This window comes from Watersipora subatra, chromosome 10, assembly GCF_963576615.1.
Source record: "Watersipora subatra chromosome 10, tzWatSuba1.1, whole genome shotgun sequence".
NCBI lineage: Eukaryota > Metazoa > Bryozoa > Gymnolaemata > Cheilostomatida > Watersiporidae > Watersipora > Watersipora subatra.
The window spans coordinates 49,786,229-49,858,317 of record NC_088717.1 but is presented as its reverse complement, the minus strand read 5'-3'; the positions used below and the strand labels follow the sequence as shown (position 1 = coordinate 49,858,317).

The following is a 72,089-nucleotide window of genomic DNA, read 5'->3' as shown; positions in this document are numbered from 1 at the left end:
TGCATCTCTTTGTTGTATATGTTAGCATAGGTCCTGTGAGCCTATATCATCTGGCATACTTTATACTGTGACAGTGTATCTACTCAGAATATGTGTTAGTATATACCCTGTAATGACACACCATTATGGCTGTCTATAAAGCACCAGTGTATACCAGTGTATATTGTTGATATTAGCATATATTGATGTGGTACTAAGTAACTAAACCAGTCTACAGTACCATGACAGTGTATCTCCATATGGTTTAAACGAGCATATATCTATGTGTTTCTATGGCACCATCAATTTCTACACTGCCCAGACAACTTATTTCTCTATATTCTATAGTAGCATATACCCATACGGTGTTACTTCACGATAACTGTCTATAGGAACATTACATTGTATTTTTCTATGGTCTTTTTTGGGTATACCTTTTAGGTGCTATGTCATCATCTATGACTACAATTATGTGATAATGTATCTTTTTATGGTTTATGGAAACATATCATGTTGTGGTGATTAATCATCATACCTCTCTGTAGTACCGCGCAATGTATTTCCCTATGGTTTATGTTAGCAAATACTTATGTTATGGTATATATCGTCGTGCTTGCCTATAGTATTGTGATGATGTATCACTTTATGGTCAATGTTAGCATACATTCCTTTGTTGCTATGCCATTATACATACAAATTATATAGCACAGCACCATAACGTAGTATCTCTATGGTCTATGTCTTCACATACCACTGTGTTGCTAGGTCATCATAGAAATTTATTGCTCTATTTTGATGGATCTCAAAATATTCTATGGAGGAATATGCTTCTATAGTGCTGTGTCATAGGTAGCAGTGTTCAGTACCATGAAAATGTATCACTATACCTGGTATGTTAACACATACCTCGGTGGTGCTATTTCATCTACATGTACTATGTTTACAGTACCATGATAGCGTAATTCTGCATGGTCTCGGTCAGTATATACATCTACGATGATGTCATCCTTTTGATCTGCATACAATACTATGATATAGGATTTTTCTACACTCTGTGCTACAATATATGGCTGTGGTGCTATGCCATCATACCTGTGCATAGTAGAGTGATAGTGCTTTATGGACTATATTAGCATACACTATAGCGTAAAACTATCATCATATCATACTATAGAACTACGCCGGTGTATCTCGCTTTGGTCTATGCTCCCATACACATTTGTGGTGCTCTTTCAACATACTTGTCTATCATTCTAAACCCAGTGTATAATTTTATAGTCTCTGTCAGTATTTACTTCTATGCTGCTATGTGATCAAACGAGACTGTTGTACTGTAACAGTGCATCTATCTAGGGTTTAAATTAGCGCATATTCCTGTTATACTGGGCCATCACATCGTTCTATATTACCATGACAGTATAGCTCTTTAGAGTATGATTTCATATACTTCAGTAGTGTTATGTCATTTTACCTGTTTTAGTACCCGTTTTCTCTTGCTATGAAAATAGAAGTCATTTAAAAATATGAACGACCTAATTGAATTAGGTGAAATTATATTTTGGTTGTGTGGTAGTATTATGTAGTTACATGCTGGCTATGATGTACTTTGTTTGTTTGTTTTAGCAATTGGTAATTGCCCTGATGATTACATCTACAATCCTTATTCCCAGACATGCATTAAATTTGTTGACACCAGTTTATCTTGGGAAGATGCCAACAACGCATGTCAAACCGCTGGTGGTTACCTGATAACTTTTGCTACCAAAGAGTCATCTCAGTGGGTGCAGGAGCAAGCAACTCTTCTAAGTGCTACTGACGCAGGTTAGTTTATGATATCACAATTGAAGACCTCAACGGAAGAACGATCAATGTCACAATTGTTCAAACTGGAGATATAACCATTTTTAAGTTTTTAAACTTGAACATTGATCAGTTTTGCAAAGGGCTAGTTTATTTTAAGTAAAGATATTCCTAGACCTAAATCATTTTTTGCTGAAATTTTGTCACAGATACTAAACTTTGTGGCCAGAACTATCTAATGGAAGATTAACTTAGTATTTTGAGAAAATATGACATTGATCTTTCTTCTGTTGAGGTCTTCAATTCTCTAGAGGCCTATTTTTATTAAACTGATTAAATTTATAGAAAAAACTTATGTTTGATGTTACTCATGAGTGACGCGATTGTTTTTCTGGGTGCACCGTATTGTGGAACATACTAAATGTTTAATAGTACGCTTTTTACAAACTGAAAGAAACGAAAAATTATAGGTTTTTAGTTTACTATTAATTGTTTTTTGCTTTGGTTGGACTTTTGAGTGCAGAATAATATATTAAAAACACTGAATTCCATTTATCAAAAGAGAAATTAACAACTGACTACACCCTAAATGTATAAAAACACACAAAGCACAAATTGGTCTCAAAGTTGACATAAATTAAAATGTTGCTTTATTGTTGATGCTGCAGTTTTAGCATAGCCAAGTTGCACCTAGTTAAATGATACATACTTTAAGAGCTTTAAGGAACTACCTGAGTTTAAATTTTTGCTGTATATGCCACCAATTTCAACTCATTTAAGTGGCAATACTTAGAGAAAAGATTTTCATGACTGCAGCCATGAAGTTTTCTCAATTATAAACTTGTGATGAGAAATCCAATCAGAATATACGTGTAACTTAGCTTCATGATGAGCTAGTAAAAATTCCTCAAGTAGAAGCAAAACTGAAAAAAATTTTTAAAAAGCAAAATTGTTTTAGTACTCCAGTGACAACAACTTCTTGTGTTCATCACATCTAAAGAAGCAGAACAAAAACTATCTGAGCTTAACAGTAAACTTAATAATGCCGCATGGCACACAGTTAGCAACTGTATCTGTTTAAATTTGCATGTGTACTATATATGCTGTGTTATAGAAATTAGCTAAGAAGGACAACTATTACATTAATCAAAGTAGCCAGCAGATAGTGAACAACAAAAACTGAGCGCTCGCATCTTTAATTTTTCAACACCTAAGAGAGCTATACAGGAATTATCTAAAATATAAAGGATTGTTCAGAATAGAATCAACACTTTTAAAACCATGTAAGATAATCACAACCAACCAGGCTTTGTTAGAAGGTAATATTAAAACAAATACAAAAAGTCCGGTAATTTGTTATAACAGTTATACTTTATTGAAATTAAGATTAAAAAAGATATGCTTTTTTTCTTTTACAATAAGATATGATATGTTTCTTTTACAAAAATATAGTGTTTTGATCATATAGCAAAACAGCAAGGTCAACTTTTCAATATAGATCTGCTATAAAATCTTAAAGAACATTTGGTCTTAAGCAAAAAAGCTAAATCGCTAGACTAAAAGTAGCTAACAGAAATCAAATCTTTGTTTGCTTTTCATTTTTTAACCGAAAAGACAACTAAAGAACTTACTAATTGGTTTCATTCTCAATTTGCTGGAGTCTTTTTGCACAAATCATAGTAACAAAAACGACCACAAAAAATTTTGGTTATACCTTTTATACAAATGATGATTTAAAAATAATCGTCATTGCAAAATAAATTTAAATATTAAATAGTAGTGGTTGACACACTTATCGCTTCTTCAAACAAGCATTTAATCAATGCTCAGCCAAACACTAGTGACTAGCAACTCATTTGAGTGAGGCAAATTTTCGCTATTGATGGCAATCAAAATTTATTGCAGCTTGGAGCAGCTACATGTGGATTGGAGGAAAAATGGAAGATGGAGAAAGTGTCTATCGATGGCAAGGCTTCCTTGAAACTGTCGTTCCTGATACAGGAGAACCAGAATCTGACTGGGCTTCAGGGGAACCAAATAGAGCAGATGAGCGCTGCATAGCCATAAAAGCTGATCATGGATGGTTTGATGATAACTGCGCTACATATCAAACACGATTCATATGTGAACAAAAATAACAGATTGATATCTACATATATTTATTGTTGTATTGATATATAGGTTTGAAGCTTTACATTAAATTTGCAAGATTAAATGCAGCATCTGGTCATTAACCTACTGACCATAAACAAGCTGCTAAAATTGTGTGGTAATTTTGTCACGTGATAGATGCCAGATATAAATATTATTTGTGACATCAAAACTTTTGTGTTTTTTGTCTTGTCATGATATTTTGTGTTACAGTGAAACTAGTTACAGTGAAATACAAAGAAATTGATATTTCTGATGATTTTAAATGACACAAATGTAATTAGTACGACTAAAGCATACATGCATCTTAACAGCATCGGTATTGCATATAACTTAATATCCTATATATTGAGAGTTTACAGGTGATTTCACTAATGGCACACTTCAATGATGCTCATTTGCAATTTTGAAAATTTAGACATGATATACTATGACCTAGTTAACCTAGTGAAAGACTACACCTAGCTGAGTTATAAGCCCATTTCCTTAGCTACACTGTAGCCTGATATTTTTAACTGAGTCCAACCCATTTTCTGAAATCAATTTTTTTTTCACAGTAAATTGAGCAAGTATAATCCATATTTTTTGTTCTAAGCACTGCCTCTAACATTCACATCAAAGAGTAATAGACAAACCGTTTTTATAGCTTTGGAAAGTAAATTATTGTGATTATGAGAGAAAATGGTAGACAATGCATCAGACATGAGTGGTTGACATTGGTAAACTTTGGAGAACTCAAGATTCACCAATCAATTTGTTGATTTTTTAAGCAAAGACAAACTAAAATGTGCGGTCTGAACCTAAGACACACTGTGGAAAGCAATATTGAATAAAAACATGATTATCATTTTTACAAATTAAATCAATCAAACCAGAAATCTCGTACGGTAATAAAATCTAGTGCTATTTAAGTCACATTGTTGATAATCTCACCTTCATAAACTCTGACAGCTAGGGCAGGTAAATTAGACCCTACGCATTCTTACCACAACTAGCAATCTAAATTGCCTCCCAGTTTTACACACACCTCACTAAGCGTGTCACTTATAATTGACAAAGTAATTAAAACCAGCTTGGTTGATCTCTTGTTTAAAACCGTAAAGACAGTTGACTTACAGTCATGTGCAAAAATGTAGAGCTGCCCTGTGAATTTGCGTAAACAAAGTTTGATTTCAAATAGAATAAAGAGAGCAATTTCAAATATAATTAAACAAAGTATAATTTTAATCCTCACATTATCCTCTACACGATGGCGCTATTTAAAACATAGTTAGATAATTTATTTTACTTATGCAATCTCCTAAAAGACATGGCACACTCACTCAAATAAGTTTAGGATTTAATAATAATAGAAAGTGAGTACAAGTACTGTAATTATCATAATTCAATCCTGGAAACTATTGTTTCAAAATCTTTGAAGTTTTGCATTGTTTGGGTACCTAAGAATATGAAAGTAAGAATTTTTACCATTCTGTGCATTCGTTGTACAATATTTTCATTAGTAACATCCTCACTATGAAAACTACTACAGAACAGCGAGCAACCATTATTTGCCTTCAAAAAGAAGAAGTTTTTATGAGAGAAATTGCCAAAAAGAGTTGGTTGTTCCAAAAAAAGTGTCTAGAGTCATTCAAAGATTCTATGAGACTAGCAGTACTGAAAAAACACGCTCTGACCGCCTAAAAAAATAGGACTTGTAGAGAAGACAGAACTCCAGTGCGGATTTCTTTGACAGACCGTAAAATCTAGCTGTGAACTAATCAGAGACTGGCAGGACACAAACAATATTAAAGTGTAAGCATCTACTGTTAGTAGAAGCCTAATTGCTGCCAGGTTGAAGAGATGGAAAACAAGAAAGAAGCCAATAGAGACAGAGAAACAACATCACAATCGATTAAATTGGGCATGTCAGCACAAGACATGGACTGTGGACAAGTGGAAGAGAGCGATTTTCTCTGATGAATTTACCTTTTCTGTTACTAACCACTCCGGTTGGCAATATGTTAGAAAAAAACCAGGAGAAGCTTTCAAGCCGTAGTTTGTTACTCCCACAGTAAAGCACACAGCATCAGTGATGGTTTTGGGCTGTACAGCAGCATCAGGGATTGGATGAGTCGACTTTTTACTTGGCATGATGAACAGAGAAAAATATATCAAAACCATGCAAAGTGAGGTTTTACCAAGTTTTACGACGTTGTTTGGTGAAGGTTCTACTTACTGGTGATCTCAAGATGACAATGCCCTCTGCCACTGTGTCAAAAAGTTAAAAACTGAATGCAACAAGAGAGAGTCGGCACAGTGCCATAGGCAGCTCAAAGCCCAGATCTGAATTCCTTGGAAACTGTGTGGCAGCGTATAACGGCTATACTAAACAAGACTAAGCTAAAGACTAAAAAAGAGCTGGTGGAAAAGCCTTGTGAAAGCTTGGCACAGAGTAATTGAAACATCAGAACCTAAAAAGTTGGTTGCTTGAATACCCAGCCGCTGTTGTCTTGTCACAGAAAAAAAGGCTGACCAATCAAGTACTGAGACTACCGGACTTCAAAAATCACCTTCACACTCTTATAGAGAATATTATACAACCAAGGACCTTTTTCAAGGCCGCCAACTTTTTCAAAAGGTTGTTCAGGTTTAAAATGATTTAGTAGATTGCATTTACCCCTACATTAAACACTAGAGGGCAGCCTGTTGTTTTAATTTTTATTTTAGGAACTTAAATGATTAAAATAATCAGATAAAACACACTTTCAGCAATGAAATGATACTAATATATTTGCTTTAGTTTTATTTTAAGCTGAGTAACAACAACTTGAAGTTTGAAATTGTAAATACTTAAGGCTTCATACTTTTGCGCATGACTGTATTTGGTGATAAATACAGACCTTTACATGATAATGACAAATGATTACTGGAAAACCTAACAAAAATAAGTTTTCAATTACATATGAAACAAACAAATCTAACAGTTGATTTAGAAAAGCAAAAACTTTTATGATTATACTTTCATCAACTTTTGAATTTGAACTCCAGAGTATCAGCTTTTAATTTAACCTGATTCCTTAAGGGATCAGGGAAATTTACAATCAAGACCAAAGGTCAAATATCAGATGCCATTATTCCTCGTCTAGTTATTTAGTTGAAGTAATAAGTGCCTTCACTGTGAAGCAACATATCGATTTTAAAATTACTCGTTAGCACTTTGAGACATACAATAGCTGAATCTACACAATTAACAGTGCTTAGAAAATGTCTCTGTTAACAAGTAGTCTGCAGTCAATAGTTTCTCGCAGGGTTTCATTTGAATGTGTTGTTCCTGTGGGGTCGTCAATAACTATTATAGCTGCATTGAAGATGGGGATAACTATCAATTATTTTTACTGGGCTCTCATAAACAGTATTAGCCTTGGTCATACACATGTCTGTTTCATGGCTTTTACACGCAAATAGAGAACTCCATCTACCTCATCATTTCATTTAGAGCTTTGTAATCTGGTACTTGTTAATGTAACCAGATTTATGCAAAGCACTTTAAAGAGGTGCTCAGGAGCACTTAGAAAGCAAGTGAAAGTAACTTGCATTGAGACATATCAATCTTGCAATTGCTTTCAAATGCTGTGACACTAATTTGTTTGACTGAATTGGAAATTATCAATAGATTTTTGTAAAGTCTTAAAAGGCTGTAAAACTTCAAAATTAGGTCAAATTCACCCAATAATTTAGATTGCAATCAAACTACTGCAATGAACAAGAAAATATTGCGCGAGTTTTGAATAGTTTGAATAGCAAATATTGAATTTAAAATTGCATAAAACAAGAATTGCTATACTACAAAATTTTAGTAAACCACTTCCTGTAAATTAGTCAGATATTTTCATAAAAATAACTAGCCTATAGATATGCACATAAACATCTTACATAATTGACATGCCCATGTGAACATTTTACACAAAGCTTCACATTACTATAAACCAATAAGAGTAATTAACTGTTAAAATATGAGGCCATTTAGCTTGTTCATTTACCTTTGTTAACCATAATCCTTGCAGGTAAACACAATTTTTGCTAACTGCTATTTTTTTATTAACCATTATTTGAGCTAACCTTTACCTTTGTGTTAACCTTCAACGTTGGTTTATTTATTAACTTTGTGTTGACCATGATTTCTATTAACCACTGACTTTGCAGTAACTATTACTTGCTTATTAACAGTTGTTATGTGTTAACCAATTTTGGTGTTAACCATTATTTTTCTGGTAACTCTTACCTTTGTGGTGGTTGTTATCTTTGCGTTAACCATTTTCTTCTTTAAACTTTTATCTTTTGTGATAATTATGATCAATTGGTTAACTAGTCAGAGCAGCCTACATTGACTTTCCTTTTGCACAAAAACGAATTATTGTAGCAAATCAATATATGTAGTGAATCGCTTTCTTAGTAAAAGTTTAATATTTTTCAGAGGTTTTGCTACAGCGTTCTCATGCAACTCTTTTTGCTGGGTTAATAGCGGTTGTTCAGTTTGATTTACAAAGGAAAATATTTAGGGTATTTTAATCATTTTTTAGATAATTTCTATGGAATCTAGACAGTGACTTTCTATAACTAACAAGTTTAGCTAGAATGATAGCAAAATCAAAGCACTATTTAATGCTGGGCATATGATATCTTGTATTTACAAGTGTATGTATCTTTACCACCCATGTTGTACATTGTGATATGACTCTCTGTCTTGGGAATGCTCTTTATCGTGAGCTCGAAATACTGTATCTCGAAACTCGAAAGTTGCCAAAGATCAATTATCAGAATCAGAATCAATTTAAGAAACAAACAGCTGGTAACACCATACAACAAAACACGTAAATCTTAAAAGCAATTCATGTAAAGTTTTGGGCTATAAATAACTTCTTCAAAAACTATTGACTTTTGTAAGAAGAGAAATCTTCGAATACGATAGGCAGACATTTTTTGTTCTAGTGGCGTGAAGATATGTCTTTGTGCATATTAATTGACTGAGAACCTACATTGTTTTCTTGTCAGTCAACAAGCATCACTGAAGCCTCAATGCTATGCTAGAAAAATCCAGTAAAGCGGAAAGTGTTCATACAGTTTTTGTTAGTTTTTGTTAATGTTAGTTTCAACTTTATGAGTGTATCAGGTCTTATTTACTATGGCTTCATAAAAAGTGTTGAAGAGTAGTGGTGAGAAGCAGAGAGTTGTATGCTCATACAAACAAAACAAGAAATCCTAGAACATTATTTGATAGGTGGTATGTTTGGCTGATCTCTCCAAGTAGTATGGCAAATATTACATAAACAAAAATAATTAATTTTGCGTTATCTATAACTCTCTGATGAATGTTAAATGTGAAGCAATTTAATTCAAATCTATATTTGTGGCAGGTTTTGATACAATTTTTACTATTACAACATTATTTCCAAATTTGAGGTGCTTGCAAATCTTTTGGGCATTTATATGATAAATAAAAATTTTTTCGTAAAAAAGAAATTTCACAATGAATAGTTATCTTGCTCATGAAAATCTGAATCTTTACTATCATAGGTGCTGTCTCTCCATTTGTTCAACATTACGCTGAAAACAAAATAAAAAAGATTGCCTTACTCAGCAACTAAACCCGGAGCTTCACTTCTAAAAACACGCAAGCTACAACTACCTTACTTCGCCATGTTGTTGTGCTAAAAATATTTATGGTTATTTTGATTACACATGATGGTCTCTCACGACACACGTGACAACTGAGAGTACAAGTGCAAATAACACAAACTATGTCATTTATAATTCCGGCCAACATTTTTGAACTACAAAATCACTGGCCCAAGTTGGAGCAGGCCAGTCATAGACTAACAATCATCTTTAAAATATCTTTAAAATTTTTCTTCAGTGTTTTTATAATTGCATTCTTATAGATAAGAATACTAGTACACTATTATTATATTTGCACCTGAACATTTATAGATAATAAATAAAACTGGTTATGGTAAGTACATGTACTTTGTGATAAGTTGTAGACAAAAACTAAAGGAAATCTTTTTTCAATTAATAAACTGCAGCATTACGTAAATGAAATAATGATTGTGTTTATTTCTTGACATAATATAAAACAAGAAAAATAGAAGGTGCGGATAATTTTCATCATTTCTAAAGTGCGAAAATCATATCAAAACTTTTCTCAATTTGAATCAAGCGAGTTATACATTTCATGTGTAACCATTTAAAATTTTCCATTATTATACATGAGCTCGATAGTTCCAGCAATTAAAATATTTCTGTGTAAAATTTAGAAAAACTTTTTAAATTAAACTACTATAAATGAGTGTATGAACACAATGTTAATACATCAATTTTGATATTATTAAAAATGATGCGCTAGCTAACAATACTAACAGAGTTGAGATTGTAATCTTTGCAAGAACTGACGCTAATTGTTTCAATCATAGACAGCTCCCCATATACTAGACCTCTGAAACAATGTGGGGCTGCAGTCAGTGTCTGTTTTCAGCTTCATTGTACACTCTGTGTGTAGCATGGAACTAAATTCTGTAGATTGGCGGACACAGAGAAACAGCATATACATATGAATGGTGTGGCCTAAATATTTACATTTCCCTCAGCATTTAACCAACCAGAGATTGACTGAGAACTGTTTTCGAGACAAACCAAGATACAGAAAACTGTGTAACCATTTATGAAAGGCCATGATAAAAAGGTTTGATATGAGATGAAAACAAAATAAAGTTTGTTTGAGAATGTATTCAGGTTATTTACTTTTGTTAAGCAAACACATTTATCTATATTTGACAAAAAGCTAAAGCTGCATGAAAAAACTCTTGAATATTTTCGTTATTAAAATAATGCTAAAAACTTAAAGCAAGCAAATATTTTATAGATAAGCCACTTTTTTGAAAATTAAATATTATCAACTCAAGAAAAGACAAAAGTAATGCTGTTATCTCTAACTATACGTAGTTGATGAAACTTTTAAAGTTATGATGTTTCTTTGTGTAAATGTTGACATGCTTTGAGTATTGCACATAAGTTACTTAGTTCACCTTGTAAGGTTCTTTGGTTCCGCCAGTGGTATAATTTTTTTATTATTATAAACAGTTTGAGCAAGAGGTTTTGTGTAAATGAACTTTATTATATCAATATTAAATACAGTCAAACATGGATAACTCGAACTTCACGGGACCGAGCAAAAGTGTTCGAATTATCAGAACGTTCAAGTTATCAGAGCACTGTCACAAGTCCATATAATTACTTATTTATTAGTAGATACATGTACATATACAAACTATAATATAAATCAAAAGCACAAATGGCTTGTTTCAGATTAAATGCTTCTAATGTAAAGTTTAAAACGTTTTTAGCAAAAAGTATAGAGATTTTTCTATCACTTGAGATTGGTTTGTTGTTTGAGGTGATGTTATTGCCAGGACGTTTTTTCAGATTGACATTGGCAAAACTTGATCGTTGTTGAAATGCTCAAAAGAAAAGACCTTCTTTTCTTTTGGGGTTTTACCCACGACCAATTTTGCCGTTTTTTCTTGAAGTTTATGCAAAGATTACCTTACTTTACCTGGGATTCTTTAAGAGCAAGACTCTGAGGCAGTTCAATTAGAAGTTTTCCGAGGTTTTATGGTACTTTCTATATCACTCGCGCTTTTTTAATAGATACTTATTGAATGTACACACGTATTCTGTGTTTAGGTCAAACGATGAATAGTTTTTTGTAGCTCAGACAACGTATATGTTTAATTGCAACAATTTTTAAGACGTTTTAAACATTCAACATTCCGACATTGATTCAACACGGAATCAACGTCGGAAAACTAATCATCACGAGCTAGCCGGGTCACGCACTCAAGGATTTTCGCCACGCACATACAAAACAAAAACAACATGCGATTTTTGTATGTGCGTGGCGAAAATCCTTGGGCGCGTGACCCGGCTAGCCCGTGCTATTCATCGTATAGCAGTATAAATCAAATTTCACCAAACCTTTAGAAAAGTCGTTGACAAAATATTTTGCCGATGGTGGTAATAACGACGCTTATGAATTACGAAAAGATGAAGTTTATCTCTATGGCTTTGAATAAAGGGATTTTCTAAAGCGATAACAACCGTTTCGGTAGCCGTTGGGCAAAAAAACAGTTCGAATTAACAGTGTTGAGTTCGAGTTATCTATAGCAAGTTATCATTACGTGGGAACGGACCAAAGAAAATGTTCGAATTAACCATGTGTTCGAGCTATCAGTGGACGAGTTATCCATGTTTGACTGTATATGTAATACATAAGAATATCTAGCAGAAATCGTTGTAAGAGTGTTTCTGTATGTTGCCTAACAACATAAACAAACTAGTTATGACGAGTTAATTTAAGATGTTTAATTTGCTCCATTCATAAAACTTAATAGTTTATTGCTGGTATACCCTTCCCATACTATTTCATTTAAAGTATTTTTTTAAACTGCGAGCACGACTTCATTTTTTTAGTTTCAGTGCCCTAGTTTCAGTGGTCTTATTGAAAACTCACTGGCATACATGATAATACTACTATACAAAATGAATGATATTAATTCCAGTAAACCAATTTATAAATTCATTTGCATACTTCCATTAACATGATGAGAAACAAACATAACTTTAAATTACAAATTTCCAAAGAATGCTGGCCTTAATTACTAAAGTGTATTCAGAAAATGAAATGCATTTGATTTAATCAATTTGCATTTCTAGTGTATTGCTACAGAAGAGCAAAAGTTTTTACTAATTTAGCCTATTGATGTGGATATCCTATACCAGGCGACTGTCCAAATGAATTTCTAAGAGTGTGATTAAATATGTCCCCTTTAACTCCAAATCAATAAGTTTATTGATTTTTTAATTTATTTACAAACATTTATACATATTTAAAAGCAAATAGTTAAAGAGACAAACTAAAAACCGATACAAACTAAAATAAACTGCTAAGGAAGGCTAAAGGTTCACATTCATCTAGTTAGGAGTTTCAAAGCAATCTTCTGATAAAAGAAACGTGTATATTATAGACCTAAAAGAGAATTATAATTATTGTAACTGTGCTTATGCAGAAAGTATAAACTATTCAATACTATTCCACAAATAATGTAGCAATTAATTACAGTTTCCTGCTTTACAAGTTTACCACATATAAGAATAAAATCCATCTCAAATATTTATACCCCTTCACACATGTAGTGTTTAGGACTGTCTTCACAGTCTAGAGAGACCCAACCAATCTCCAGAGCCATGCAAGCACAGTCATCAGCTTAGCAGGGCTCATTCAACTCCCAGTCTGATTCTTGCTTATCATTCGTAGGCACAAAGTGAGTGTTCAGTCCTTCCCATTGATAAACTCCTGTTTTATTTCGTCCTCCAATCCAAAGCGTTTTCATCCATTCTTAAAAGTAAAAATTTTATCTGTGAATTTTTAAACCGCTGCAGGTTAAATATTAACATAGTGGCATGTTGCTTACTTCACCTGAACTTTCGCCATAAACTAATTATCTATACAATAAAGCCAAATGCTCACTTAAATGCTCAACATGCAAAGTTACCTATTTTATATCCATAATGCTCGAGCTGATGCACAAAATCTAGGTTTTTCAGCAAAATTAGTGACTAACAGCCTATGAGCTTAAATAAAAATAGTATTGTTTATAGAAAAAGAGTTTTAAAAGATATATGTAACAATAGGCTAAAATCAAAAATTTATAACTACGATGGTAATAAAAAAGTTGAAAGATCAACCTTGTAAAATTAAACTGTCAGTAGATATTTTGAAGAATAAATTGTGAGGCAAAATTTATTAAACGCCCTAATTTTTTAGTTGAAGCTTACTTTTAATTTTACTGGATGTTAGAGTTTACTTTAAAACAATGTAGAATCAACCAATGAAGATAGAGAATAGATACGGCAGACTACTTCAAGTAATAATTGAGAAATTTTTAAGACAGTTGTTAGAGTTTGAGTCATTATTCGAATGAAAAGTTAAGATAACATTAATAATTGTGTCAAATTAGACCAAAGATACCTTAAGGCTCTGCACCTCATAGATGCTGCCCGATAAAACCGAAACAAGCAGCGTAAAGATGGAAATGGAAGAAGACAAGTCCACAGACATATTGAAGACAAAACAAGGAAAGTCAGCTGAAATTCTGTTTCAGCAAGTGTTGATTCTTTAAGAGCTTTCAGCACACATTTATATAATAAGAATGACAGTAATTTATTTTCCTTACGCGAGTCACAAGAGTAGGTAAATGTGTTTTTTTTCCGATTAATGATGGTCTGATTCTTCTTTCTCTGGCTCCATATTATTTGGGCTGTAGCCAAAGTTAGCAAAATTAGTAAATGTTTTATCTATAGAATATTTAGTTATCTTGAGGCCACTATTTGTTTCAGATATAGTTTAGTTATATTTTCTGGTTGCATGCATGCACACGCTCTTTCACACATAATAACTTAGAACTCATATTTATTTAGCATAAAAATTTAATTTGAATCATGTGCTAGCTTGCAATTTTTATCATTGCATTGAGCAAGTATAGCAAAAGAATCACAAAATTATTTTTGCTCTTTTGAAAACCAAAATTTTAAGACAGCATACTTGAATTTGCTGTTGCTGCAAGATCTATAGTTTTGTTCCTAAGCCACTGAGATGACTCTTTGGTTGTGAATGTCACAAGATGTTCTCCACTCTTCTCACATTCCCTTTTAGCATTCTCCCAAGGCTTTTTTACTTTTAGTAATCGTAAGCATGTTTGCGAATGAGGGTTGTAGACATAGTCTTCTGGACAGACACCTGCAGCTAGAATCCATGACATAGTATATTCTTAGCTAACTTACTTTCTGTCTCAACTTAATGTAAAAGTCCAACTGGCTCATATGCTTCATTTTTTAAAACTTTGCATGCAATCTTGTAAGTAGCACAATGAAAATCTGCTTTGGTCAAATATTTCACCATTGGATGTTCTATAATCATCAGTGTAATCTTTGGTAATCGGTAAAATTGTATTACACACATTAATACAGTTGTCTTTCTTCATCTTTAGTTTTATTAAGCTTTTCATTCAGCTTTGTCATCATTGATGCTTGCGCATAAATGTACAACAATGGCATTTGAAAAAGCCACATAGGTCTGTTTGAAGAAATTATGAATTAACGGGCAATAAGTGTTCACGACATGCATAATTAGGTACATTAAGAATAGAAGATACTATCACCTTAGGAAAAAATCTAACTGCTACCTCATGGGCTCATTCACCTACCTCGGAATGTTGTAGAATTTTTGATGCATTCATATCCCAGATCCCATGAGAGGTGACAGTTATGGGAAGCCTCAACAAATGTAAATGCTATGCATGTTTCATTAGCTGACATACACATCTGAGAGCAAGCTGCCAATGACATCACATCAGACCAAACTATTCCACTGTAACTCTTCAGGCAGTAATTATTATATCTCAAAAACAACTGTTGTTTTGTACTGACTGAAAGCACCTATAACAAATTGTATAAACTGTAAACACATAATCAATCACATTGTAGATTTATTTTACTTATTTTTATACTAATTCACACTTTACTCATACTTTGATTGTTGATTTATCTCAGATAACAATATTTTGTTTCACAGGTATAACACTTAAGCTATTCGAGCGTCTACCAAATAAGTGAAATCACAATTTACTAACTTGAAAGCACTCTTAAAAGTCACAATCAATAAAAGAATATATATTCAATGTATTTTTTGATTTACTTTGTTATTTATTTATACTGCAATACTCAATATTTAGAGCCAATAATTCTACATCAATCTAGTAATCTTGAGCTCTTTAGAACGAACAAATCTTAATACTCAATTTATTTAACCGTTCTTGTAAACTCTCAACATTTTAAGCATAGCAGAGAAAAACCTAATTTACAAGAATTTTGACAGACTAAATCTTGTTGCAAAGCTCCCAAAAAGCAAATATCAACAATTCTGTCTAGAGATAAATCAACATTAGAAAGGACTAAAAATGAACCTATATAAAATCTAGAAAAAGCATGGGCTTACAAAAGAATTTTTGATTTACTGTATGCTGTAGTACCTTTAGGCCAAATTAAATAAATATTATTTTAAATAAGTATGAAATTATGAAATGATAATTAGGAATTTTAACCACTTTATTGCTTCAGTTAGCTTATATCTATTAAAGCAGTCAGCACTATTATTAGAATATTTCTAGTCCAGTATTTAGACTGTTGTTATTATTAAGGTTGTCTAACCATTTGTTATTTATTTGGTTATTTTAGTTCCAAAATAAAGACAAATAATTTTCAAACATGCATGTTTGAAAATTATTTGTCTTTATTTTGGAACTAAAATAACCAAATAAATAACAAGTGGTTAGACAACCTTAATGTTATGTATGTGGGCCCGTATGTGGGCCTCATCATGTCTTAACAAGTAGGAAATAAGCTTTCATTTATTTTGTTTAACCTAATCAATATTATACCAATATCCTCACTTTATTTAATGTTATATTTCAACTAATCGATGAAATAAAATACACACGCATACACACACCCAGTAGTGGATTAAACACTGAAATGCAGAGCTTTTATAAAGCTACATAACAGCTATGTACATAATTCTAACAAAAAGTATAACATCTACAGCAACAGATAACAGTCTTCTTTTTTCTCTACAGCTACCCTAATGCAAAGTGATTTTGTTAACCAGATTTTTGTCAAATTAAGTGCAAACACATTTACTACCGACAAAACCTTTAGGTTATTCATACAATGCTAACAAGTTTATGAAATTAGTTGTTTCAACCTTAGGTCTACATAAAATCTTTTTTTACATGCAAAAACAAGAGTATGATTAATAGCTCAAGACTCAAGTGCTTAACTTACATAATAGAATGGAGTAAATGTAGTGAAAGCATACTCACCATATGGACATGCATGGTGACTGGAAAGTGTAAATAAAAAAGGTGAGATTGCTTTCTGCATCATGTAAATATTTTGAGCAGATAATAATGACAAAATATCAGGAATCTTTTTTAGAATAGTCTGCCCAACAGGCATTTATTTTTATGTGTATCCATGAACTTGTAAATGTTTTTTGTCATACTGCCTTCAACAGTGTAATTGCTCTATCGCTGACCAGAAGACTAGTATATTAAAACCTTTTTTAAATAACTTCAAATTTATTTGCTTTAAAGCAAGAATTTACTTGATATAACCAGAAAAAATGCAGTATACGCTTCCACAATGTAAATAATCCGCTCAAGGAACCTTCAAATTAATGGAAGTTTTCATTATACGACCGCTAATATACATGTAAAATAAAGGCATTGTTGTGGAATGTGATCTACCAAGAGCTGAACCTAATGCTGAGCTAAGCCGAGCTTGGCTGTGCTCAGTCATGTGGAATAACAAAGTGGAGTGAGTTAAGCTGGTCAAAGCCGAGCCGAGCCGAGCCGAGCCGAGCCGAGCCGAGCCGAGCCGAGCCGAGTCTGGTCCAGTCAAGTCCAGCAAAGTGGAACAAGAGGCCGGGCAACTCAATATATAAGCTTGAACATTTGTGATATAGAGGCAGAGCTGTTCTGGACCTGTTCATTACATGTTGCATAATTATCATTGTAACCTCTTATGATCAAAGCAGACAAATATATATATAAACTCTTGCACTGAATATTGTCCTGGTGGAGCGGTAAAGGTAGCACACAAAGCCTTTACAGTGTGTAGATAGAACATAGCACAAATTTGTCTAAGAATCTGGTATAGTTACAATAGTTTGATAAGCTAACCTTGAAGAGAGACACAAACTTGTTTATACTTTCCTTATCTAACTTGATGCATAACCAGCTTCAAGATCTTTTCAAACCAGCTTCTTTGGCTATACAAAGAGGAAAAGCTGTGTACAATTTTCTAATTTGTTAGCTCTACAGTAACTGTAGAGCTAATGGTTTGCTTCGCCAACTTTTCTTTCTTACCACTTTCGCTGGTTTTATAGTCTATGATTCAGGCAATTTTACTCTAAGATTGCAACAGTTTGTTTTTTAGACAGCTAAGTCAATTTTTCAATAGAAAAATAATAACAAATATTTTATACATCTACAATAACTAAAACCAAATATATGCTTTGACTATAATAAAAGTGGTGTGTAGCAGGTTTCAAAGTGAGGGTAAAATATTACCTTCAGCAGTACTCTAACTCATGACATTTATACTGGTAGAGCGACGCTGTAACATTGTCAACAATTTTTGGCTTTAGGCATTTATGAACAGCTGTGCAGTTACTTATTATCTGTTTTTTCTCAGCACATCTGACAATCTATGTCATAGAACTTGAATGTCCTGGAACTTGTGTATACATGCACTTGTGCAAGAGAGATACTGCTATACCTACAACGTTTTTATTACCAAGGCTGCAAAAGAGAAAACAATATTCTAAGGCGAACTACAACATTCTTTATTTACATCAAAATTAAGAGCTTTCCCAGACTTACAACTACACTATATATGATTTTTTACATAGTACGAAGCAAAAACTTTGCAACAAATATTTATGTTTTTTTGAAATTCAAGTTATAAGAGTTATACGTTTTAAGATCATCTACTGTGTTTATAATGACCTCAAGTCATGGAATTTGATGAGGCATGGTTAAACATCGACTTAATTACACTCTACTCATTATCCCTTGACTCAGTTATTATAAACCTTGGTGTACTTCAATCAAATCAAAGCTGCTGAGTTTTCTTTGAAATTGTGCAAAGTACAAAATTGTTATAATTGGCTGCTTTCTGAGTCATTACATGTAGGACAACACACCATCTGCAAAATGTGTTAAGTAAGTTGACAAAGATACAGTGGCTAGTTGATGACCTACTAACTAGAGAATTTAACCTCAACTTTAGTCAAGTAACTAGGGAGTCAGTAGGCAAACAAAATAATTAAAAACATAAAACAAGAAAAGTTTGAAAGCATAAAAGAATGTCAAACAGGAAGTCTGTTTGATAGACTGTGACGGTAAAGAATGTTATGTCAGTTTATTTTTACTGAGGCTTAACATTTATGTAGTCAATCCACATTCACTACCAAAGTATCTCATTAGATAGGCATATATTTTGAGTTAGAGCTAGATATTGTGAGCTGTTCTTTTTCCTAGATCTTTTTCCCTTTTTTTGAAATGTTTTAGTTTTTTCCTAGATCTTTTGTTAGCAGTGTTTTGCTCCTTCTAGCTTCTGCATGACATCAAAGTTGTTGTTGGTGTAGACCATCAGTCTGGCAGCAAATGACTAGATACACCTGATCAATGGCAAAATTTGATAGGGTTGGCAATGTACCTCACCAATAGTAGTAATCGGTAAGGTCGACAATCTGCCTGACTAACAGTGGTAGTTGATAGGGTGGAAAATATGCCTGATGAACAGTGTTAATTGATAGGGTTGGCATTATACCTGACGAAGAATGACACTCTATATAGTGGGCGATATATCTGACCAATAGTGACGCTTGATGTGGAGGGACAATATACCAGATAAAGAGCAATATTTGATAGTTTGAATAATCTAAGATATTTAAACAGAACATAGAAAAAAATTATTTTAAGAATCCATCATAAATATGATAGTTTGCTGATTTGATAAGTTGACTTTGAAAAGAGACACAGACCTGTCTATACTTTACCTTATCTAACTTGATGCATAATTTTTTATAGTAAATATGATACTATTACATAGCGAAATGACATCATATGAGCTTTACTGCTAGTTCCTCCCATCAATATGAACTGGTAACTTGTTGAACAACCAGTCTCAAGTTTCTGAAATGAGGAGCAACTCTCTCACACATGATTGCAAAAGTTTTGCTAACTTCAATGGTAAGAACTAGCAAGCGAGGAGAAAGGTTTTAAGGTTAATACTGTATATACTGATTTGAGCATTCTGTCAAAATTCTATCTTAATTTGAGATTGATATTTTTTTGAGCTTCTTTAAAATATTCCTTTCAAACCCGAATCTAGTTTAGTAGTTTTAGTTATTGTATACGACTTTATCAATGATAAAATTATCATTAGATTATCACTTATACTACATTTTTCTCATTTACTGACCAACTAAAGATAGCTTCACATTTTTTCTTGCCAACTTGTGGCAGTTTTACCGTGTTAATAGAATCACATAGGCTTTGAAAATCTCAAAAAACTGTTCTTATGTTTGATTTGTACAAAGCAAAAATGCTTCGGAGGAAAGGCTCACTTTAGATGGCATTGTTGTAATTACACATCTATAGACGTAATTAAGGCTAGCATGCGTCAACAATCTAATGGCAAACCATATTTTTTATAAATTTTGCAAGAAGGGACAGGTCTACCAATTTGCAAAGATTGGTTAATGAGAGCTGCACCTAACAGCCTAAATATACAAGTATCTATAGTTTATGAGCACAATGTTAAACCAAATTGCAAAAATGAAAGATGTTACCAAACGCTTGCTAAAAGTAAAACCTTTTAAATCAACAAGAGTCAAATCACCTGAGAGTTGATCAGAATACAAAATAATTAAGCTATTTTCATGAACATTGATTCGAAAAGAGACAAGTGTGTTGAAGCCTTTTCAGCCTATTGTATTACGACCTATTTGTTTGCATGTTGCCTAGTTTCATAAAACTGTTATCGAAAATACCAATATTATGTTCAGGTTCATGCTAATAGCTTACTTTAACTGTATATAAATAAGTACAAGTCAAGCTACTTGAGGTGCTTAAACTGATTACTTACGATGAAATAATATATTATGAATAACCTTTTCTACTGAAATAAAAATTTTCTATTTATAATGTTGAAGATGTTTAACAGTGAAGGGTGTAATCTAATAAGTCCATTAGCGAAGCTTAAAAGCATAAGCATCTCTTTTGAAAAGACCAAAAAACTTGCATAATCCATAGCAAGGTCAAGGTGTTTTTTGCAGTAATGATTAATATAGCAAATTCTTAGAGCTAAAATGCTAAGTTTTTCAAAGAATATTGTCTTCACTGAAATAGTATGGATCAAATTCAAATTTTCTAAATTTAAATTTTCTCTTTTTAGCTGAAACAAAGAATGTGCCATAACATTTTCTTCTTGGTAAATTAAAGAAGATCTGTTTATAGCACATATAAATGATTTATTACATAATTATTGTGATACTGTTAAACGCACATGCGGAGAAGTGCTGATGTCATAGTTTGCTATGTGCTGCAAGTTATTGGTTAAAAAATAATTGTTCAATTTTTTGTGGCAGGTCTATATTGATCTGGTATAAAATAATTCATTTAGTTAAGTATTGAATTTATTCTGAACTTTTTGTGAAAATACTATCGACCAACAGACTTTATATGAATTTTTACAAAAATGAGTCAATTTAGAATACTATTTTTAATTCCAGCGCAAAATACTATTTTATGAAACCAACTAATAAATGTTTATTTTATATATTATAAATTGCCAGCAAATAACAAAAACTTATTTGGTTAAAAACAAATTAATAAACATTGTTTTTACTTACAAACTTTAGAAGGAGAAGAAACATGTAGTTTCTGTCAATCATGTTCAATGCTCGTTGCATCTGAAAGGGAAATGTAGATTTGTTCAGACTCGATAGAGTTTTGCAATAAGCTGCTGTGACACTGCAATACTATATTGTTCTTCACAGAAATTTCGAATCAATATTAACCTCATTTCAATAGACACTATCATTAACATAATCTGAGTCCTTGTTTGTTCAGCTGCTTGTGTTGCTTGTTGATAAACTTCCCAAGGATAAAACTATTTAAACAGCTCGCTCAAAATTGTATCCAAGTGATAAAAAAACAAAAAATAATCTCACTATAGCACCAGATTTTTGGAAATCAATGTACCTCTTCCATTATTTTACACTGCTTCAGGTCAAAAAGCGAGTACAGAGTACCATCACAGTAGAACAGCCTTCCAATAGACTTTCAAAAAACTTCTGCAATTACTAGTTTTAGAGTTGATGTTAAAAGCTACTTGTTAAGCCTAGATTAAGTCAAAACTGATGTTTGAATATGCCTATTCCTGTGGGCCCATCGCCTCAACTAGCAGCAGTGCTAATGGGTATGTGGGCCTCATCATGCCTTAACAAGTAGGAAATACGCTTTCATTTATTTTGTTTAACCTAATCAATATTTTACCCATATCCTCATTTTATTTAATGTTATATTTCAACTAATCGTTGAACTAAAATACACACACATACACACACAGTAGTGGATTAATCACCGAAGTGCAGAGCTTTTATAAAGCTACATAACAGTTATGTACATAATTCTAACAAAACATATAAAATCTATGGCAACAGATAACAGTCTTCTTCTTTTTCTACAGCTACTCTAATGCAAAGTGATTTTGTTAAGCAGATTTATGTCAAATTGAGTGCAAACACACTTGCTCCTGATAAAACATTTAGGTTCTTCATACCATGCTAACAAGTTTATGAAATTAGTTGTTTCAACATTAGGTCTACATAAAATCTTTTTTTTTACATGCAAAAACAAGAGTACAATTAATAGCTCAAGACTCAAGTTTTTTAACTTACATGAGAAAATGTAGCAAATGTAGTAAAAGCATACTCACCGTATAGACATGCATGATGACTGGCAAGTGTTGGTAAAAAAGTTGAGATTGCTTTCTGCATCTTTGTAAATATTTTGAGCGGATCAAAATGACAAAATATCAGGAATCATTTTTAGAATAGTCTACCCAACAGGCAGTTATTTTTATGTGTATCCATGAACTTGTAAATGTTTTGTCATACTGCCTTCAGCAGTGTAATTGCTCCATTGCTGACCAGAAGACTAGTATATTAAAACCTTTTTAATTACTACAAATTTATTTGCTTTAAAGCAAGCATTTACTTGATATAACCAGAAAAAATTCAGTATACACTTCTACAATGTAAATAATCTGCTCAAGGAACCTTCACATTATTGGGAGTTTTCATTATACGACCACTAGAATACATGTAAAATAAAGGTATTGTTGTGGAAGGTGATCCATCAAGAGCTGAACCTAACCCTGAGCTAAGCCGAGCTAGGCTGTGCTCAGTCATGCGGAATAACGAGGTGGAGAGAGTTAAGCCGGTCAAAGCTGAGCCGAGCCGAGCCAAGCCGAGAGAGACGAGCCTAGCTGAGTCCAGTCCGGTCCGGTTCGGTTCGGTTCGGTCCGATTCGGTCCGGTCCGGTCCGGTCTAGTCTAGTTTAGTCTAGTCTAGTCTAGTCCAGTCCAGTCCAGTCCAGTCCAGTCTAGTCAAATCCAGCGAAGAGGAACAAGAGGCCGGGCTAACCACTATATAAGCTTGAACGTTTGTGATAGAGAGGCAGAGCTGTTCTGGGTCTGTTCATTATATGTTGCTTGCTTAGCATTGTAACCTCTTATGAACGAAGCAGACAAATATATGTATAAAATTTTGCACTGAGTCTTGTACTGGTGGAACAGTAAAGGTGGCGCACAAAGCCTTTACAGTATGTAGATAAAACATAGCAAAAATTTGTCTACGAGTTCGGGATAAATACAATAGTTTAATAATTTGATAAGCTGACCTTGAAAAGAGACACATACTTGTTTATACTTTAACTTATCTAACTTGATGCATAACCAGTTCCCAGATTTTGTTAAATCGGCTTTTTTGACTATACCAAAATGAAAAGCTGCATACAAATTTTTAATTTGTTAGCTACAGTAAGTGAAAAGCTAATGGTTCGCTTCGCCAACTTTTCTTTTTCATCACTTTCGCTGGTTTTATAGTCCTTTATTCCGGTAATGTTACTATAAGATTGCAACAGTTTGATTTTTAGACGGCTAGGTCTATTTTGCAATAGAAAACTAATAACAAATATTTTATACATCAACAATAACTAAAACAAAATATATGCTTTGGATATAATAAAAGTGGCGTGTACCAGGTTTCAAAGTGAGGGTAAAATATTACCTTCAGCAGTACTCTAACTCATGACATTTATACTGGTAGAGCGACGCTGTAACATTTTCCACAATTTTTGGATTTAGGCATGTATGAAAAACTGTGCAGTTACTTATTATCTGTTTTTTTTCAGCACATCTGACAGTCTATGTCATAGAACTTGAATGTCCTGGAACTTGTATATACATGCAGTTGTACAAGCTATACCAAGATACCGATACAGAGATACCGCTATACTTACAACGTTTTTATTACCAGTGCTGCAAAAAAGACAACAATATTCTAAGGCGAACTACAAAATTCTTTAATTACACCAAAATTGAGAACTTGCCCAGACTTACAACTACACTCTATATGATTCTTTAAATAGTGCGAAGCAAAAACTGTGCAACAAATATTTATGTTTTTTATGAATTTAAGTTATAGGAGTTATACGTTACAAGATTCTCTACTGGGCTTGTAATGACCTCAAGTCATGGAATTTGCTGAGGCATGGTTAAACATGTACTTAATTACACTCTACTCATTATTCACTGACTCAGTTGTTATAAACATTTGTGCACTAAAATCAAATCAAAGTTGCTGAGTTTTTTTTTAAATTGTGCAAAGTACAAAGTTGTTATATTTGGCTGTTTTTTGAGTCATTACATGTAGGACAACACAACATTTGCATAATGTGTTAAGTAAGTTGACAAAAATACAGTGGCTAGTTGATGACCTACTAACTAGAGAAATTGACCTCAACTTTAGTCAAGTAACTAGGGAGTCAGTAGGCAAACAAAATAATTAAAAACATACATGTAAAATAAGAGAAGCTTGAAAGTGCAAAAAATGTCAAACAGAAAGTCTGTTTGAGAGACTGTAACTGTAAAGAATGTTATGTCAATTTATTTTCACTGAGGCCTAACATTTATGTGGTCAATCCACATTTACTACCAAAGTATCTCACTAGATCGGCATATATTTTGAGTTAGAGCTAGATATTGTGAGCTGTTCTTATTCATAGATCTTTTTCCCTTTTTTTAAATGTTTTAGTTTTTTTCCTAGATCCTTTGTTAGCTGTGTTTTGTTCCTTCTAGCTTCTGCATGACACCAAATGTGTTATTGGTGTAGACCACCAGTCTGACAGCAAGTTACTGGATGCACCTGATCAATGGAAAAATTTTATAGGGTGGGCAATGTACCTCACCAATAGTAGTAATCGGTAAGGTCGACAATCTGCCTGACTAATAGTAGCAGTTGATAGGGTGGAAAATATACCTGACGAATAGTGCTAATTGATAGGGTGGGCAATATACCTGATTAAAAATGACACTTTATATAGTGGGCAATATAGCTGACCAATAGTGACGCTTGATGTGGTGGGACAATATACCAGATAAAGAGCAATATTTGATAGTTTGAATAATCAAAGGTATGTAAATATAACATAGAAAAAATTATTTTAAGAAACAAGCATAAATATGATAGTTTGATAATTTGATAAGTTGACCTTGAAAAGAGAAACAGACCTGTTTATACTTTACCTGTATCTAACTAGATGCATAGTTTTTTTAGAGTAAATCTGATACTATTACATAGTGAAATGACATCATATGAGCTTTACTGCTAGTTCCTCCCATCAATATGAACTGATAACTTGTTTAACAACCAGTCTCAAGTTTCTGAAATGAGGAGCAACTCTCTCACACATGATTGCAAAAGTTTTGCTAACTTCAATGGTAAGAACTAGCAAGCGAGGAGAAAGGTTTTAAGGTTAATACTGTATATACTGATTTGAGCATTCTGTCAAAATTCTATCTTAATTTGAGATTGATATTTTTTTGATCTTCTTTAAAATATTCCTTTCAAACCCGAATCTAGTTTAGTAGTTTTAGTTATTGTATGCGACTTTATCAATGATAAACTTATCATTAGATTATCACTTATACTACATTTTTCTCATTTACTGACCAACTAAAGATAGCTTCACATTTTTTCTCACTAATTATAATCCAATCCTCAAACAGCATAACTGTATTTAAGAGCGTTGACTACCAATCGATTATTCACAAGTTCAAGCTAATATTGATTATAATTTTGCAGCACTCAATTTTACGTAGAGTAACAGATAGCCTCTGCTTTAACTAATCATTTGAAGCAAAGTAAATGTATATGGTAATCGTAATGTCTAATAATGTCGCAAATGTATGATAAAACTGACACCTTTTAAAGCTAAATAGTTCATCAAGCTAATCTATGTTTTTAGTCTAACAGCATTGATCTTTGCATTACCTTACATATTCTACCACAAACCTTAAGACACAAGCTTTTTAGCAAATGCAAATAATTTTATTATTTTAAATGTTTTATTTGATGTTTAAAGCAGCTTCAGAAGCGGTTGCTGTACATCTCCTCTCAGAATGAATGCGTTAAAACTATATGAACACTAGAGATTAGATTTCTATGCAGAGAAATTAAGTAACAATGAAATTATTTGCGGAGCAAAATTCAAGTTAATAGTTGTTGGAAAAAGTAGACATTAAGGGTGAAGAAAAAAGGTGTATTGTTAATTAATGTATCTGTATTGTTTTTTTGTAAAATCATGTGAAATTTGGAAGCAGTTAATCTGCTAAAAGATGCCTTGTTAAAAGGATAACTATTTGTCAGTTCAGAAAAAGCCCAACAATTTACAAACAATAACGAGCTCTTTTTGAACAGTTAGTCTTTTCAGTCTAAATACCTTCACAAAGGTAATATCTAGCACCATTACACTTTCGAGAGATCCACCCATTATACAGAGCCATGCATTCACAGTATTCATCTTGGCACGGCTCATTCCATTCCCAGTCTGATTCTTGTTCACTATTTGTAGGGACAAGGTGGGTGTTCAGCCCTTCCCACTGGTAGACTCCTGTTCTATTTCGTCCTCCAATCCAGAGAGTATTCGACCATCCTTAAATATAACACCGATACTTTAGCTATGCAATAACCTAAAATTTTGTGTTTTTATATTCAACTTAACCTTGATTCAAGTCTATCAGAGATAGTTTGTACATGTTTATTGCAAACTTTGTAGCTGACATCCGATAAGCTAAAATAAAAGTGATTAATAAAATTTGAACAGCCTTACATTGTGTCACTTAGTTAGGAAGTTGAACAAAGACTTACTTTGATTTCCTGTTTCTGCAAGCTCTGTAGTTTTGTTCCTAAGCCACTGTGATGATTCTTTGGTTAGAAATGTCACAAGATACTCGCCACTCCTTTCACATATACCTTTAGCATTTTCCCAAAGTCTTTTTGTGGTGATTAATCGGAAGCAGGTTTGTGAATGTGGGTTGTAGACATACTCTTCAGGACAGACACCTGAAGCTGAAATTCATGAAAACAACATATTTTACGTTCATTCACGACCATTTTCGAATTTATGAAGAAAAGCCATCTCGTTTTCAAGAAGGATTTGAAAACCTCTGGAGGTTTTGTGGAATGCGATTAATTGTCTCTTAAATGATGCAAAGTAAAAATTGTTTGATTAACATTCTTTAACACTGACTTTTGTAATTAGCAGAGCTAAAACACTTTTGATCTCACAAAAATTAGTAGCAAATTTTCTTTTTTGTTTAACATTTTATTTGCCTAACATTTTTTTACATTTGCCTTTGTAATTTTAATTTGTAATATGAGTATTGAACATGCCACCAGAAGAGCCATAACATTTTAGTGAAAGCTAATTTGTGCAAGGCTCTTATGAACAATTAGTTAAAGGTTATTAGTTATACAGTATTATTTTTCGTTATCTGTTATAAGTTATAGATTATTCGTTATAGGTTCTTGTTTGTTTCAAGTTACTAGTTATAGTTTACTTGTTATAGGTTATTAGTAACGGTCTATTAATTATTGGTTATCAGCTATAGGTTATAAGCTAGTTATAAATAAACTAATAAGCTAACTCACAACTTAGTTGTGAGTCATTTTTTATGCCAAAACATGTTCAAAATTAAAAAAAAACATTTATTACAATAACGCAAGCACCTACCTCTGAATGTAGTAGAATCACTTATGCATTCATATCCCAGAACCCATGAGAGATGACAGTTATGGGAAGCCTCAACATATGTAAACGCTACACAGGTGTTAGTAGGTGACATGCATATCTGAGAGCAGACTGCCAGTGACATCACATCAGACCTGACTATCATGCTGTTACTATTTAGGCAGTAATTATTATATCTCAGAAACAACTGCTGCTTTGTACTGACTGAAAGCACCTAAAAAATCATATGAAAAGTAGTGAAATAATTATTAATAATACTAATTGGTTTTCTTATTATTGTTTCACTTTTAGGCCAACCTCTAATTTTGTATTTTAACAATAATTCAAAACTCTACCATATAAGTTCAACATTAAGTAACTAACTTATAATTGTGTCTAACAGACACAATCAACCCCCAATATGTATCTCTTGCAAATTTATTGCTATACTTTGTTTCCCATATTAATTATATATTCAAACTAGCTGATTGACAAATTTTGCCCAGGTAATAGAAAAATATCTGCACTGTCTATTCAAACTTTTAAACTTCATACCATGAGAAAAGTGTTTTCTACCCTTCACATAAATAAAGAAAAATAATTTAAAAGCTGTAAAGGTATTTAAAGGCTAAATAATTATTAAGTTATGGCTAAGTAAAATGTGTTTTGCTACAATTATTACAGTAAAAATAATTTGGTACTGGTATAATTATAAAAAACTGATAAAACAAAGGAATAACCATGAATGTGTTGAATTATAAAGAACAATGAGTACATAAAAGTGTGTGTATAAAACAGGTTGCTGTTGCAGCAGAAGCTATCCATCAGAGTTGTGAATACAATGGTATTAGTAGCTCTTGACACTGGCACAAACATAAAAAGAAGAAATTTGTTTTTAGCATTTGAACTTTTCAACAATCGCTCTTAGGAAGAATAAAAAATTAATGGCGTTGTAAAGGCGCATTTAAAACTTTTGCGGCACATTTAAAGATTACAAGTTGAAAAACTAGGTGATGGCTGAAAGGCTTTAAAGTTTTTTTTCAAAGATGAAGCAAAGGTAAAAGGTAAAACTATTCCATGTTAAAAAATACCTATTTAAATTGCAGCCTAAAATTGTGATAATGATACATAAAATAGCTAAGAACTATAAACATTGTTAGTAATAGTGGTTGGGTGTGCGTGTTTGTAGACTTGCAATTGGAATGCCATAAGTTCTAATCCAAAGTAATGTGGATTTTATGTTTTATAGTTTAATCGCTGTAGCTCAACATACACTGAAACAAAACAAATTTGGCACTTTGAGATTTTCATACTGTACATAGATATATAAAGGATTCTTTATCTTTCGGTTTGGTTTATATGCAAAGCTAGAGATTAATTGAAAAATGCTTACTTTAGCTGGCATCATTATACATGTAATTATGCAAGAGCATATTAAATAAAGATTAACTTGTGTGTCATTGATGTTTCTAAAAAAAACTTTGTATTTGGTACCATCCTTGCCTGAGCTGTAACAAAAAAAACTTTGGTAGCGTTTAAAAGAAAAAATGATCCAGTGTTTTGTTATGTTTTTCAACAATTGAATGTTTATAATTTTAAGAGTAAACAATGGTCATGGTAAATCAAACTAATGATGTTTATCTAGTGTCCATAAAGAAACTTGTCAATTAATCAGATTCCTAAAACAAAAATCTTCATATAAGCGTGATGCAGTTTGCATAGCCAGAATAGTTTTATGTCACTTTACAATTTGACAGAATATAAACAAATGAAACCGAATCATGGTAATTATTATGTAAAGCAAACAGGTCAAGGGCACTGAAGTTCTTACCACTCATGGTGCCATGGCTTAAAAATCAATTTATGTCCTGATGCTAAAAAGGTTTATATTGAAAAACACAGTATTACTTTCTAAAAACGCTAATAGCTTTCTTGAACTGCATACAAGTAAGTGCCTGCAATAAAACTTGATAAGCTGAAACCAGATTGGCTTTAAAAATCAATATGTAATTTTTCATAATGCCAAACAGTATGAAGACAATAAAGCAGTAATTTGCTAAGACTAAACATAAGCAATTGCATCATATGTTGGAATTTACTATTTTCAATGAAGCTGAAGATGTTTATGTATTTCTGATTATTTTTAACTTTAAAATACCATCAATACTGTCAGATGTCAGTAGATTCACATTATCAACTTCATACTAATGCTTAGTTTTGGTACAGACCCAGTTTCAACTTTTTAAGAATGCACAATCGCAGCATGAGTGAATTGTTAGGTTGCAAGTACCTTCTCATGCAATTGAATGCGCGGCAAACAACAGAGGAATATTTGCAGTAGGGAAGCAGTTGATGCAGCAGTAAATGTATTCTGTGTACTGCAAGCCAATCACGCAGCAGAGTGGTAATGTGTAAAAAATCTATGATCTAGCCATCTTGGTAATAGTTTTATTTTCGCAAATCTACTACATTTAAACACTAACTGACAAATTCATCTCTCACAAGGCAAACAAACTGTTTGATCTTGAGACAACTACCAGTAAACTTGAAACGTAGGTTAATCTTTCTGTTGAAAACATAGTGTAAGCTTTGTCTACCGTAGATGATTTATATTTGACAAACAGTAATTTATATCCATCTTTTAAAGACCTAACCAATGTTTTTACTTTTTTTTGGTCTGCCATAAGGTAATGTTCGTTATGCTATGACACTAGTATTTGATTACACCAGAATTGACAAGATTAATCATTTTCCTAGCACTGTGTATGCATGTACCTATATGATCAATTAGAATTTTAGAAAAATGGAATTTTTAATAAGTTCTCAAATGATTTGTTCTAACATCAGTGAGGTAACTATAAGGACAATTTATCATTTCTCAAAAATTGTATCAAGCAAATATGTGTTTATATCATCAAAAGCAATTGAATAATTGTTAACACTGTACCATGGGATTACATATTCTAAAATATTGGAATGGCATTTCATGTTTGATTCTAGGATTTATATAAATATAAAACTAACAATTTTGAATTTACGAGCTTTGTTTGGATCATTTCACACTCGTTTATGACCAGACGCAAACTTTGCCTGCGTTAACAACAGTGAATTGTGAGCATCACAAAGCCATCTTCCACGAATAATTCCATGTTTATCTTGCCTCACCACTGTACAATCTATCACCGCACATTGTCAATCATCAAACCTTTTGCTCTAAATTTTTGCTGCAAATGTAAATTACATAGTTTATTGCATAAAATATAATTGAACTAACAAAAAGGATGTGGTCATTTTACTTACAGCGTTTAGAGTAAGAAGAAAGATGCACCTCCTGCTGATTGGCTGCATTGCTGGTTGCTTCTATAATGAAAATGTATGTCTGTACAGGCACCACTGAATTTTACTAAGTTCCTTCAAGCAGTGAAAGGCTGCTTGAATACTGTATTATTCATCAGATATATTAAAAATCAATAGAAAACATATTTCTGTAGACAGGTGCTAGTTGTATTAAGCTCTGTAAGCTTACACAGCTGTCAATAGTGCAGAGTTTTTATAAGTCATATAGTATGGTTAACATGATTAATGGTGACAGATAATATTTTTGTTTCATATGTACAGCTCATTAAATCCTAAATGACTTTATTATGCATAGATTTGTGAATTGAGGTACAAATACATTGCTGCTACTAAATATTTTACCATTTTTCACCGAACTAATGTTTTAAACTGAGATAGTGTTCAGAAAACAAAAATATTACCCCAGGTATAAGATTGATAAGAAAGATTTTTAGCACATGTGATTAATGTACGTGTTTAAATCTTCATGCCCAATAGTTGCCAAGTTGGATTAGTACCACTGGTATCCCAATACACCAATCACAAACCAAACCCATAGCCATTCTACATGACTGTCATTTTAATATAATTCAAGTTTGCATAACTTTATTTTTATTTACATAACGTTTTACAAAATAAAACACATAGTAACAATAATAATAACAATAATGTAAAACATTCCCAGAGACCCCTTGCTTCTCCACTTTGAACTAGTCACTTGAAGGAAGTAGTGTTTTCTTTGGTGCCGACCAGCATCCAGCCAGTTGTTCTCTCCATCTGGTCAGATATCTCTCATCTCATTCTAAGGAGGCCAAGCCATCTCTTAGCCTGGCGGAGTCAAGCCGTTTTCTTCCCAGCCGGACAAGACTGAATAAGCCAAATCGAATTTCTACTACACAGCGGGTGACAAACAGAATAGCAACAGGTAAGTATAACTTATATATTATATTATCATTTGTAGATATTGTACTTACTGGAAATAATAGAGTAGATGAGGGGAGACACTGAGTCAGTGTGATTATAATATAACTCTGACCTCCTGAGAGCATAACTCTCTACAGGCAAGATTTCGGTTAGCCTGCATTTTTCCTACCTTCAAAAATGAAAAATATTCCAATAATTGCCGAGCTCACTGCTGTGTAGGTAGAACTTTGGTTCAAACTGATGATTTTGCCAAAACAGGCTAAATAATTAACATAAAACCTTACAGCACTTAATCAATTAAATCAAATAAACATTTGAAGCTCTATAAAAAATACTTTTCAAGGTTAAAGGTTCAATGTAGATACGTCCTGACCGTAAACCCAGATGTCTTTGGTAAATAATTTTACCTTTTTCAAATACTGTTTTTAATGCAAATGCCTTTTTTACTTTTTTTTGAGTTAGTTATATCCTGTATAACTACATGTAATTAAATTACATCAAATTTAGCTCAAAACATGCATTTGAATAATTGTGAATAATATGCAAATGAGTTTAAATAGTTGGACCATACAGTCTTGCGCAACCTGACATTTTCTATCTTCCTTGATATGTAATATGACCCTACCTAAATAGCCAAGTAAAGTCACAAACACGTAATAGATACTAGTGGTAACAACTGCATCTATTCAGCTGCATCTATTCAGTATTTTAACATCGTGGACGACTTATCATATTAAAGATTATTCTTCTGCTTTGGAATGAGGAAAGGTGGTGCATGTGGTACAGTGTGAGTCTAGTAAATTGAAAAAGACCTATCTATGTTTTTTACCAAACTTGTAAAAAACACTTTTATGAAACACTCTAATTACCACTTGTATCATGTCTTTGGTGCGAAGGTTTTAATAAGATTGCAACAACTGAGTTTCATTATATATACTAATATAGTAAATAATTGATATGCGAATGCTAAGCAAAACCATTTAATCAACTAAAATTTGCTTCAACACAGCTGAAACAGAAAACTCTAGGAACTTTGTTTATAATTGTTTGTCTATCATATTTTTCATTCTAAAACCATCAGATTCCAAGCTATAGTTAATTAATTAAAATTTAAACAGCAGCAGTATTTATTGCTCTATAGTTCACTGTTGCAATGAATCTTATTAATCCTATTAATGTTATCTACTGGAGGTATTTCACTACAAAACTGCACATGTACATGTATGTGTAGTAGAGAGAAATGCTTTCTAGTATTTAAAAATCTCAAAATCACAAAAAATTTTGGTGGTTAACCAACTGTCAAGTTGAATAAATGCTAATGAAGTTAAAAATAAAAATAGCGACCTTTGACCGGTGACCTTTTTTTCATTCACTTGTTTGTACATCTTGAAAACTAATTATAATTTTCGAACCAAACTTCAGATATCGACTTATCCGCCGGGTCGATTTGTAGTCTGGAATTTACGATAGAGCTGTAGTTACTCGCCATTTAACTGTGATTTTTGTTATGGAAAATTGGAAAAACTAGTTTCAAATTTAGAAATGCTTTAGCAATAAACGTAAATATTTTTTGGTAGATTGGAAGCACACTTAAACACTACCTAGCGCATCAGAATTTAAAGCAGAGAAAATATGAAAATCTAAGAGTTGTGTTCACATGTACATAATTAAAAAAGCAACTCCGAAAAGTTTGCTTTGTATTAGATTGTGTAGAGTTTTTGATAAGCATGTTAGGTTGAGAGTCGTGCTGGCTTGATTCCAAAATTCCAACTTAGAGCCAGTAGTGTGATGTAATTTATTTTTATCTTTTTATATCATGGTTTCCGTCTATTTGATTGTGATAGAAGATAGGTATGGTTGAAGAATTTGACAATATGTAAAAGGTAACAGCTGTTTCCCTCCACCTTTTTGTTGCAAGCCAATTTCGATTTGTCTTCCTTAGCCTTGTATATATGCAATAAAGTGTTCAACATTGGCTGACTATGTATTTTTAAAAGAGTGTATGCGTTGATTCAAACAAGCCTATAAAGGAAATTGAAAAAGCAAGCTGCTCTCATACTTCTAGATCAACTAAAACTTACAAGATCTTATCGTTTAATTTTGAATTTTTCGTTAAATATCTGCACTTTGCATTTCTTAAAGCTTTGGAACAATCTGAAATAGCATTAGCAGTGCTTCTCATTTACTTGCGTAGCTGTTTGCACATATAGCGTATCATCAGAAAGGTTTCCTCCAAGTGAATAACTCGACTAATACGAAGTTGTTAGCTTACAGTTTATCGTTATTATTTAATGGATATGTCTATGTTCGTGTTTTTTGGCTACATGAGATTTACTAACTAATTTACCGCATTGCTATTCTACAACAAAAATCTTTTTCTAATTATAAATTATTAAAATGATAATTCAGCATGAGAACTATGCATCTAAGACACCAGTTGCTTCTGAAGAGACTTACTATTAGCGCAACCCTGAATATGATATGCTTGTGCATTTTTTATATTATTCCAATATGAATTTGCAGCCTTATAGGAAGCTCAGTTATAAAGCCATTAAAAAAAAGCTGATTTAGATGATTTTTGAAAATATGGTGGTTGTGCACTTTTGTATCCAGCTGTGCTTATTCTGAGGAATTGTGATTCAAAAAACTTGAATGAGTGTCCAATATTACCTTAGTATAGAGTGCCCACAAATAGTGATACGGAGAAAAAAGGTATTTCAGGTACTATTTAATGTATCTAGCAAGTGACACTGTAATGTGGCAGATCAACCTCGAGGTTCATAATTGCCTTGTTAACTGGTTGTAACCCTATTTACTTTATACTCATATTTGCTTTGTTGGTATTCTGGGCTCTCTAGCAGTTCTCATCTGCTAATATAAATGAATCTTCTATTTCAGGCCTAGAAGGATTGTACTGTAAGGTGAATTGTTTGATGAAAAAACAGCCTTCGTCACCACAATCTAAGGATGAGCCGGAATAACTTTAGTCTAATGCTGTAAAGCATGGGGTGGACTGTAGCATTATTCACAAATATGGTCATAGCTTTGCTTGTTTGAGTCTGTGAATCATTGATATATAATTTATTCTAGTGTAAAGGTTAGTATTTTTCTGCCATGTTTTGATGATGATAATATATATATAGATTTGAGTCATATTATAGCTATATTTTATTGTATTTTATATTATTTTTTGTTATCATATCATGCAATTGTTTGTACCAAAATATACAGCTTCGGAACCATACCCTAACTATTGAGATGCCCACAAAGATTATTTTAAGAATAATCTAGTAATAATCTTCGTATATATCTAAGGTGCAATATTTGTTGAATGTCCGTCAGCCTTAAAAAGAGATGTTGTGTGAAGGTTAATCATGGTACGTAATAAAAACATTAGGTTGCTTTGGAGGCGCAATGTTGGGGGAATGTTGTATAGCTTAAGGAAAAAATATTGTGGATGGTCATGCTTGGTACATTATAGTAGCGTTGTACTCAATTCATTAGAAGAACATTCTGTGAAACATTATTAAAATGTTTGAAAGTGTCCACACATTTAAATCCCACTAATGTTCTGCACGTAAACGCTCTTGGGATGTTAGCTAATATCGTTGAGGCAACCTCATGGAAGGCATGCTTGTGGAATATTCTGTAACATTCTCCCCATATTGTAGGAATTTTGCACCAGATCATCTGCCGAATGTTCCATAATGGTGGAACACCATACTGCTCCGACTATATTAGAAGACAATATTATGTGAATATTTACACCAAACATTTCAAAGTAGCAATCCTGAAACATTGCTGAGACATTTGATAACAATGTTTTAACAACGTTATGGTAACGTTAGCAAACCTTATTTCTGTAACGTTCTAGCTAGAATGGTACAAAAACACATGATTTAATTTTTGGAAGTTGTCGCCCTTTGATAATGAAAAGTTATTTAAAATGAAGAAAATTAAAAGTTCTATAGATTATTCATTACAGTTATAAAAACAAACAAAATAATGATAAAAAATGTTAATTATGAATGATTTATGTAAAGAAAATTAAAGGTCACTACAAAATTCAATTTTCACACTTCATTAGACCTGTCGCAAAAATGATTAGGTTTCATTAAAACTCACTCAGCATTAGTGTGTCATAGATAGGACAGGCGATTATGATAAATGCATGACAACTAATTTGTTGGCCATATGTAGATTTAGTTCCAAATATTTTGTGATACTATATCATGCAACAAAGGATCACATCAATGTTGTGTGACAAGTTGACATGTGGGTATGTACATCATATATCATTGGTTGTGCAGACCAAATGTCCAACCATATGTGTCCTTAACTTGTTTTTCTTAAATTGTTTGTTTTAGCTGAGCAAGATTTCCATGGTAAGGAAAGCGATGCGTGATAGCTATGAATACGGTATAAGAATGTTGAAAAATCCCTACGCATTTACGGCCCATCAATGTTCTGGGCGTAACCTTCCTAGGATGTTAGCTAATTAATTTGAGGCAATCTCATAGAAAAATTGTTCTTGGATTATTACGCAATGTACTCCCAATATTGTGGAAATGTTATGCGAGACCATTTGCTAACATTCTAGCAATGTATTTCCCACACATTGCTTGGACGTTGTGGGAAATACGTTCCAGCAAAGTATTTACCAGAACATTGCTGGAATGTTGTGTGAGTTACGTTCTAGCAATGTATTTCCCAAAACAATGCTAGAAAGTTGAAAATGTGTCTACAAACAATCTTGGGACAACGTTGTGATGAAATGTTTCTGGGACTTTTTGGAACATCCTTAGAAATTCCGGGAAAGTAAAATTGTTAGTTGGGTATACTTAACTTAAAAATCTTGGATACCAAGAAAACTAGCAAAAAGTTCTGTCTACCTCAATTGAATAGTAGCTGGGTTCCAACATTATTGAGGGGTACCTGGCTACCAACAAAATTCTGATAAGTATTAGCTATAACGGTTTTTGGCTCTCTATGATTGAGTGATAGTTTATGGTGTTTCAGAAAAATGAATTTGATGGTTTTCAAAGCTTTATAGTTTTATTATAAAGTTAGTGGTCATAAAGACACACAGAAACAGTGCAAAACCTCTTGATCAGTATGAAGCTGAGTAAATAACAATAATGATAATAATCATAATAATAATAATAATAATAATCAATCGCTATCAATACATGGGCTGTTTCCTTGTACAGATACGGAGCAGGGATTATTCAGTGGACGAAGGCTGAGTTACAACAAATGGAAAGAAGGACGCGCAAACTTATGGCAATGCACAAAGGTCTTCATCCAAAATCTGATGTAGATAGAGTATATGTTAAAAGGGACCAAGGAGGAAGAGGATTAATGAGTGTTGAGGAAACTGTAAATTACAAAACTCCCAGTCTGAAAAAGTACACAGAAGGGAGCTCAGTCGAATTTATAAGAACAGCGGGAAAGATCATAAATACCAACCGTGAAGGTGGAAGACAAGTGTATAGAAACCATCAGAAAACTGAACGAAAGCAAAACTGGCATGATAAGCCAATGAACGGACAGCATCTAAGACAGACAGAGGATAAAGCAGCAAAGTAGACATGGCAATGGATGAAGAGGGGATGTCTCAAACGAGAGACTGAAAGCCTGATTATTGCTGCCCAGGATCAAGCATTAAGAACCAACTATAGGAAGGCCAAGAAAGAAAAGTCAACAAACGATCCGAAATGCAGATTGTTCAAGCAGAAAGATGAAACAGTGTCCCACATAGTCAGTGAATGCAGCAAGATCACACAGACAGAATATAAAAGGCGGCATGACAAAGTGGCAAGTGCAGTGCACTGGAGCATATGCAAGAAACATGAGTTGCCCCACACAGAAAAATGGTACGACCACCGTGCAGAAGCTGTATTGGAGAATGAGAAAGTTAAGCTGATATGGGACATCGATGTGCAGACAAACAAGGTTATTGAAGATAGAAGACCAGACCTGATACTAATAAACAAAGAAATCAAACAGTGTCAGGTCATAGACATAGCAATACCCGAAGACGCAAAGGTAGTACAGAACGGAAATGAAAGATTGCTAAATACAAAGAGCTTGGGTTCGAGATAAACAGACTGTGGAAGGTGAAGACCGAAGTGATACCAATAATAATTGGTGCACTCGGAACAATATCAATGAGGCATATAGCATACTTGCCCGGGGTGGGAGTGAACATGTTTTTGAGACTATACAGAAGACAGCCATCTTAGGAGCAGCTCACATATTGAGAAAGGTCCTCTCTTAGTGGAATTGAGAAAGATGTTGGATCCTTTGGCCTTTTTTTAAGACCCGGACTCAACACGAACTAAAACCAGTCAACTACCACCACACGACTGTAAAGAAAAACTTTTATAATAATAATAATAATAACAATAATAATAATAATGAGTCTCGCTGTGACACTTCAGAGTCATAGAAATAATGTACACCTTGCCCTTTAACAAAGGTTAAAACATTTAAATATTTGTTTGAAATTTTATTAAAAAGATTTCATGTAATTTTTTTTTCATAACTCTTGAGTTAAATTTTTGGCTTAGATGTACTAGACATAAACAAATGTTAATGTTTCGGTGATGGATTACTGGTTCCAGGCTTTACTAATACTGGCATCAGTAAACAACCCTACATTTCTTTGAATCTTGCTTTTAATGACCTTTGCACTAACCACTAACCACAATCAGTGGTGACCAAAGGCTAAAGGTATTATCATAATTACCTACAGTGCACTCTCGAGATACGATGTTAATCCGTTCCAAGGCTGGCATCGTATGGCGAAAAAATCGTATGTCCGGGTATAGAAACCATTGTAATTATAATTATACAATGAAAAAAAGAAGGTAAAAATCGTCCAAAATTTTATAAAAATGCTGTACATATTGAAAATTAGTGATGAAGTAGTACCTTAACTTTAGTAACTATAGTTACCTACAGTAGCTGCATTGTATTAAGTGCACCTAGTGATTATAATCTGCAAAACTGTAAAATTGTAATCTGTGTACCAAATGCAGATCGTATGGTAACAAGTTTTTACCTTCAAGAGCTACGCATAACATAAACATTGAATTTACTTCAAAAGGTTTAGTTTGCCAAACTCACCCTTAAAACTAAGTTTTAGTATGTATTTTGAAATATTTTAATAAATTTCAACTGCTATCACAAAATTTTATCCTTCATAAGTTTGTCTTCACTTTCATTATAAAATTTAGCTTGTCTGGTTAAACCCTTTTTCAACCAGAATTCAATAAGAAAGGCCGAGCGATGCAGTTATCGAAAGCGGCCTCTTCCACACCTGACCATTTAATGGCTACCAAAAAGAAAAATGAAATTTTATTTACTATACAGGACGTACATACCTTTGGACTATCGTGACTTTAGCTGGTATATTGTAGCGAATAAAGCAGAGAGGAGGCAAAAACGTATCAATGCTAATTATGTTGCTGTACACTTGAAGATCAATTTAATACATAATAAAACAGAGTCTCAGATTCTATAGCTAACAAATTAAATGTAAATATTTGTAGTTATATACGTATGCTGACTTTAAAAGTTTATAGTAAAATATAGAATAACGCTACAAATGAATATTTGCTTTCGCTTGTGTATTTTACACGAATTTTTTCACGCGGAATGCTGACATGAGAGAAGTCGATCACCGTGTCTCTTCAAAACGTTCTGAAAATTTTTTCAGCAAACTATATTTCGGTGTCTTTTTTGTTTTGACGTGCGTTATGAGCACACTGACCGCCAAATCTTAAGTTGGGCGAAACTTTTCTCAAAATCGTGTGGTGAAATAAAATTCGTATAGTGAGGTGAAGATATCACAATGTTTGATTTCGTAAGGTGAAAAAATTGTATATCAGGGTAATCAAATTTCGAAGGTGCACTGTATTTGAGAATTGTTTTACAGGTAGTTTTTGCCATGGATTAAAATGAAGAAGTTGTTCTCTTACGCTGCATCATCTGGGCTAGTGTAAGCAACTCCTATTAATAGTTTGAGTGAGCATGAATGAGTTAAAAACTTATTTAATCCAAAAAGTGTTGTATATTTGAGGGAATAACTTTTACATTTAAACTGTATTTAAAGTAAGTTAAAGGAGCATAGAATGGTGAAAAATTTCCCAAAAAATAAAAGATAGAAAGTATAAAAAAAACTCCAACCATGAATTTTTGGTTAATACTTTGATGTAATAATTTTTAAAGCAATAAAAGGCAGAAAAGTAGTATTAATGTCAGTGTCATTATTTAAATTTTAGGAATATATACATTCCTTGAGCACACGCGCTAAATAAAATTCATCAAGATTGCATTATATGTCTAAGATGTTTTTGGTAGTTGAGATTTTTACTAGTTGCATGACAGCTATCATATACATTTTATTGGTGTACTTTTAGGTATAAATTGTAGTATACTAGCATATTTAATCTAAAATACAGCTTCGGTCATTTTTTAAGAAATTTAAGATGACTTGCAAGTGCTCTTAAAAGCTATAATCACTTTGATTTGTATTACATAAATTAAATCGAAGTTAACCTTTTGCAGCAATTAGACTTTTGTAGTTAATTGAGTTGGTATAAAAGTTGCTCTGCCGCCGCCAAATAATTTATGTGCATATTTGGCTAGCTGGTTTATCTATGAAACTAAATTTCTAGCATTACCTACGCTTTTAGATTACTAATATATACCAAAATGCTTTTAGTGAAGCTACTCACTACAGCGCATCAGCAACAATGGCCTAAATAAACTTACAGTGCCAATTCGTCCTATAAAGTGTATTCTCAAATCGTCAAGCTAAAATTAAGAGTAGTTTTTGTAAGAAACATTTTAGCATGGTGCAAAAAAAATTTGATAAAGGGAGTACAAGCTGACAACCTGCCAGCGCATTCCAACTACTGCTGTAAACTTTTTTTATGAGACTATAAGGGATCCACTGCAAGCTTGTACTTCTCCCCGCTTAAGAGAATTGGCCACTTTGAGTTTAGAGAATACATGTAAATATGTTTAATCAAGAACAATGTTGCAGGGCGCATTACAATATAGAGAACATTGCTGTATAAGTGCTCCTGGTGAAATGTGTATGGTTGGGGCTAGCAATTGTGCTCCTATATACTAGCGGTTCTGCTTTCTCTCTCGGCTCGGGCTAGTCATTTCACTTCCAGCCGGCCTTCGGCCAATACAGTTTGACTGGAGTCGTTGCCTCGTTCCGGCTTGGCAAACTTCTTGGTTGACCGGCATCTCTAGTGTCAGGCCAAGTATCAGGCTAGTCGGCGAATGCCACAGGGTAAAAGTAGCATTATTTTCTGAGAGAAACCTATAGTATGCTTTAATAAATTTAGTGACAGTGTTACAATGATATAAAATTTTCTCTGTGCGCAATATTTTTTGAAAATACATAGAACCAAAAACTTGCACTATGGTATTGTTCAAACATTTGCAGGTAGAAGCACAAAGCTAAGAATAGGAAGTGTATATAAATTTTTCAGTGATATGAAGGATAAATAGATGAGGCCTAATTGATACAAATTAACAGATAGAGTGTTCAATATTGTAACGCACTCATTTCAAGTCACCCGCTTCTCAAATGTATATATGTACGTATATAAAAATCTCTGATATGTTTTGTCATCATCTGTTGTTATTCGTAGTCTGCCCAAATTAAAACAACTAAAATTATAGCAATGAAGCATCAGGATTGCAAAATAATTTATTTCGGGATGTACCGTTCTCAAGTCAAAAAACTATCCCATCAAGCTACATGGGATGCAAGAGACTCATAAGGCAATAAGAGTCATTATTTGGGTCACAAATTGCAAAGCTCGCGTCCTAAAATCCCAACCTATAAAGCTTGCTCTCGCTATCCTGTTAGTAAGTATAGGAATATGAATACTAGCTTACTCAAATTAGCCAATTGCTTCTAATGTACCTTACTTGTCACTGTTTGTCCTGCCACTGGCATGGGGCTAGTCTTTAATATGTCAAAATCTTTGTTTGTCTGTCCGTCTACTTAAAGATTGCCTGATGATCTCTCACACAACAAACGACTGCTGGGTCGCTATTGAGAACAAAAAGGATGCCATTGCAATTAGATTATTATAGCTGTAGACTAGTGTCTAGAGTAGATTGCTACAAGCATAGGGTCACCAAATTAAGCTAGCGAGCTGGAGGGTGAAGGGGACAAAGAGCTTCAAAATGGAAAAAGTAACATAAGTTCTATATGAATAGTGCATTTAAAAATTTACACAACTTTCAAAGCTTACACACCTTTTTTGTAGATTTTATCAGAAAGTAACCCTATTTTCTATCTCTTGCAATTGTTTTTGATGTTTGAGGTGATCTGATTGCCAGGATGTTTCTAGATTAAAATCGGTAAAACTTTATCGCGATTAGGTTATTGAGAAGAGAAATGCATCAAAAGTGACTTCGCTAGTTGTTATAGTTGCAATCTATAGCTATATAGTGCAATATTGGCTGTTGCATACAAGTTGAAATGCTATGTGTTGCTATTTGATTGGTCGTTTTGCAGTTATAGACGTCGCAATTGCACTTTGATTAATCTGAGTGTTTTGATGGCGATCATGTTTTATCAAATTTAGTCATGAAACATCCTGGCAATTAGATAACCTCAAGCATGAAAAAAAGGCAAATTATAAAAAAGAACAATGCTTTTTGATAAAATTTACAAAATTTTTGTTTAAGCTAATTCTTAATACACTATTTACATACAAGTTTCCATACATGCTGTATAGAGAAAAGCTCAGCTGTGTTGTGTGTATAGCAGGTTCCAATGTAAAAGAGAACTATGAAATACCAGATTAATAGGAAAATTAATCAGCAATACACGGATCACAGTATATTTGGAGAGCCACCCGTAATTCATAAACAACCTGATGCTAGCTAATTCATTGACACTTTATGTTTACATCATAACAAATAGTTGCTCAATAAGAGCTGATTAAATTATTCCTTAGAAATTTCCTACTGTTATAATAACAATCTCTTTCAATATATCCAACCATTGAACTCTACAAATCAAACAAATGTTTATAATGGGTTTCATTGTTTAGCAAAAATCAAGTCTATTGTCAGAGCTGAATTAGGTATGCTTGTCACACTTATAGCGTATGGCGGAGTGTATAGGGCATACAGGACTACAGGTTGCTATAGGCTAGTGCGCTATGTTAGTCCCTAAGGACAGCAAACTGGACTAAATTAACACAACACAAGTAACAGGCTTGAATTCTTGGTATGGATTATCTTATTTCAATTGAACCTAGTTTCTATAAATGGCATTGTTTGAGCATAACCATTTTTGGTAGGTCAACTATAAAAAGATTGGATAAAAGTTTGGTTTTTCTCTAAATTGCTTAGAAAAAAGAATCTCTACTTGAAATTTGGCTTGTGAAAAATCATCATTGGCCATTGGGCTAAAGTGATAATAACAGCTAAGTCTTTTATGTAGACTTTCAACAGACATGTAGGCATTCCAGCTAAGTACAGTCAAGTGTGCAAAGTACAAATTACATTAACTAAAAACCTAATCAAATAACCAAAGCTTTTAGCGACTCTTACCTACTTTTATCTACAAAAATATTTGGTACATGTTTAATATGTGAATTAGATTTAAATAACAAAGTGAGTTTCTCTTTTAAGTTAATATAAATGGTGATTTTATTTCACTGTCGTTTACAGACATAGTTCAGTATGTCACGATTTGAATCAAGGTAAGGTTTCAGCACATCATAGTCATTCCATACGCACTAGTATTTATCCACTTTTCTCACTTGCACCATTATTGACGCTTTTGGTGTGGCACAACCTTATATCCACTTATGCACAGTAACTCTCTGTCAAAAAAAGCAGTTGTTCATCTACATCTATGTTGTCTCAATATGCCAGAACATCTCACTGTTGGTGAAAACATAAATTTTGTAGTTTGGTTGTTTGCAAGTCAATGGAGCCGAAACAATGTTTAAGTAAAACTCTTACCGTGCTTTTTGCTCTGTACTTTTGTGTGATAGATTTTGGAATCAGTACCCCATTTTTTCTTAATTCTCAACATGGAAATACACTCTACAGTATATGGGCTTAACTAGTGTTACTCTGTTTGTACTTCAATTCATAAACAATCACACACAAGCTATGTAGCTGCTTTGTAGCACTTGTCAGGCTTTCCATGAATTTGAATTGAGTTTTAGACTTCAGGCTAAATGATGCAGTAGTGATTTGTTTTAAAGCCAATCAACTACTCATAGTTACCATTCTATAACTTCACAAACAGAAAACTACTGAGAAGCACTTTAGGTAAAATGATAAAACTAGAAACTTTTATAATATGTTTGTAAAAAAATTCATTTCTCATCAGTACACTGAGCTAAATTTTCATGCAGTTATCTTCATAGACATTAATATTTCGATTTGTGCTATATTATTAACACATTAAAATTGTTTATTATATCTTGCTACATAGAATGATGGCTTCTCACGGAGCGTACTACTACAATACCGGAAAAACTGATAATAAGTCAGATGCAGGGTCTAGCAGACGAGAGTCACCGACACCAAGGAGCTATGCTGACAGGCCAGTCACGGCTGCTAGATTTGGTCGCAGAAGGTCAATCACACCGCCTCCCGATGAGCGAAAAGTGCCATACTACCAGGAAATAGAGCGACCCAGAAATCCTGGCTCACACGATGAGCGATCGCATAACATGCATTCGGAAAGACCAATGACAGCCCAAGCTCCTCGAGCTAATATTGCTGCACCAGAAGCTCACGAAGCGGTAGAAAGAGCAAATAGTCCAGATCCGTCTGAACTCTCAGAGATATCTGAACCTGAGATTAGACCGAACTACACTACTGTAGACTATTATACCTACTCCAAGTGCCTGGAAAGGTGAGTAACTTGTATTCAAGTTTTGCTAGATTGAGTTTGATAAGATATCAGCAACGGTTTCGGAGTTGTGCACTCATGATTCACCGATTAAAAGTCTACCAAGTTCTATGGATATCGATATGATCTATCAGTTCTGACTATAAACAAAATCAATGCTATTTCTGAGAAAGTTTTGATAATAAATGTGACTAACTGCAAGCAGCTTGATTGAATTATAATTTCAGAAGTCAGCTCTAGCCAATGTTTCAGATATGCACATATCACAACAAAATTATTCAGTTTTAAGAGTAATCACAGAAGTTTTAAGAACCACATACCTTTGTTTAATAACTAGCACATATCTGCTAGATCATAATAACTGCACATGTTAGTATATTGTAAATAATATAAAAAACAACATTTAAAGAATGAGGAATATCTTTCTAATTTAATTTTGTAATGCTATTAACTAGAAGCATAATTTTGCATTCCCAGCTGATGATTTGCTGCAGGAATTTTCATTACTGCAAATTAAAATGATAGGTATTCTTTATTTCTTACAAACACAATTTTTTTTACTGAATTTAATAAATTTGTTTGCAAAGTAAAAAACATAAACAGTTTTTCAGGATCACAGTTTATTAGAAGTTTAAATCTGAATGACATAAGTTTGCAGTTTATGATATAGTTTGTGTTGTACACTACTATCCTAATACTATGATTTCTGATAGAGTTGGAAAGATTATTGGAAGTTCTTCTTTATTATTCTGTAATTATTGACTAACAATTCTTTTTGAAAAATAATTCTGTAAAATATTGACTAACAAAAATTTAATTACCGTCTCATTAAGTTAGAAGGAGTAGCCACAAAAATAAAAGATTTCCTATGATTGATGTTCAAATTGGATGCATTTAGAAAACTGTCGATCAGCTTACTATATTTAGATACTTCATCATCCGAGCATCAAAAGTATTTCTTACAATAGTGCCTGAGCAGGTTGGTTTGTAAGGTGCATGGCTGCAGCAGGTATTACGCTTAAGGACAAGCTGAGTAGCAGGTCACAAACATTATTGTTTCAATTCTGGTTGGTTGCAATCTATTACAATGTTGCATCAGACATCAGCAATATCAATTTTTCATTAGACAAGTTAGTAACTTGTCTCTACAAGTTACGTATAATGTTTTTTTTAATTAAAACCTCTAAAATTATATTTTTTACAAGACTTTCAACTATTTTTTTAATTGTTATTAATCTTAAAACATTTATTGCGTTTTTGCCATAAATTAATCTAGTTGCAGAAAGATTTATCATTGCAAGGCAAGTTAGCCAATGAACCATGAGCAATGTGAATATGCTTAAAGCTATGGTGTGGGAAGGATGGGAGCCGGATCTTGAGGGTCCATCTCTAACAAAATCAATGTTTTAAACCCAATGGTGTGAAACAAAATAATGTACAAATTGGTGCAAGCCTCAGTATAGTTTTTACAAATTATAATGATAAATCATTTATTGTCTAAAATTAGTTTTGACTTAATAATGCTTTGATATTTAAAAATGAGGTAAACTATACAAGACAAATTAAAAAGATAAAAAATGTTTACACAGTGTTCTTTATTTCTGCTTTAGGGTGATTTCTGACCCCAACCTTTCGATGCCTGTAAGGCTGGGCATCATCGGCAAGTGGGGAGCTGGAAAGTCAAAGATAATGAAGGGGATTCTTTGGTGCATGAAACAAGCCTGTGATACCAACTGCAGTCAGCTAAGTATGATTTCCTCTCTACATAAGCGCTTCAATTTTTTTGTTAAATCCAGACAATTCCCAAGCTTCTACTTGCATTTTTCAGTAAATACCTTTTAATTGACATTTTCATTTCAGTAATCATGTATAAATTAGGAAAATCTACGCATTTTGATTTTGTTTCAGTTCGAACTACTGTATAAATAAACCTTTCGTCGTTTAGGAGAACCAGTAGATGCCCCGAGGAACATCTCTTGGATGCATAGATCATGTGGCTGCTGTGACATGTCCTTCTTCGCGTACCTCTTTTGTCTCTTTATCCTGCTGTTAGTTATAATAGCCTGTGTTCTGCTGGCATTTCTTTTGGGTGTAGGTGAGTCATCGTTTACAATGCAGTTTACTTCTTTGCACTTGTAATTTGATACTCAGGAGCTTTTTGCAAAAATTTAAGCTGATTTTTGCTTAGTTTATGAAAAGTTCAGAATAGATCAGTTTTGAACAAATTTATAAAGAAACTAAAATCACTAATCTTCACTACAATTTGCATATTCAGCCAAACGTGTACAAAAGCTAAAATTCATTTTCACTTCTATACTGTAACACATATACTGGCTATTTGTGTTCAATGCTTATTTGCTCCAAAACTGGTAACATTTTGCTCTCAAATATTGAAACTTCTCTGAGCTAAAAAGTTTACTAATAAAATAAAATTTAATTAGATTGTCTATAGATTGAGTAAAAACATGGATTAAAGCTATAAGATTAGCTTTCTAAATTGTACCAAGTTTTCTGATTGAAGGTCCCTTTGAACTAACTGACTTTAAAATATCCCCAAAAGAGTTTGAAAAATCAGTGCATGAAACGCATTTTTAAACCCATATGTAGATGCTACTCATTTCCTTAAGATGTAATTGTTAATGTCACTCATATGATCTTATCTCCTTCCTATGTCTATTGTTTTAGATTGCTATATTGCTTTAACTCTCTTTAGGCATAATTGGTAACGTTACTCATATGATCTTATCTTCTTCCTATGTCTATTGTTTTGTTGGGGTGTCAGGTTGGCCTAGTGGTAGCGCCTTTGACTATCAACCATGGAGTTGGTGGTTTGAGTCCTACTTAATGCCAGTCTGACAAAAAGCTCTCAGCAAGCTTTCAACCCTAAATTGCTGGGTCTTTTGGATCTAGACCATAACTTGACCCCTGTATCACATTGACAATGTTGGCACGTTAAAGATCCACTTCTGTCCTTTGCACATTGAGCAAGTGAAATGGCTACCTGGCTCCGTCAGACTGGACGTGTTGTAAAAAGGCATCCCTTTGGGTTAATCTGACAGTTCCAGAAGAAGCCCTTGATTAGTGTTAGGACCACCCAAGGTAGCTTTCAAAAGACTAGTCCTGGTAGTGTGTTTCTCTGTGGGAACACTACCAAGCATTACTATTACATGACAGAAGCATGCCATTATGTTTGTTTTATGTCTATTGTTTTGTTGCACAAGGAATGCATAGACTCTCCCATAGTTTTATGCATTTTGCTAGTATTGCTAGGAGAGGGCAGTAATGAGACTACTCGTATTATGCATGTAACTTGCTACCTAACTCATTCACTGCCTCAAGTAAAAGCTATGGTACCAGACTATACAAAAAAGCTTTTCTGGCAAAATCTCATGTCACAGAAATTCAAAGCCACAAGACTATGCTTAATGTCCAGCAAATAAGTCATAGCCCATTGAGTCTAGTGATTTGTCTGTATTTTATAGATTTTAGATTTTAAAAATAATTTTAAGATTTTTAAATAAAACCTTTTCTAAATATTTAGTCAGTTTCTTGGATCAGTTTGCTAATAGCTTTCACTAAAAAGTTATAAAATGAATTACTGTTAATTTTGCTTTTTATTAATCTAATGGTTTATGAATTGCACCATAGAAATTGTTTTAATATTGAAACTTACATAAAACTCATAGTCATAACATAAATATGTGTTTATGAATATTGATGAATAAACGTGTTAACTAAGCTATTTACTCATGAGCAGAAAGTGAATTATCATTCGGGTATATGAAATAACTTTACAAACATGCGTTTGTGCCTGAAAGCTCTTCATTCGACACTTTTTAGTCAAACGATTTGATTAACTAACCTTCCTATGTTGCACATACATGTGAAACTAACGTACATCAGCATCATCTTTATCACGGCTAGTTAACATTATTCTGTTACACGATGGAAGAGCGCAGAAATTAAAGGAATTCTTGTGACTTGTAGCTCCGTTCGTAATTGCACCGAGTGAAGATGCAGCTATGATTGACAGTAGTAACTCAACAACTCTGTTATCTGAAGGCATGACACAGCAAGCTGTTGCGCTTATTGGTAAGTAAAACCAAATTTTGTAGTTTCAATATTCTAGGTACATGTAGATAGCCTTATTACAGAAGTTTTTTTGGAGCGGGCATTCAAACCAGCTTTTATCTACCTACACTGTATGTATGCTTATCTTATTAGCCTACTAGGTGCATGTATAGTTTAGCAGTTACTATGAAGGCTGTATGCTTGTCATCACAATAGCTAATTCATTTACTGAGTTAACGTAAACTTGCAATTTACTCTGTTTCCATGATATGGTTAATTTGCTAGTTTGCTTAATGTGCAAGCCATTGGCCAGATGCCAACAGCATAAACCAGCAAGTTAAGGAGGTTTAATTACTTGCAAATTTTATTTCGTGCTTCATGTTTGGAATAAAACAAAAAATGGCATTTGTGAATAATCTACAAAAACTGTGGCACGAACTATTCCATTTTCAATATTTTGTCCATATTAGGCATTCCTGTTTAGCTTAGTCAAAAAGGCAGCCAAAGTTTAGTGGTTAGTGCGCTGGCATACAATCAGTAGGTCAGTGGTTCGAATCACAGAAGGAGCAGTGGTAGTGTTAGAATGGGCATCCTGCTCAAATCTCTCCTGTCCCAAACTCCCTGAGTAGATAGTCCAATTACTTTCAGGATAAATCTGGTTTGGAATGACGTGCCATACAAACAGCGGAGAAAGAATAACTTTTGATAATATGAAACTAAATTAAAGAAGGCTGCTTGCAACTGAGACATAAGTGGGCCGCTATGACCTCAAGTGTCTATACACTTCTCTTCCTAAACAAAGCACCTGCAGTAATCCTCAGCTTGCTAATGTCCATTAAATCACTTATCACACGGCACCACACGCGAATTACCGAATTATGAGTCCACATCATCCACACAATGGAAGCTTAGCGGTAGTCTAGCAAACGCTTAACCTCCAAGTAAATAGTATGTTTAAGCTAACCTTTACCACATTTAATGACATTAAAGCAAGATATTTTACATTGTAATAGTCCTATATGATTCAATGTTAGTTAAACAAACATTTACAAAACATTGGCTTTGCAGTTTTTAAGCGCAGTTCATGCATTCTGTTTGTGATTTTTAGTGACAATGTCTCTGGTCTCTTTTCTCCTCGTCATCATATGCTTAGCCGGAATATTTAGATGGCTCAAAGATAGGTATTTAAGGGGCGCAGGAGACATGTTAGCCCACTTTCGGGCTTTAGTGATCATGGCTCTTTGTGACACACCTCCACCACCTCAGGCCACAACTGATAAAGTTGAGATGGTACCAATTTGTTTCAATCCTTCAGAATACGCTGGTATGTCAAATATAAAATGCTCATAAAACTTGCTCTCTTCACATAAGTAAGTTTCATGATTTTGTAATAAAATTTCACGACAAAGCTTATTTTCGTGATAGTGCATATTTTATCGGTGAAACCATATTTCATGTTTCATTTTCAAAAACTCTAGTGTTTCTTATTTGGGGTCTTATATTGCCTTTCGGTCAAATATAGAAACTGTTTATACAATTATCAGCGCAAAATTTAAATAATGTCCTATATATGGCTTGATTAAACTTTGAATTGGCTGACTACAGCAAATCTTTGCTGCATACCCAGCAGAAAATTCTAATGCAGATCTTTGATTCATTGAATTAACTAACGTTAACACTTCGCGTATCATGAGCTGAGCAAAGCTGAGCTCAAGTACTTTTCTGATTAGGTATTAGTTAGTTCATTAATCTATCATGTTTGTACATAAACTAAAAAAACAGTCATTTGCCTGTTTAGAATCAATAGAAAGTATTTTTACAGCCTGAGTTGAGCTTGGTTTCAATTTGCAAAATCTTAATTGTTGTATTGCTATTTATTCTTCCCAATAACCAACCATGTCAGATGCATTACCCCTACGGAGATTTCATTAATTGTAAACCACTCAACTTCTGATGATTGTCTAAAAACAATAGTGTAGCTGGGCATGATTGTTTTTATTTTCATCACTAATAATAATGCTGTAAGCTGTAATAATATTGATAACTTGCCCGATTTGAAGTATACCCACAGTGTAGAAAGCGTAATAGCAATAAGAAACAAAAACATTGCTGAGCTCCTAGCAACACGTCTGTGGATTTTTTAAGGCATCAATTGTGGCAGCAACACATTTGTATACTTTTTATGGCATCAATCGCATGCTGATTAACTTGGTATCAAAATATGTTTCATGGATTGTCCGGTTTAAAAGTCATGACAACTTACTTGCACTCTTGTCAAATATTATGCTTTACTGATTATTTGACGGAGTTCCGACAAAAACAACTGCAGTTGTTAGCAACAAATTAAAAATTGTTTCTTATTAAATCTTGTTATCATTGCAGTCGTTGATATCAGCTATTGTGTTCGAAGTTGAAGAGTTACAAATCTTTATTCTGTCAAACTTTTTGCATTTATAGGCGTCATAATCAAACTTTCGCTTGATCTGAGTGCCTTATTCGCAATTTAGTTTTATCGATTTTAATCTTGAAACATCCCGGTATTCAGATCATTTCAAATATAAAAATAATGGCAACTGATAGAAAAAGATTGGTACTTTCTGATAAAGTTTACTAAAGATTTTACACAAGTTCATTTTTGAACCACATAATGTTTATAAATATGAATGAGAGTACATTAGTGTTTTATCATCATACTTTTAATAGGAAATTTGTTAAACTGGCAAACCTTCGACATAGGTGATTTAAAACTGGCTTCAGTAGTATACCACACAACTATAAATAGAGCAAGTGTAAATTTAGTCCCAGTCGCATTCAAGGGTGTATTTTGATGCTTTACAAATGACACTTGTGAAAAGTGCTTGTTGACCCTTTTGTGAGGCTAGCTGTGATGCTAACAAGCATTGTGTAAAATAAAGGACTCTTTTGAGAGCTTTCAGCCCAAAATTTTTAGAAGCTTTATACTGTAATGATCTCTTCAGGCTTTGATGCGTGTTAAAAATCAATCTAAAATTCGCTTCACGTGCTCTGTGTTTTGGACGATGTGGTGTGAAAGTACTGACAACTCCAATGCGAATTCCAAACTATTCTATCCTTCATAAATGCATGTAAAAATGTTTGAAAACTTGAGCTGTTTTCGCTTTTATGCAAAACTGAAGTTTAAAAAGTTTTAAAACGTTTAAAAAGTTTAAAAAGTTAAAAGTTTTAAAACGTTTAAAAAGTTTAAAAAGTTAAAAGTTTTAAAAGATTTTAGTAAGTTTGGTTAAAATCATGCAGAAGCTCAGCTAGAATTAAAGTATGTTAATTTTTGATCTGTTGCAGTAGCACTATATTATTGCTTGTATTCATAGATAATGATGCAAAATAGTTTTTTGAGACAAGCTAGGATAATGATTCTGCAATTAAACTATTGATAAGATTTGTCTTTTGTACAATTATTAGGTCATAAATACGGCTCACCAGAAACTTTAGACAGCAAAAGATTAAAATGAGGCAACAACAACGTGTTGCTAAAAAGATAAAATATTTTGCTATTTAAGTAGACAGTTGGCTGCATAGCAAGATAATAATGTAAATAATAACAATAAAAATAATAACATAATGGCTGCATGTTACTAAAATTTCAAGTTTTCATTGATTGGATATCTAGTAAAATAAATTTTTGAAAATGAAAAATATGACCAGCTGATGTTCCAGTAATTAGATAGTAGGCCTAACAAAGGTTTTGCAATGCCATATTTGGTCATGAGTCATACATAGTATCAGGAGATTTATTTTTCACAAGATATTCCTGTGAAAATAGAGACTACCAGAATGCCTGATCTATTATAGTTTAAATACACTTAAAACAACGTTACAGATTCAGGTGAGTCGTGGTCAGCATTGACAAAGCTTGTTCTCGTACAATGTGAGCAGGCATTTGGTTTCTGGAAGAGTCGACTTTACAGAGTGAGCTCCCAAGAGCTTCAGGTAAACAACCACTTTAATCTTAAATTCCGTAGTTTTTATGCTCTTTCTTCTTTCTCATTGTTCCGGTCTCACCACAGCTTGAATTTTTAAGTAAAGAAACACTACAAAATTGGGCACAAAAGCAAATTGAATATGATTTGAGAGTTAATGCAAAGCGCATGTGTATTGCAAGTCGCTTAGCAGTGGTTCTGTCAAAGTAAAGTGGCAAAACCACCTCCTCCCTCATTAAAAACATTATTGCTTTCAATTTTAGTATAAAAAACTAGAAACATATAATAGTCAAAGACATGCAACTGCTGCTTCTGTCATTTTCTTTTTTGTGGAATATTTACAGCATGAACATGACTTCCTTGTTGCTGATGATACTAAGTGGCGATATCCTGGCCTTGAGAACGCTGCAGCTCACGGTCACCGGTCTCTGGCTTCAGCAGCTTCTACCCATCCTAAATCAGCTCGTAAGAGTGCAAGCAGCAAGTCTAGAACTGGAGCAAACAGGGCTTACAAAAGTTCAAACACAAATTCTGCATATCGCAAGCCTACGCTAAAAACAAAAGCAAACAAAGGTTTGTAAACTCAATCCTGCAACAATTTTAAAATGATTGAATAATATAAATAATACTTATTACCACCGATTTATAAAAATGTACGCATTATTCTCACAGCTCACTAGACTCTAGAAGTACCAGTTTTTATAAAGAACACTGTCAAACCTCTATTTGAATGACAAGACGCTATATTTTTCAGCGCCTTTCCCATAGTGGCACTATAATGGAGGTGACGTTCTTTTAGAAGGCAGCGTTGTATTTTTCAAATTTTCATCAGTGTTTGGGAAAGATCAATTTAACCCGCTTACGGGTGAAGCAAATGCCACTTATATTTTTGTTTTCCCGTTCGGCAAAGCGACATTCACCCTTTTAGATATTAAAAATCTGCTAACTCAACTTCAAATTATCATAGATCTCTAAAAAATACACCGTAGGGAACTGAGAAATAATTCTACCAGTTGATATTTATTGTTTGCAATTAACTTGCAAGGATATTATAGCCTGCTCTCCGAGTCGCAATTTGTTAGAGCTTTCATTTTTTATTTCATTCTAAATTTTAATGCATATTTTAAACTTACAATCGTTTTTAAAAATGTTCCATAAAAACTCATTGCACTCATTGACATGTTTGTTACAGTTTGCAGCTAAAATGGCATTTTGTGCGCATTAGAAGAGAAGTTACGAGAGTCAGTCAATTTTAAAAAATTTTGAAACAAAATTATGCGCACTGTTTACTCTGCCAGCTGTTCTACGTAAGTGTTGGTTTAGTTTGCAACCATTTCTTTGTTTTCTGGTGCTCGAATAAAGATTTTTCGGTAAAGTGGTACCCAACTTAGAAGTTTCTTCTAAATGCTACAACAGGTAGAAACCAAGCACGCCGGTCTGTATCAGGAGATTAATTCTATAAAAAAAGAAACTGCACAATTCAGCAAATAGTTTAAAACAGGGTCAATAAAAAGGTCAAACCCATTGAAGCCCAGTTGTGTTTGGCAAGAAACTAAAATAATTTGTTTGTAAAGCTTGATTCATTTCCTTCCCCCTTTTTTGTGCTTTCTTAAAGCAACATTGTGGAACTCAGGTATTTAATTAGAATATTCTCAATACTTTGATTAGGCACTAGCTGCTATCTTGACACACTCTTTATAGCAGTTTTCTTCTACTCAAACTAACATGTTCTCTAGATTAAACTTGTGAATATTAAAATTAAATGTGGTCAGTTGTTTTTTGACATCTGTTGCAGTTGTGGCTACGGGAGACAACTTTGGAAAGACCGTGAATGTACCAGTTCACACCGCTAAATGGAAATGCATAGGGTATCCCACCCTTATAACAATTGGTAAGGGAAACAGCTAATACTAGGAATTTTTGTTTACATATGTCAGTTTCATTAAGGTCTATCAAAGAGCTTTGATAATGTAACATACAACGATGGCTTGTTAACTACTAAAATAAGCTGATTTTAATACCAATTTATTAAATTGATTTGATTCAGCACCTTTTATTTTATGGCAAAATTGATATTTGACCTGACATGTGACATAAATGTCACAACAGCAGTTTATAGAGTTGCCTTATAATAAATATAGAGTTCAGTAGAAAACTGCTGGCTAAGCCAGATACCATAAATTATTAGCCAGATACCAATAATTATCTTTTAGCATAATTGGGCTAAAATGCAAATTAGAAAGGCAAATACTAGGAGCTGCTACGAAAACTTATCTCTCATTTTAACACGCATTTCATATTGTCACGCTGTGCCATACACACTGACACTATTATACATAGTGTTACACCACACATACTGATACTGATGCACCATGGTTTGCAGGTATTGCTGCAGCTGTGAGCAGCTTACTAATCCTGATCATAATAAGCCTCGGTGTTAAGACATCGACAGCACAAACCTATCACTATATCATCATCGCTGTTGCCGCATCAATCATAGGTAAGTTGGCTCACTTACCTTTCCATGTATATAATTTATTTGACTAGTGTGCAGCTTTTCATAATTGAAAAGGTTTGTGTTTCTTTAATTTATTTCAAATTCTGGCAATCGTAAACACGATAAGATAAATGGGTCAGCCCAAATGTAAAATTTGCTGTGCTACTTTTAATTGGGTTATGGAGTCACAGAAAATGTCTCCACGATCAATTACATTTTGCCTTGCGCAAAAAAACATTGAAGATAGCCTGTCATGTAGTATTAGCATTTTCTTCTGGTTCTACAGAAAAGTTTCACCTAATACTTTGCGCATACATTTTCATGAATAATTATTTAAAATTTTTTGTAAAATTTCATTTGTTTTACAAAGGCTCCATATGTTTAAAAAAGACTGTACCTAAAGGGAATCCTAGCATCTGAGGATTGATGACCTGTTTAACTTCACGATTGTTTGTAATTCAAGCAAAGCCTGATGACACTTGTTATCTCCTATAAGGGTGTTTCTGAGTACACTATGTGTAGGGATACACAGTTGGGTACAGTACCCGACTGTACATAACTCTTGAGACTGAGATTTCAACCAATGTATCGCATGCAATTATTGATGTACACAGGAATAATAAAATTAGAATTATAAACAATCATGAAGTTAAACAGGTCATCAATTATCAGACGCTAGGATCCGCTTTAGGTATAGTCTTCTTTAAACATATGGGGCCTTTGTGAAACAAATGACATTTTACAAAACATTTAAAATAACTATTCATGAAAATTTATGCGCAAAATGCTAGGTAAAGCTTTTTTATAAAAACAGAAGTAAATGCTGATACTTCATGACAAGCTAGGCTCAATTTTTTTGCACAAGGCAATGAGTAATTGATTACGAAGAAACTTTCCGGGACTTTAACTCCCCATTGAAAATAGGACAGCAAATTTTATATTTAGGCAGAAACCCACATTTTAGCTCGTTTAAAATTGCGAGACTATAGCCAACCAGGCCGCAACAAAAATACACAAACAATTAGACTGCAACAGGAAAACATTTTTTTAAATATCATTTTTAATCAAGACTTGTATATGTGTATCATTATTATTGCTGATATCATGTATTTTTGAAGTACGGAGTAGACAATGATGCATGATAACTGAGTCACAAAGAATCTATTGACAGCGGATACGCATGTGTGTGTGACAATGGATTAGAAAAGGTTGTTGGCTAAGATCTTTGTTGCAAATAACTTAATGTTCATAAGCTGAGAGAACTGCACAGTCTTTGTTAGCATGCAGGCCTTTGTTAGAGCACCTATTGAGGTCTTCAAGTGTGTGGATACACATACGGTTAGCAAACGGTTACTGCACACCGTAATTCTGATAAATATATTGATAATTTGTCACATGCACCTCTTTAGGGTATACATACGGAACACCAGAAGTGCTCTTATGCTCAAAAAATGAAAAGTTGTGAGCTAAACAGAAATTTTCAAAGGTTTGAAAGTACAACAACGCTGTAGCAAATAATATTAGTGAACACAGCGAGAGCTATACATCGCATCTCTGCTGATAAAATGAAACATAACATTTTTAGGTTTGACAATTCTCATGACATTAAAAGGCACTGTCATGCTCTTGCACAGCTTCTGTACCAGTCCTGAGCAAAGAATAAATGCTCTGCAAGAAAAGTACAGAAAAGACAAGATAAGACATATTAGTGGACCTGGCTACATGCACCAGGTAATCAATACAATTATTTGGTTGAACTAATTACAATGTTAATATATTTTTTGGGAAATGATCGCAGAAGACACCATCAAAAAATCTTTTGTAAGGCACGGCATGACCTTGATTACCGCAACATGCAAAAATATTTTAGCGCATAATATTTATATGGAAAATGAACTTTTCATTTGAAGTGCACAATTTTTTAGTTTTATTGTTTAAACACACTTTTTTAGGTGAAAGAAGAAATAGCTATAATGGTTGGCTTCATCAGATACATGGAGCACATTTATCAAAGGAGATTTAGGATTCTGCTCACCATAGAAGACTTAGACAAATGCTCTGATGAAAGAATCTTAGAAACCTTCAATGTAAGGAGTTGTCTTGTCTGTGACTTGGAATTTGAAAAAATCATTCTTTAGTAAATAGTTTTAAAAGCATCTAGGTTTTAAAAGCATTAATTTAAAGTAAGATTCCTTACTGGAGCAACTTGCTTTTGGCAATAGATTGGTAATGTTTTTATGAATCCAATTTTTTGGACTCCATTAGGAATTTTTGCAAATGCAGTAACATTTGCCCACCTATTTGCACTTAAAAATTCAATACATGAACGTTTATTAAAAGACATGAGCAGCCTTTACTGATCTTTACATTCCGCAGGCACTGAAGGTACTATTTGGAGATGACACATTTCCGGTTGTAACTATAGTCAGCATGGATGCTGAGCTTGTGTCTCGCTCTCTTAGCAAAGCAGGAATTGAATCAGGGCAAATGTACATAAACCAGCTGCTCAACATGAAGTTCTGTTTGCCAGATTCTTCTCAATATGATGTCGGTAAGATGCTCATCACATGGCTTTATATACCCATACCTCTGCTTAATCATTCATTAGTTTTTGTGATATACATCATTGCTATGAATGTGCTCAATCCAGTGTTTGCTCAGATATTTATTGAAAAGTTCATAAGCTTTACTACTTGCATCATGCTTCCTTTAATGTTAAGTGAGCCTTATCAATGAGAAGACAACTTTAAGTGGGCCACACAAATGAGAAGACTATCTCATAGGTACACTTTTACCACAAATACAGGATGTAGGCTTCCACTCAATTATTTACATTAACGTAGTGTTGACACTGTTATAATTTGTTCTCATGACTATAAATATAGTTTATAGCTTTTTATACATCTGGTTTAGAAAATAAAAAAATTCATGTGATTGATAAAAAACTATCATTTACTTCAAAGAATGGACATGTGTATTCAATTTTGCACCAAATATTTCACCTGCGGCTAGTCTATGTTAGTCAAAACAAACAAAACCTAGGACATGCCTAGGTCATTACTGACCTGGGCATGCCCTATGTCAGTAAGTTTTCTTCTCACAAAGCACAAATAATAGTGCTCAAGGTATTTCACGCTACAGGGATAGCCAATCTTTTTGCATTCCTTTACTTACAAATGTAATGTCTTCTTCCTCATCGTTTGATTTCATCGTAATTGCTTCCTTATTAATATTGCTCTTTCAAGGACAAAAAAGTGTGCTGAACACCTTATAATATTTTTAAAGATAGAAGTAACATTATTTATGCATCAAACTCCAAAACTCCAAGTACCAAACCCAGCAAAATTTCATTACAAATTATTTTTGGTCTGTTTTTGAGCTAATACAAAAAAGATATAAGAAAATTCACATGCACACCTGTTCATCACTTGCTTAAGCTGATAATACAACTATATGTATTCTTACCATCAATTTTATTTGGCTACCAACTGATTTTTATCCGTCATTGTTACAAGTGATGTTGCTATTGTTAATTCTTTTGTTCTTGATGATACAGTGAAACTGCTTGAGAGTCAAGCTGACCACATGCTGTGTTCAACAAGCGTAAGGGTGAACAGGCTCAAGGAGACAGTAGATCAGAAGTACAAATCAGCTGATTACAAAGAGAACAGGAGGCTTGCCCTGCATGAGCTCGACATGCAGCATGACTATGAGGAAAAACCTAAACCACTCAGCCTTGATGGGTCACATTATTATAGTCACCTAGTGCATGTGAGTTCGAATCAAGTTAAATTTTTAATTCTGTGTATTTTAGTATTGTAATTTTGTTATCTTGTTTACATATTGCAAGGTGAGATATTTTAGGGTCCTTTATAACTGCTAAAATACTTATTTTCTAAAACAGACGTATACACAATTATAAATATTAGTGTCTGTCAAACTCTGTACACCAAATATAACCAAAATTTGGTTATATTTGGTATACAGAATTTTAGCAGTTCAAATATATTTAATATATTTGTCATATATATTTAATATTATATGATATTATATTATATTTTATATTTTAATATATATTTGTCAAATATATTTAATATATTTGAACTGCTAAAAATATGCTAAAAACTGCTATTCAAATATATTTAATATATTTGAATATTTAATTTATTTGAACTGCTGAAGTTTTTAAACACTCATATAATAAAATTGTGGCAGATAATTTACCAGTGATGCATAAGAAAACATTCATTACATTCAGTATTCATAAGCAGTGATGACGTAATATACAGAGCTTATGATGTGCAGTGCTCATTCAGCTGTGACACTAATTGAAGCTGCAGATGAGTTAGATAAGGCATCTTGGCAGTAATAAGAATTGAATCATAAAAACTTGCTGAAGTTATCTTCTGCATAAATATATTAAAGTAGCATACTTTATAATTCAGGGGCGTCATGTTTCTACAGCCAGAAGCAAGCGTAGTAAATCAAGCCGAAGTAAGAAGAGAGTTATCTTCACACCATTGAAAAGTGCGACAACTTCAGGTATTGAGACAAATCAATCAGAAACAGAAGCAAAAGTCTGTGCTTGGTTGATGATTAAATATTATAATTATACTATGTTATACTATGCTTTATTGCATTATATTATTTAATCTTTAGTGTATTATATTACAGCATATTATATTTTACTTTAATATATTACTTTTTAGTGAAGATATTTTGTCATTTTGATGTCATATAATGTCATATTGTATTGTCATCACACTATATTATAATATGGTATTCTAAAATGGTTACTGTTCTATTCTCAATTAAATGTTTGCAGGCTCAATTAAGCTTTGCTTAGCATATGCATTTTAATCATTACAAAATGTTTATTGTAAATTTATCTAACAAAAATAACAAGTAATGTTGCAAATAGTTTTCTTATAGGTTATAATACACACATTCTACATGTATGTACATGCAAGTATCAGAGGTGATTCTTGGTAGTCATAAATATGATAATCTCAATCTTAAAATTTGATATAAGTGCAAACAATATGCTATTTTTATCGTATAATATCATCTTAGTGTTGAAAAGATATAATATATGTACATAAATGCTGTTGTAGCAAGTCAAGTAGTGAATAAATTCTTTCTAAGGCTTTCTAATAAAATACATGTGCATTAGAAAAACGAGTTTAATTACAGATTGAGTAATTGATTGAACAAAATTTTTAGGATTTAAATTTTGCGGAGTGATCTTTTTTAAAATGCAGAATATTTAGATTGATTAAGTTTATTACTACTAGATTTGACCCAATATGAAGCCTTTTAAAATCTTTGCTTTTACTTTTTATTGACCTGTTGACACTAACTGTTACATGATAATTGTGCTTTCATCAGCTTTGCTTTACACCTGTTGCAGCTCTTATAAAAACATTAACTTACACGTCTGAATATGTATAATATAACTATAATAATACCTATTTTCATGGTATGCAATGACGACTAAAATCTTTAAGTATATTTAATTTATTGCAACATTGCATTGTACGTTTTGCCCAATATAACTTTTTAATACAGAAGAAGGATTGCTAGATGGTCCAGTTGGCTCCAAAGTTGGAAATCGTTCAAGCACCATTGACAAAGCTGTGGTTCCACCGCTTAAAGCAGATCAGACTGACCCGGCAGAAAGACCATCAGAAATTAAGAAGGATTCAACAGAACGGCCAGATAGTCAACTCACTGCTGTTCGACCTCCTGCCACTAAAAGTGAAGTGAGACATTAATCAAAAGTTTGTTTGATAAGTCTTAGATTACTGCAGAACTTGCATATGAATATTACAGTATCGAAAAATAGAAAAAAATCCAAACTCAACATACCATTGCATTTTGTCTGATGATGGTTCCTTGTATCAATATTCGTTCAAGCATTTGTAGGCATGCAAGTCCTTCATACATGCGAGATTCAATTAGCAATAAGTTGTCAAGATAGCAATAATATACAGTAGAAGAGCTGATACACACGCGTGAATACATTTAATGATTTTATTATCCGTTTTTAGTAATCATAATCAACTCACAAAATAGTAATAAACATACATGTATTATAATAAGTGTCCAACATTCTGTTTTAACTCTGTCTTATAGGTGCCTTGAAAAGTATAATTTAATCACTGGCATTTCTGATACAGAATTGATGTACTATCTAAAATTCTTTGAAATTAGATGGGCTGATGACTGACAATGATTATAATTTTGCTATTAATGTCAAGGCAGTTTAACAAATAGTATGTAATGTAGATGAGGAGAGAAAATTCAGCACTCGGAGAAGACAGCTCTGATGAAGAGCCTTTAGCTGAAGATCCTCCATGGGCTTTGGCAATGACAAGTGGAGAAGCGAGAAAAGACAGGTTAGTCACATGACTCATCATATTGGATATATTGTGTCATGGAATATTACTGCGAGAAAATGCTCAGGCTTAAAACTCAGTACATTGCTAAGGGATCTGTTTGTGGGATAAGACAATTACTAATGTACGTCAAACAGTTTTATAAAGTTTTAGCTTTACAACTCGAGATCCTTCTGTTGATTTCCTGATTTATTCTATTAGAAGTTATCAATTATTCAAAGCACACAAATCTCAAAATATTTATTGACCCTGCTGTGTTGATATTGTTCATTGTTATGAAATAGCTGCTAAAAAGGTTGTTTTTTTCACAATGCGAAAACAAGCTTCAGTAAAGTCCAGTCAACTCTAACAACCACAAGAATTTTTATTACCAACTGAAGAGTCATTGTAATTTCGTCTGTTACTTAGCTCTAAGGGGACAGTGTCTCTCAGAAGGACCCAGATTCCGGAATCAGAGAAAACTGATGAACAGTTGGCTGAGCAGCACATGCATTCTGTAGCCGAAATGAAGGTTATGTTGGGGGTGTCTCAGAGTCTTCTCACCGCTCTTGTCAACAACCCTAGGTAATGTTCTAAATGCTGAAATGATTTATTTTTATCCTAGTTACTGGATCCCAATTTTTCAATTGGGTTCACTACAGAAATTTTGTATTGCCGCAAGATGTCAGTCATACTACGTTTTGAGCGTTACTTACAAAATTCCAAAAAGATTAACGTCTTTTCAGAGGCTCTGGAGTTTTATACTTTTGATGCTATAACAAGAAATTGATAGTTAAGTAAATTAAAAAGTGTTCATTTGGTAGTTTGTCGATATAAATACCAATGATTAGTTTCACTTCACATGGCAACAAAATAATGATGTTTTGAAAACAAGACTGTTGTGTTCTCTTTACTGCTCTATAAGAACCAATTCCCTTGAGTACAAGCCAAAAATATAAAAAATTGCCAAAATATACTAGAATGTAGCAATTTAAAATGTGTCTGCACAATGGACAGCATGTATGTGTAAGAGACTGCCGGGGATCTTTGTTTGTCTTTGCATATTTGGGCTTTATGTATGCATCTAGCCGATTAAGCTTCAGCCCTTCGAGTTTGGCTGGTTACGTTTACATGTCTCGACTTCAGTACTATAAGCGATAATGTGCATGACTTTAGCCGAGACCGTTCAAGCCATGATAGCCGAGCCGGCTTGACCTTGGTCATTAATAGCTGAGATGGTCTCGGCCTTGCCAACTTTGGTCCTGTTGGCCAAACTGGCTAGAGTTGTGCAAGTTGTACACAGGTGATTAGCTCATTTCCGATTGCTCGTCAGATGTGTGTGAAACTAGCTGTTGACTTCTTAGTCGGGACACTCGTGGTACTAGTGTTCCGCTAGTCCCTACCACATTGCAAGATGTAGGTGAGCTGCTGCCAATAACAGTTTTTGTGAAACATTAAACAGATATAACTTAACTATACATATAGATTAAAACTGAATAAACTGGCCTCTGGCCTGACATAAGAGCTGCCAAGCCAGAATTTGAGCTATGGAGGAGTTATGACTATTCCGATACAGTATTTAAGAAGTGCTTAGAATGATTTAAAAACTTTTCAGGGCTAGCAGTCCTTTGATACCTTCCCTTCACTATCAATGTTGACAGGTTAATTATAGTGTGCTCTTTCAGATAATTTTAACAATAAATTGGTAAGTTATAGTCTACAGATTGATGCATCACAGAGGAGGTTGTGTTTGACCATCATTCAAAATAAAGAGGATGATTAACAAAAACCTTTACTGATATCAATGAAGCCAAAAAGTACTAATAATTCAAGTTTATGATTGAAAATGGTAAATCAGCCTGCAAGCTAAAAGTTTATCATATAGTGAAATCTTTGCCATAAATTTAAAGCGTATATAAATATGGATTTTTCTAATTCTATTCTTTGTAAATGATGAACTGTGCTCACCTTAGTTTGTTGGCTTACATTGATTTTCAAGTGTTGACTAACCAATAATTCAAAGCAATTGTGCTGACTTTCACAGAAAAAAAGTTTCTTACAATAAATTAGGTACTATTATCTGGCAAAGATCCAAAAAGTACGATAAGAAAATGTGTTAACGTTTATCATCAGAATTTAATATTAAATGCATCGATTTATCAATAGAATATTATGTTAATTTGCATTTAGTATGCATTTTTTGGTTTAGTAAAACTCTATGACCCCATGCTTACTCGTATATGCATCTTTGCATATTGTGATAAATTGTGATATAAAATAACAATCTCTTAATGCAGATCAGTCACCGCTTTTAACTAAAGCTTGTTAGAAGTAGGCCTAATTTTGACTCACTGCATCTGATTGTACACAGTGACTATTATCATAATAGTATAGAAAGTTTTGCTAACCAGACAGTCAGGTGAGCGGTTTGCATTCCATACACTTTAGCTCTTTAGATCTCGAGAAGGGGTTATTTCTGCTTCTTACTGCATTTTTTATTGTCTGCTATATAGTTTCTTGGCCTGAATTGTTAAATTTGGCATGCCTTACAGGTAGTTTGATCCTAGCATAGGCCTATGTCTAGTAACTCAAGGGCTCTAAATAAATCAGTTTAGCTCAACTGTTTACATTTGCCCTGGATTTATTTTTCTTGTACTTGCAAGCTTGCTATTAGAGTAGCTCAGAGGTTACTTCTCTAAGATTATCTCTCTGAGATTATCTCTATGAGATTATCTCTCTGAGATTATCTCTCTGAAAATATCTCTCTAAGATTATCTCTCTGAGATTACTCAACTTTATCACAAAGTCCCTATAGTTCGTATTTCAGCGGGAACTGTTTTCGAGTTCCTAGTTTTTATGTGAACCTAAACTCATAATAGTTAAATTTAATTCACCTGTAAATTAAAATGTACCGTGATGTGAAGCTTTTTTTACTGTAGATTATCTTTATGAAAGTCATTAGTGCATTAAAACCATTAATTTGCTAAGAGAAAGCTTTTTAGTCATCTAGTTTGCTTACTACACGTGGCTAACTTAAGGTGAAAACACACACAAAGTTGAAGAGTTGTCTTTCCTTAACTAGTAAGATAAAAACACACTAGGCAATATTTAGAGCGATATCGCGCTGTGTGGCGCTAATCTGCGCTAGAATTTGCTCAGCGAGCTCATGCAAAGCAATAACGCTAGACTTTCGCTACACAACTTTATCGCTAGCAAGATGCATTTCGATTGGTTGGTTTTTACCGAAATGCATATTTATGGCGGGTAGTTACTTCTTATCGATGTTCACCAACGCACATCAGCCACAATTTGCTTATGCCTTCTTGTAGTGTAGGCAGTGTGCAATCCGTGAAAGTGAGATAGTTTTAATAACAAAAGTGGAAGTTGTTTACGTGGTTGCCTAGACGACACCATATTGACTTACCTAAATTTATAAACAACTCCGAAGAAACTAATGATACGGAACTTTATTGGCAGTTTGTGAGCGTGCCATTATATTGTTTGCTAGTGAATCACTCAAGTGTGTTTAAGCACACCCTACCGATATCCCGCCCTCCTCATGACGCTCGCGATAACCTTTAAATTTAAACTCATGTCATGCTTCACTGACTACACCAGTTGTAAATACTTTTTGCCTCAGCCTTCAAGACAAAAGAGATACATAGCAGTTTACTAAGAAAGTATTTACTATGTATTGTTGCTGCATACAGTAGTGCATTATATATAAAATGGTTTGAAAACTTCTAGGATTATAGCCAACTAATTAACAACAACTTTTTTTTTTGAAGTTCTATGCAAGTGCTTGATGACGCATATTCTAAAGAAAATATTTAAAATATTCAATAATCACTCTAAACCTTTCTAAAACAATTTCAAATTATAGTTTCTTTTTGCTCTATATCATAAGCGATGTCACCACCAAAATATTTTTGTATGGTTTTTTTTCATTATAGTGATTTTCTGTTTATCTATACCACAAAGCAACAATTTATAAAAAAAACATTTTTGTGTTGCAGCTATGAGCTTTCCATATCTTATGACAGTGGCCTTGGAACCATAAAGAATGCTCCTTTATATGTAAACCTTCAGGCGTTGTCGCGAGATGAAATCAAGAGGAATATTCTGGCTTACGGTCTACGCAAGAGGATGGTATGCAAAATAATTAAAATTTATTATTTTAACTAAAGTATCTGCTGATTTAAGAAAACTAAATTTTTTGAAAATTTTTTACAAAGATTTAACAATTAGACTTATAGAAAAAATTAAACTAACCAAAGATGTGCAAATTAAGCATTGTAAAAAGCTTCAAAGGAATAGGCAAAGCGATGGTTGTGGATATGGCCATTAAACAGCAATTAAACAAAAAAATAATAATGATAATACTAAGAAAATAAACAAACATAAATAAAGCATAAATAAAGTTCTGAATACACACATATTTATTTTACCAGTCAAATACAAAATGAGTTGAAAGGTAAATTTCAAAACGAGTAAACACAAACAAGATCGTTATTTAAATTCCTAATAACTTTATAGATAATAAACTTGGGTTGTACAAGTCTTTTTGCAGAATTCTGGCATCAATTAATTTTTTTCAAAGCAATGCCAGCTCACTAAAATGAAAGGAAAGTCTTGCATCTGCAGAGGAACAGCGAAAGCAGTATTTATATCACTCTCTTCATACATGTATGTAGGTGTACTTGGCGTTGGATGAAGTGAGGCACAACATTAAGTTACTTGATAACAGCTTTGCAAGAATTACTCAGCTCTTCAATTCTGTCTACCTCAGTGTCTACATCTGGGTACAAAAACTCAAGCAGCTTGGACTCGTTGAAGCCATCCTTGATGAAAAAGAGGTAAGAATTTTATTGATTGCTCACCAAACTGGTTTTTTAAGTTTGGTTTCTCTACAAATTGTATTATAGTCCTAAACATGTTGCAAGTTTAAAAATTTAAATTGCTATATAATTAAACATCAATAAGTATTTTTAGAATTGGCATGTGTACCCTAGATGCATAAATATAAAATTATCATGGATTGTGGTCTTTGCCATCAGCACTCATTCAGTCTGACGAGCATTCATAAACTTGGAGTTGTCCTATTCATCCCAGTTTTACAACTTGTGACTGGCACTGTTTTATTGAAGACATATTAAAAATCTATTTAAGATATTTTAGCCTGTGCCAAATGCATTGCTTGGATGTGAGCATTTTATTAGTGTAGCCTGAAGTCCTGAAACTATTTATAAAAATCTCAAGCCACAGGTATCACCAATTATTATCCCATTGATATTATTTAATCCCATGCATGCGCTTAAATAATATCAATGAATCCAACCGGACTCTGTTATATTGAACCATGGTATATCCCTAAGGAAAGCAACAACTAATGTAACTTTTTAAAAACTTGATGTGTACATGCTCTGAATTCAAATGCTTCATAAGTACCTCAGTCCTGTGTCTACTAAACATGAGGGATTGGAACGCCGCTATTATTTTGGCTCATTTTTGGTTGTCATAAAACCGCTTTTCGCCATCTAACTAAAACAGAGCTGTAAGTGCTAATAAAATGTATCCTTTTAGAAAAAATACTTCTACATCTCTATAAACAAAAATGAGTTGCTCTTGATTCAGTAAGAGCATTTCTACGGCTGTCTGATTTAGTGCTGACCAATGTATAACCAGTTTCTGGTTATACCAAGAAGTTTAGTTAAGAATCAGCAATAAACTTAAAAGAATTATAATATTAAAATTGACACTCACCAATTTGGTAAGCTTAGGTTTTAAACAGTAGATCAAATGTTCAGTCAAAAAACCTTTAAATTACAAAATGCATTCATAGCTCAAAACAGACTTCATGAGTGTTTGTAGTTTTTTAGATAACTAGCTGGTTATTTCAGGGAATACTTGACAAGAATACACAGACACATTGAATTGATACTATTTGTAACAGCGTGTAGCAACTTGTGAACCATCAGTGCTTACTTGTGCAAATCAAAGGAGAAGAGGCTTAAATATAATTTTTACAATAATGACAGCAGTGCCTATCTATCTGTCTGCTTTAAATAAGTATGTTTCAAAACATGTGCTTTACCAAAAATGGAACTTTGTCATCCGAGCTTTGCATGCGAGCACACACCCAACTGCAACACTAAAGCACCTTTTGGCAATGAGGAATAAGTTTGCGCATAATCATTACACAAGATGATCACCTCTAACAGTGCCCAAAACTGTCAGTGTACATGAATAAAGCTAGCAACAGCATTGACACCCGCCACTTGAACATCTTTAAACCTACATGCAAGTATGGGCAACTACACTAAAAACACAACCCTAACTTTTTAATTAGAATATATTTATTATATTGCTTTAAACTTTTTAGTCTGACAAAATCATTGTAAAGCTGATTAAAACATGTCAAGAGCTGACGAAGTGGGTGATGATCTGTGAGCTTTGGCCATATCGGGCCAGCTGGCTCATTTACAAGATTGAAAGAGTCAACAGGAAAATGGGTGACTTTCCATCGTGTGAGTATATTTGCAATGTTTATAGCAAAATATTATCAATACATAGCTATAATAAAATGATAGGTAAAAGTTAATATGATTAATAAGGAATTAATAAAATGATAATTTATTGCAGCGACGTTAAAGTTTAATATCAAAGCATAAATATTTGACATTGCAACAAATCTGCTTAGCAAAATAAAACCTACCAAATACTTTGTACAAACAGTTTTAGTATACAAGTTTATGTTTTTGGTTTTGCTAGAAAAATGATCATCCAGCGCTAAATCTATTTTAAAAAAAGACATGTTGAATGCAGTGGCAAAACGCAGCGTTGTATTTGGTCTAAATTTATTATTCAACTGGATGTCTGGCAACAACTTGACGATGTTTTGATCCTATACATATTTAAAGTTACACAAATAACAGCCTTATGTAAAATTTGTTGCTTTGGTTAGTTGAAGGTTTTGAGAAACTGTCATAAGAAAATACAGTTGAATATTTTGTAACAATTAACAAATAACAGGCGCAACTCTTACCAGCAACACTAACTAAAATAGATAGTTATTTGTAAGTAAACACCATTATTGATAAGAAAATTTTTATAACTGTTTTTGCATCTTCTCCTCTTTTACCACATAATAACCTCAGCTGAGGTTTTGATGTTTCACCTTATATGCAGCCAAAATTTAAGCCACCAGTATATTTTTTTGCATGCTTTACTGAAGCTTTTCTAAAGAAATTAACCACAATATTTTAGTTAGCAAACATATGCAAACCGGTCATAATTATTTGAGCTCAAAAGCTTTCTCAGGCAGTTTAAGAAGCTCACTTTAGAGTGATTACACTAAACAAACTTTAGTGTAATTGTGCAATTAAATTTATTCACAGCAAGCTTTTACCTTGAGGCTTCTGTTCGAGACATATACAAGGACATTCGGCCTGACATGAGAGCTGCCAAGCCAGAATTTGAGCTATGGAGGAGTTATGACTATTCCGATACAGTATTTAAGAAGTGCTTGGAAAGATTTAAAGATCTTTCAGGGCTATCAGTCCTTCGCTACCTTCCCTTCACTACCAACGTTGACAGGTAAGCCGTAGTGCTGCTCTTTTAGGTAATGTTAACAATAAGTTGTTAAGTTATATTCTAAAGTTTGGTGCACCACATTGGAGGTTGAGCAACATTTTAATTGTGCTTTTTTAAATGCGCTGTAGGTAAAAGATGCTGAGAATTAGGGTATTGAGGCCATTTTTTGACAAAGCGCAAATAATTAATGACATGAACGATGTCACTTAGTTAGTTTAAATAGTTTTCTAAGAAATCCTATAAGCAATTTCACAACCTTTAATTGTAGTAGTCGCCTCGGCCTTGAAAAAAAATTTAAGTTTAAAGGATCAGACTGAAACGAAAATTGTTTAAATAAACATTTTCCACTTCCTCAACTTTGGTAATTCCCTTTCTCAAATTTTTATCAAAGAACTTTCACTTTTTAAAACTGAGCAAAGTCAATAAGATTTCTGTGCCTGATTGCAGTAAGAAATTCAAGACTGAAACAAGCAAAAAGGAATTCTGTTAGTAATTGTTGTAAGTGATGACAATTCAAGGCAGTAATTAAAGATTTATTTTAAACTCTTTTTAAAATGCATTGGTAGAGTAAAACAGCCTATCAAATTCTTTCTGATCACTAGAAAGCAGCTTGCTTCTCTAAGTACAATCTTTGTATATTTTTGCCAATTACCCAAATAATGTTTCAGAGTATATAAGACAGCCATAAATCAATACATGTCAGCTCGTGGAGGCCACAATCGTAGCCTGCAAGATGCTGACGGACATACATCACCGAAAGTGATCACTTTTGCTGAAGAAGAGAATGCTGAGGCTGAACAACCAGCATAAAGTATAAAGCTCAATAAAACCTTTGTTACACATAGTATTTGTTTTGCAGCAATATCTGGTTGACTATTACTTGCAGGCTGAGAAAAGGACCAGATATATTTTCTGCTAGACTCAGCATAAACTTAATATTTTTTCAGTTCTACATAGATTTTAAAAGAAGCGTCAATAGGAGTTAATAATGAATTACGTCACATAATGGAATAACTCAATCAAAGATTTTTTTTATTTTAGTCCATTTAATTTTTTGATGCTTTGTGTTTATCATTGGTCAGCTCAACTTTGAGCATATACGTTTAGTTTTATTTTAATAATTGTTATGCTCTATATTTATAGTTGATCAAATATTTATTATAATTAGTATTATGTATACATTGGTTTTTGTGAACCATATCAGACAATGGTATAGAGTTTCTTGACAAAACTTGTATTTTTTACTTGAAGTTTGTTTTTGATAAACTATGATTGTCAGTTCAGACAAGCTTTCAGAGCCAAGTTCAATTTATTATCCAGGCTATGCTCATTAATTAAATTGAACTCACAAATTCAATCCAATTCATAAAACTGGTCCAACTCATCACCCAAATTCAACTCATGCAGCTAGTTTCAATCAATAACCTGGTTCAACTCATCAATTGGTTACAATTCATCAGCCGTATTCAACTCATTAGGCAGCGTTAACTCATCAATAATGTAGAGCTCATTCAATCAGGGTCAATGAATCAACCAGGCTTGATTCGCCAGTCATGTTTGCCTAGCAGTTAACATCAACTGATTCAACAAAGTCTATCTCATAAGGCTGGTTACTTTTTTCTTATCGATTAGATGCAATTAAAAAACTCAAATCACAAAGTTTCAAACAATTGACTTGCCATGAAATTGAATAATGTCATCAGAAATAAATAAATAACAAAAATTAGATTAAAAGACAGATGAATAAATAAGTAAAAGGTTTATATTCAGGGCTGATTACGACTCTTAAACATGCCTATAAGTTTGCGATCTAAAAATGAACTCATCTGACGGAACTTGAAGTAATTTCAGAGATATAATACTAAGATATCAAAGATATCAAAAGATATAATGCTGTCATCAAAGATAAACCCAAAACAAAAGTTGGTGTAAATTACAAAGTAGAGTACAAAACAAGTAAACAAAATACATATTACGGTTGGGCATGTCTCGGAAGTTCATTTACATGTAGATTTTTACAGATGGTTGGAATCAGTGCAACACAACAGCTCTTTGTTAGATACACCAACTACAGCCTGAAGAGTAACAGCATGATATTCATATCTGGTGACTCGCTTTCACAAGCAAATCTCAGTTTTGCTTAGTCATCAATCCAATTAAAGCATTAATGTTTTAGGAATAAAAGATTTGCTTTGCACCTTAGAACATTGGAACTTAAAACCTTCAGTTCTCACACAGGTGACCTAATCACTAAGCCACATGGCTTACTGCAAACACAAACGAACTATTTTAAACATACTCATTACACCTGCCAACCTTTGATAGTGATTGGTTGAAGTACCCGAAACTCACAATTGAACTATTAACTAGAAGAAAAATGTTATCAAAAGAAAATCTGTGCCTAGACTTCTATAAAATGCTGTAAGTATATGTATATTTACAGCATATACTTATATATATATA

At 33.2% G+C, this 72,089-nt stretch overlaps 1 protein-coding gene across 1 annotated transcript; it reads left to right on the top strand.

The window, feature by feature from the left end:
* The first annotated feature begins 44,713 nt into the window (after nucleotides 1–44,713).
* LOC137407173 (uncharacterized) lies at nucleotides 44,714–71,064 on the top strand. The gene is made up of 22 exons (XM_068093774.1): nucleotides 44,714–45,135; nucleotides 46,743–46,879; nucleotides 47,078–47,227; nucleotides 49,120–49,224; nucleotides 50,312–50,527; nucleotides 53,060–53,169; nucleotides 53,504–53,732; nucleotides 54,955–55,050; nucleotides 55,543–55,659; nucleotides 57,242–57,387; nucleotides 57,609–57,743; nucleotides 58,033–58,207; nucleotides 59,213–59,427; nucleotides 60,102–60,198; nucleotides 61,225–61,418; nucleotides 61,945–62,054; nucleotides 62,463–62,618; nucleotides 66,050–66,182; nucleotides 66,728–66,889; nucleotides 68,416–68,560; nucleotides 69,431–69,629; nucleotides 70,295–71,064. The coding sequence occupies exons 1-22, from the start codon at nucleotides 44,714–44,716 to the stop codon at nucleotides 70,434–70,436; spliced, it is 3,591 nt and encodes a 1,196-aa protein (XP_067949875.1). The 3' UTR covers nucleotides 70,437–71,064.
* Nucleotides 71,065–72,089: the final 1,025 nt, after the last annotated feature.

Bases quoted from the DNA above. Each gene is read 5' to 3' on its own strand.
- LOC137407173 (XM_068093774.1), top strand. From the start codon at position 44,714: ATGGCTTCTCACGGAGCGTACTACTACAATACCGGAAAAACTGATAAT. The intron at 53,733-54,954 runs GTTTGTAAACTC...CATCTGTTGCAG, and splicing joins AAAAACAAAAGCAAACAAAG to TTGTGGCTACGGGAGACAAC. The intron at 55,051-55,542 runs GTAAGGGAAACA...CATGGTTTGCAG, and splicing joins TCCCACCCTTATAACAATTG to GTATTGCTGCAGCTGTGAGC.